Source organism: Protopterus annectens, chromosome 13.part0 (assembly GCF_019279795.1).
Source record: "Protopterus annectens isolate FY-2018-M chromosome 13.part0, PAN1.0, whole genome shotgun sequence".
Taxonomy (NCBI): Eukaryota; Metazoa; Chordata; order Ceratodontiformes; family Protopteridae; genus Protopterus; species Protopterus annectens.
In genome coordinates, this window is record NC_056747.1 from 770,108,297 (window position 1) to 770,180,385 (window position 72,089).

Here is a 72,089-nt window from a genome sequence, read left to right on the forward strand (position 1 = left end):
AGGTAAGCACTGAGATCAGTCACTCTGGGCTGCTGATCTGTAATGCTTCCTTGCTCATGTTCATAATCAGCTTTATCCTAACAGGGTCATATCACAGCCCTGTACAGGTTAAAGTGCGTAATCAGAAAATTAATACATTTTTTTCTTTATTTTTCCCCAACCATCATCAGCTTTTGTGGGGCCCCCACATAGTCAAGTATGATTAAGTCTTCCTGCCTTTGCTGGAGCTACAGGTGTTGCAGGTACCTAAAGCTGGCTATGTTGTTAGTTTTAGTCGAGAAAATGTCCACCAGCAGGACTTAACTAAGCCAGGGGGACTATGTCAGTGGTAAAATATTTAATGGAATTGTGAAGCCTGTTGCAAAACACTATTATGATAACCAGAGAAATCTTTGAATTTTAAAGACAATAAAAATAAGAGTTATTATAACCCCCCCCCCCCCCCCGTTTATTAAGTACATATGATTGCTGAAATAGCTTTTGCTGGTTTGATAGACATGTTACAAAATGTCAAAATAACATAACTTTTTATAGTTGGGGGGTCCCCAGGACCAAGTTCCCCCAGTGACCTCAGGGTTCACTGGTGCCTAAAGCCAGCTATGTCACCAGGGATACTGTATGTGTGCCATAATTGCACTTAAACTAATATGGAGATCAGGGGGTGGGACGAACCACTAGCCACAAGGGATTTGACTTGCAACATGGGACTGCCCATCTTTCTGTGATGGCCTAAGACCATGAAAGGAGATATAGGAGAAGGGCAGATAAGTCAGGGACAAGTAGGGGACTATAGTGTGTTTGTTTGTGTGTATGTTTTGAATATGCATGTGAGAGAGTCAATGGGGTGTCCCTATGCCTCACGCAATACAGCTGTAGCAGTTCATTGCTATGACATACAAATCAACAATGATCACCACTGGTGGTGAGAGATGCAAATTAGTTGATAATAAGGTCTTTCCTCATCATGGCTAACATGTCTGTGAATCACAAAGCACCTTGTCATAGGAACAGGGTCCTTTTAGTATGAGACATATGGCTAGGCCCATTAATGATTCCCCAGGATTATAAAATGTTATGTAGTATAAAAATGAGTTTGGTGTAAAAGAGTGTTAGACTGTGAAGGTAATACACCTGAAGCTTGAAAAATGTTGAGAGAATTAACAGGGAAAAATACAGCTATGTTACCCAGTGTAATGAAAAGTTAAGACGGTAAACAAAAGTATGGGAAGAACTGGTACTGACGTCAAATATTTTATTAAATATTCCAATAAAGAAAAGGAAGCTGTAATAAAATTATACTGGAAAAATATAAGGATTATCATTTTTTATTTATTTATAGAGAAACAAGTTAATTTCTCAGTTTTGTCTAATAAGACATGAACTTTACTGATTCAGGATGGGGTTAACATAAGGTTTATTAAATTAAACATGGATTATTTAATAGGGGTGCATCAAAAAAAGCCCATTGTGGACCAAATAATGTACAATATGAAGTCTGTTCCTTCTGTAGTTGCTCTGCAAGATTCAAATCAGAACCACAATAGTCCACAATATCATAAAGTGCACTATGCTCAGCTACTGCTCACTTCAACATCTTGCATCAAACATACTAGTAGTGTAATGGCAATTCATGCTGTCAACATAAGCCTGGACAAAATGTCTATCATAACATGACCTCCATACACTAAAATAGTAGCACCTTGTGGTCACACACTGTACATATCCCTGCAAATAGAATGAGTGCTGAAGGATGAGAGAAATGTAAGAAACGAAGGGGTGAGCCATAGCAGAAGGGGACTGCATGCTCTGCTTGTTGCAGGCACTTATACAGTGACACTCATTTGGCATGAGGGATAAGTACATGCATTGTAAATCTCAGGAGATGTATTGCATAAGAAAGGAAGGTAGCAAGCTGCTGGGGAAGCTGCAGCTGTCAAGCTCTAGTGGTGCCATGTTCACTATAAAGATAGGTGAAATGCCCTACCAAAACAGTGCAAACAAGGGCTCTAGAAGTGCAGTTTCAGCATGGCTTATTTAATGAGGACAGGAGCCCACAAAGAACTTTGCCCGAGATCTCCAGCTTCATAAGTAATGAGGTATAAGAGCTTCTGGTTGAAGAGTGACTGTGTCCAGCAGAAGAGAAGAGATTGCTTGGATTCATTGCTGCTGAGGTCAGGATCATAGACCAAAGAGGTTCCAGTTTTTCAGAGGTATGTTGTTCCCACTGCTTGGGACTCTAATCATTTTGCATTGGAGATGCAAAATTACAGTACCAGGGAATTTAAAATGCTAGAATGTTTTCATTATTTTAGGAATGCTTCAATATATTTTGTGAAATATGGACCATTTGAACTATTCTAATGTAAAATAAGATAAGTTATGTTAAATACATGCAGAGGTATGCAATAGTGTAAAACAAGGATACACCAATATTAGCTCCACAGGCAAGTATTTGATGGATGTAGATTTTTAAGCAGACTATCAACATTTAAAGAAGTGTAGTCATCTTCAGATATTCCTGCTGAAATTACTTGCAACCTTGGTTGTAAAAGATGCCCAACAATTTTATTTATATATATATATATATATATATATATATATATATACACACACACACACACACACACACACACACACACACACACACACACACACACACACACACACAGATTTCTAGTCGATGTTCAGCCTGGTGTGATGCACTAAGTCTGTGGAGAAGCTATACCAGCATGGCTAGTAGCACCAGTGGTGACTGTAGTAGTTGCCCTAGCAGCAGTCATAGTAGTGTGATTAGCATAGACTTTGACCAACATCATAGAAGTCCGCAGTCATGTCATGGGCATCAGAACTCCTTCTGGCAATGGCCAAGTATAACTAAGGTCACATACATAGGACTCTGATGTCCCAGTTTAGCAGTTCTACAGTCAGAGGATGAGTGTCAACAGCCATGAGTCAGCATTCTCACCCATGCACCGTCAGAGGGTGAGTGTTAACAGCCATGAGTCAGCATTCTCACCCATGCACAGTCAGAGGATGTGTCAACAGCCATGAGTCAGCATTATCACCAATGAATGTAGTCCGAAGGTTCTGATCTTCTTATCTCACTAGGATGATTTATCATGCCAAGTAGCACAAGTGGCCTGATATTGTCTACACAGTCCTTTAGAATATCACCTGCATGGTCAGTGTCCCATGGGAGTGGGATGTCAGAGGCACTTGCCACAAATGCCCTATGATAATGTTCCATTCAGTGTTTCCCATCCCACTGTCTTTAACCAAAGTGAAGAGAAGAGGCACTCACTAGTTGTCTTGTGCAAGCCTGGGCAAGTCCTCCTAACATTAACTCACCCACAAAGGAGCCTCCGGCTCTAAAAATAACACAACAGTTTTCCACAGGACACCTAGCATTGGGCAGAATCACATTTAGAAAGTACCAGAAGCTGCAGCATTTGCAAATTCTTAACACATAAGTGTGTGTGTGTGTGTGTGTGTGTGGGGGGGTCATGTTATGATAGACATTTTGTCCAGGCTTATGTTGACAGCATGAATTGCCATTACACTACTAGTATGTTTGATGCAAGATGTTGAAGTGAGCAGTAGCTGAGCATAGTGCACTTTATGATATTGTGGACTATTGTGGTTCTGATTTGAATCTTGCAGAGCAACTACAGAAGGAACAGACTTCATATTGTACATTATTTGGTCCACAATGGGCTTTTTTTGATGCACCCCTATTAAATAATCCATGTTTAATTTAATAAACCTTATGTTAACCCCATCCTGAATCAGTAAAGTTCATGTCTTATTAGACAAAACTGAGAAATTAACTTGTTTCTCTATAAATAAATAAAAATGATAATCCTTATATTTTTCCAGTATAATTTTATTACAGCTTCCTTTTCTTTATTGGAATATTTAATAAAATATTTGACGTCAGTACCAGTTCTTCCCATACTTTTGTTTACCGTCTTAACTTTTCATTACACTGGGTAACATAGCTGTATTTTTCCCTGTTAATTCTCTCAACATTTTTCAAGCTTCAGGTGTATTACCTTCACAGTCTAACACTCTTTTACACCAAACTCATTTTTATACTACATAACATTTTATAATCCTGGGGAATCATTAATGGGCCTAGCCATATGTCTCATACTAAAAGGACCCTGTTCCTATGACAAGGTGCTTTGTGATTCACAGACATGTTAGCCATGATGAGGATAGACCTTATTATCAACTAATTTGCATCTCTCACCACCAGTGGTGATCATTGTTGATTTGTATGTCATAGCAATGAACTGCTACAGCTGTATTGCGTAGGCATAGGGACACCCCCATTGACTCTCTCACATGCATATTCAAAAACATACACACAAACAAACACACTATAGTCCCCTACTTGTCCCTGACTTATCTGCCCTTCTCCTATATCTCCTTTCATGGTCTTAGGCCATCACAGAAAGATGGGCAGTCCCATGTTGCAAGTCAAATCCCTTGTGGCTAGTGGTTCGTCCCACCCCCTGATCTCCATATTAGTTTAAGTGCAATTATGGCACACATACAGTATCCCTGGTGACATAGCTGGCTTTAGGCACCAGTGAACCCTGAGGTCACTGGGGGAACTTGGTCCTGGGGACCCCCCCAACTATAAAAAGTTATGTTATTTTGACATTTTGTAACATGTCTATCAAACCAGCAAAAGCTATTTCAGCAATCATATGTACTTAATAAACGGGGGGGGGTTATAATAACTCTTATTTTTATTGTGAAAGGCTGTTCTGTCTTCCTTCTGACTTTATGGCCATTCTCCACCTTGGCATATAACACGTTTATTGCTCAACAAAGTATAACTAGAATGTTAAGAGAGTGGTTTCTAGCTGGACATTTTGTTTTTCATTGTGAGACACACACTGGTGCTGGAACTCACCTGATACCTGTGCTAGGGCAATGTATTTATACATATGCTACACTAATGGGGATGAGAGATGTGCATGAGCCATTAAAGCTTCCTAGGCATACTTATCCACGTTTCTCATACAGGTATAAATTATATTCCAGACAGATAAACTCATGGTTAGATGTGTGTGTGTGTGTGTGTGTGTGTGTGTGTGTGTGTGTGTGTGTGTGTGTGTGTGTGTGTGTGTGTGTGTGTGTGTATATATATATATATATATATATATATATATATATATATAGGTCTACTTTAGAACACAGAAATCCCACTTACCTGACTTTCATTAACGTCGAGACGAAAAAGCTGACAACCGCATATTACCGACCTCCCAGACCACAGACTTTCAACTCCAAGTAAGTAACCTGTGATAGATAAACACATTGATGTATAGAAATTACTGACAGAAAGAACAAATTACTTTACAATAATCCAGTAGTTGAAGCAGTAACCACCCAAACATCATGCTTTCTACTCATTTGTATTCATACATAGCAATGAGAAATCATAGCCATTCCGTAAACTGAGAACATGATATCTGATAGCTTTCTTCACTACTTCTAGACCCAAAAGCAGCGCAGCCATCTTTATAATTAGTTGCAATATATTGTCAGTAAACTGTACAATACCCCAACAACAATTGTAACTTACACTGTAGTACTCTTAATAACTATGAAACATTTACATACACCAGTGGGGAGTAACACCTCTGTTTTGTACAGTCATAAGGTATTGAGAACAAAATCACATAACTGTCTTTTACACATTTATTCTTAATGTGTGTTGTTTATACAACTCTTGCAGTTTGTTTTTTTCAAGCAGCATAGCTATATAATTTTTGCAAAGCATTTGTAAATCATAAACAACTATTTTAATAAAATATCCATATTTTATAGTATTCATAACCACTGTAAAATTAAAGCCCCAAAACTGGCCCTTGTTGAATTTCACAGGATAGACTTATAGCTGGCAGCCAATGAATCATTTGTAGTAGCTCCTGTCTGACATAGATAACCAGATCTACTGCAGGACCTCAAAACTAACTTCTACATCCTTTAGTGCTAACACGTTATCATGTACCACAAAATCAAAAGCTTAGTCAAATTTCTAAACAAACTAATGCCAGGATTAGACAAAGTGACCAACCATCCCCGTTTTTCCAGGACAGTCCCAGTTTGGAAGTCTCTGTCCTGGAATCCCAAACATTGTCTTTGGGACGTGCAAATGTCCCGGTTTAATCTGAATGGTCCTGACTTGGGAGTTTGTGGCTCACAGAGAACTAAAGACCTGACATGTAAAACTACCTCCTCTGTCCTTTCAGTCTGCCTCTGCTTTTTCATTACTTTAGTGAGGCATGCTGTTATTGGTACCAACTTAAACAAATGCTAAAAACCTGGACATCCAATCAACTGCATTTCCTTTCATGGGAAGTAGACGTATTGCTAGCCTCCTGTCATCATCCTGCCACCCAATCAGAGAAATCCATTCTCAGCAGTGAAACAGCAGACTTAGAGACGGAGAAGTGTCATCGCATTACCCAATCAGAAAATTCCATCCTGAGCAGTGAACCAGCAGAATTAGAGAGGGAGAAGTGTCATTGCATTACCCAATCAGAAAAATCCATCCTGAGCAGTGAACCAGCAGAATTAGAGAGGGAGAAGTGTCATCGCATTACCCAATCAGAAAAAATCCATCCTGAGCAGTGAACCAGCAGAATTAGAGAGGGAGAAGTGTCATCGCATTACCCAATCAGAAAAATCCATCCTGAGCAGTGAACCAGCAGACTTAGAGAGGGAGAAGTGTCGCTAAGTGGGTTACAGGTCCAAAGGACCAATTGCTACATTGCTGGCCTGCAAGGGTGCAGAAAACTGGAGGGAGCTGACGTGAGAGGGAGTTCTGGGAATAAAAAACAGTGGCTATACCAAGTATTTCATAATTGGATCATGCAAAATAAAGCCAAGAAAGAAAATGTATAGAAGGGCTTTTGGTAGTTGTGGCAGAACTTGAGGAAAAACAGGGCTGAGTAAAAACTGGAATGCTTGAATGTTCCAGTATGGAGAGAAGAGAAGAGTGCAGGCTGCGTGGCCTACCAGAGATGTTTTACCAGTGCAGACACATCTTGCACTTTCTCTCATGGTTAACATTTAAAACTACAAGTAATTCTCAGCAAAGTGTCTTATTGAAAAAAAAAAAAAGATGTCATATTCCGTGACATCCATAAAGTGTAACATAGCCACACAGAACGTTATCTAGCATCACTTTGTACACCACCTTACATTCTACATGTTTTAATGTGTGTTTATAGCTTAATAGTGTCCAGTCTGGATTAAACTGAAAAGAGCACAATTTGCTTATTCTGTGGGCTCTGCTAGTTAATTGCATTGTCAGATCAGTGTTTTGAGAAAATGTTTTCATACATTTGATGGCACATCAGAAATAATCGCATACTTCTTGCTTCCTGTTGGGGGACTCTACCCTGTCAATCTGATAGTTAAGGAAAGATTAGTTTTCCAGAATCATTTTATGTTGAAAAATGTCTGGTTATTATGAACTGTAATTTATCTGCAGTGACACTGTTATAATGAAAGTGCAGTATTAGTATAATGTGCATACATATAATATTTTGCTGACATGTTAACTGTTTAGTGCTTCAGAGCGTTGTGTAACTCATACAGATAATAGCTGTCTGCTGTCTATGATAATGATCTTTCATTCATTTTCTTTTAGTGTTTATTGATTAAGGTGATCACTTTATCCCTAGTATTGCTGTAGTTTGACATTATATTCAAAGTAATCTGCTTGCCGTCAAGCATACCTCTCAACCTCTTAGTGCAAGAAATCTAGACAAAGCCTAAAATAATGGTGGGACAAAGGCCTAAAAAATAGGGACAGATTTTAAATATTGCTCTTATAAACTTAGAAAGTTGCTAGCCTAACAGAGTTTGTGTTAGCATGCATTTCCTGAAAGATATTGTCTGAATTCAGTCTACAGTGATTTGCCAGCAAACGGCAAATTTTATGAGGAACAGACTAAAAATATGAGGCAAAAATCTGGACATTCTGAGAAAATATGTACAGTTGAGACCTATGCCATCAAGCAGTCTTATAAAGGGGTGACATCTTGTAAGTGCTGATGTGCTTGCAGGTGTATAAGTTAGTATTCTGGGGGAATAATAAACACTTAGCTGTTTAATTATGTTTTCATTAGAAGAGCAGTCCTTTTTCATGGTTTGTGTGCACTTTTGCAGTGTTCTTCCTTTTAGAGATTGCAGTATCTTTGATTTTTTTACTCATAACTAATTTGAGAGACAGATAATAGAAAACTGAGATTAACAGGTTGTTGTTGCTAACAAACTGGAGAAGGTACTGAATCATAATGTTTCCTCTAAATGTCACACCCACCTCCTTATGAAACAAACACAGCACTATTGTTTCTTTATGTTATTCTCTTGAACTGTGGAGGTTTTTAACAGCAACAGGCATCACCAGTCTACAAAGCGAAACACATACACGTACCCCATATTTTGGCATTGCATGGTGCAGTGAGATTTATATTTTATTGACTTTAAAATAATTTCCATTCTTTAAATAGTTGTGTATGCTATTCTGCAATTAGAACAGGGACATGATACTATACCTTTTATTGTAAAAACATATGCTTTAGCAACCCATTCAAGTTTTCAGAGACTATTGCAATATTACCAGCTTATCACTTTTTTTAATGTAACAATCAATTTATTCTTCAAGGGCAACAGATACATTATTTGTAGATTAAACAATGAAATATAAAGTTGTTTGCTAGCAGCAACCTCTTCATTAGTTACTTCTGCAAAGATTGTGCATATTTACTGATTGACAGAAGTTTGAGTGGACATTTATGATGGAAATGTTCTGAATTGGGTAGTTTTGTCATTATTGGTTCATGCATTTTGTTTCACTGCTTACTGGAAAAATGTTCAAACAATAAATTTAAAGTACACTCACAGGAGATACCAGAACCGCTGCTCAGCACATGACCTCTTTGATTGACAGACTTGCATTTGGGCATGAATGGCAAAACATAACTCCGCTGGAGTTTGTATTATATGTTATTGTGTCAGTAAAATCACTTCCTTTGTCAGGAGTCAGTTAATGAAAGTCTTTTAAGAAGTTCACTTTTTGCTAAATAGAAAGGTTTTACTTACCTTTTTTTTAATAAGACCTGGTGTAGAACAGGAAGGTAAGAAGAGCTCCTGGCTGACACGTGGCAGGTTCAGCCAGGAATTCATATAGTAGCAATCAGACTTAAGTTTAGTAGCTTATTAGACAAGCAGGTATTAAAAAACAAACCAACAAAAAAAAACTTTGGATTCTTTGGAACCTAAAAAAATTGCTGTTCTATTAACCTATCGAAGATAATTAGTGATATTTGACATGAGAAATACAAGTTACATAACTTCCATGTGAATTTAGTGTCGCAAGACATGTTCCACATGTAGGATGCAGAGATTAGTATAGGGCTGTAGGCCTATAAACAGGCTGCAGCTTAAGTGTCCCGGTTTAGGTCTTGCAACATAAAGGTCACCTTGGGATTAGACCTTTCCTTTAACTGATAGACTTGTTCTAACAAAGTCATAAGTGCTGTACTTTTGCCGATTTTTTTGCTAAATCCATGTAGATAACCTTTTAATAATTTTTAATTTTACATATTATCTATTGACTGTTGTGAAAGTAATGTTTCACAAAACTGAAGAGAGGAAATGGGTCTATATTAGAACACCGAACATTCAAAATGTCGTGTGTTCTAATATCGAACCCTATGAATCGAAATGTTAAAACATCGAACATTCAGAACAGCAGATTTTTTCCTAGGGAAAAAATTTGCTGTTCCAAAACACATACACATACACACAACACAAGCACACCAAACAAACAGCAATCCACACACACATACACCTAAACTCTAACACCTAACCCTACACTAAACTATACATACACCACTAACTATCCACTTACCTTAACCCAAACCCTAACCCTAAGGTCCATCACTATCGCACAGTCACCTCATCCGCGCCCTAACCCTAACTCACCTACCCCGCCCTAACCCTCACGTCCACACAATCGCATTTACCTGACCCACGCCCTAACCCTAACTCACCTAACCTGCCCTAACCCTCACGTTCACACAATTGCACACTTACCTGAACCCGACCCGTATCTTTCCACCACAGCGCTGAAAATACCGAAGCAACAGAAATGGGCAACCAAATTCTTTCCCTAGGAAAAAATTTGGTTTTCTGTTTCTTCGATATTTTCAGCGTTTGCTGAAAACGGGTCGATATTAGAACACTCAAAATTTTGAATGTTCGGTGTTCTAATATAGACCCAAGGAAATGACCATGCTATGGGTCAATAATTTTTAATTTCACAGTTTTTAACTTTCTTAGATAGATGAATACAGATACTTTCCATTCACTTTGGAATTTTTAATTAAATTAAATGCATTAAATATATTTGTAGCAGACCAGACTACCAGTGAGATTAAGAGACACAGTAGACACTATATAAGACCAATGTGCTGTGGGAAGCCTGAATAACTGCACTATTCAAAGACAAATATTTACCTCATACAGATTGATATGTATCAACAAACTGCAGATGTGCAAATACTTTTAAAACATATATACTTTGTGGTACATGGTTCAAAACTCATCACAGCTTTTGTCAAACTGCATATCGCTCAGTGTTAGTACTTTGAAGATTAAAGCCACTATATATATATATATATATATATATATATATATATATATATATATATATATATACACACACATATACACACACACACACACACACACATATATATATATATATATATATATATATATATATATATATATATATATATATATATATATAAGCCCTGAGCTATATATTGTTAAGCTCTTTTTTATCCATACACAACACAGCATCCACAGAGGGATTAAAGACTAATATCTGAATCTGATGTGCCTCATAAAACACTGCTTTGTTCTCCGTTTCCATATATGCACATATGTGTGTGTATTTATACATATAGGTATATATATGTATGTATGTGTGTGTGTGTGTGTGTGTGTGTGTGTGTGTGTGTGTGTGTGTGTGTGTGTATATATATATATATATATATATATATATATATATATATATATATTGTCATCATCGTTGTAATTTTAAAGATATAGTCCTTTGTCAAGTGATGGCAGCAGAACATGTAATGTTCTTGACATGCTGTGTGTGGGCTGTGAAATATTTTGTCTGTGTATCAACCACACAGCCAAGACGTAGAGCTCCACCGATGTCAGTTAAGTAAATGTTGTCATTAAAGATGCTTACATTAGTGAGAGACACTGGCATACATCATGACTGACTTGTATGACCCAATTTCTTTGAATCATGCTCTATATACATAAGTAGTTCTTGCTCCCTATTACAGAGTTAAAACCACACTCACAGCTGCCAGAATCTCAGTTTCCTGAGTATTCACCAATTCGATGGCCTGTTGTTTATCAAAAACATGTTGAGCAACCCTTGGTGAGGTATACAGATATGCAATGGTGCATAATACTTCTTCTAGCCTCCTTCTTAGTAACACAAATATACCTTCATTATCTTTTTGTACATCCAGCAGTTTAAAAGATAGATTTATTTACAAAAGCATGTAAATACCCTCTTATCCTCCCAATGTATATGATAAAAACCCTAATAGTTTATACCCATGGTTCCTTAGTTTCTAATGCTCAATGTTGCTCAAATGCATGCCTTACAGTAATATAAACAGAGGCCTGATTTTCCTAATGACACAAATACCCTGGATATTTTTTACAGGATTTGACAAAACATTAACATTCCATGATAAGATTTCCAACATTACTTATTATATAGCACGTCACTATTACGGTACCTTCATCTCTGAAGGTAACTCTTTTAACTTTTGGTTATGCAAGCTATTAATAGGTGCTGCATCCAAAAATAAATTTTATATTAACTTATGTAGCATCATTTGTCCACTTTCTGAATGGTATTTCTAGCTTCTTCAACAGTATAAAGTTTATAAACTCATAAATAGCTTAGATTAAAACACAGTAACATTCAACAATAATCTGTACACACTTTCAAAAGTTGCAACATAATACATTACATTTTCTCTAGAACACTTCCTAGTAGGAGACAATCTGTTTCTAACAGAATAAAGATTCTAAACGAACAATGATTGTAAGCAGGAGGAGACTGTTATATTCCCAAATGCTTCATTCTTCCATTCCAGAGCCCCCTCCCCACTACAAATTACTGTCATACGTCCATTTAACTTTCAAAATATTTTTCTCCTTCAATTAAAAGCTGAGACTAATATTAAGTTTCAAAATGGTCAAAATTATTTTCCCTTGATATGAATTAACTTTCAAAACTTACATTATTCTTACTCGCTAAACTTCTCACAACCTTTACAGCTCACATTTATCTCCTACACTCACAGCTACACAAGAAGGTAGTATTCTTTCTTAAACATAATGTTTTATTTGGCTGACTCAACAGCTTATTTTCAGTCTGGTCCTGTAATTAACTTTTAAGTATTTCCTCAGTTAACTGAATCAAGGAATTTCTGTGCCTGGCCAGACAGGCAAGTGGAGACAACAATTTCCTTCTTACAGGATGTTCTTAACTGTTGTCGGTAGTATAAACACAAAAATTATCTTAGAATATTATATCTTCAAGGGGAAGCACCACTACCTACATAAAACATTAAATTTGGTATACTATAGACTATACTCATGCACACTACTTTGTATAGAGGAAAAATTGAATTACATTGAAATCAATGAGCCCTCAGTATCTTATATATAGTTTTTAAAAAGTCAGCCACAGAGCTTTGATAGAACAAACATTATACCTGCATTCAGTTTAGGTAAGTCAGTAGCAAGTATCCAGCCATACAAAGAATAGTGCAATTAGTCTTAAGTCGGCCTCCATTGACAGAATCTAGTGGTCCTGAACAGAACTTTTATGTACTGCTTCCTTTCTGATTCACTGTAAAAGCTGCTTTCAGCCTTCCTAGCATCCTTCTTTTAAAGACAAACATCTTGTTTTTTTTTTTCATTTTCAGATGCCTTGAAACAGTGTGGTGATGTATCTCTTTACACTGGGTGGCAGTGAGGTATACCTTCAGCCCTAGGACACCATGCCTCTTTGATTGTCTCATTCCCGTCTCTCTCTGGTAATTGCTTCATGTCCTGACATACATCAGATTTTTGACAAGTTTCTGCCATGTCACCATACTTCTTCCCTCCACAGGATAGGCCCTCCCTTCCACCATGCCTGCTCTATCAAGTGTGATCCTCCTAATACATTCCCCCTGACTGTCCCCATTCAAAATGCATAAGCTTACACTTTGTTTATATTAAATACCATTTGCTGCTTTTGTATTGGAAGTATGTTTGGGTTTATGAAGACTTCTACCGCACCTGTGGCTACTGTTCTGTTTATGACATTATCACCAAATTGATTATTCTGAGTTAACCCAGTAGGATATCTGATGCAAACATACCGATTAGGACCAGTTCCAATACTGAACTCTGTGTCACTTCTCTCATGAGTGACCTTTCTCAACTGTTTTATCCTGCCATTGACTGCTTCCAGTCATTTAGCCATGGAGTATTCTGCTCCAGCAGTTTGGGCCTACCTTCCATACCATTTAGAGGATTACAGGTTATTACTTGACAGCTGATCAAGTAGATCATTAGAGGTCTAGCCACTTCAGTTTCCTCTATTTGCTATACCTTTGCATCATGGATTGTTGGACCAAACCACAAGTGATTTTACTCTTAATCATCCATTCATCTAGGTTGTATATGAAGATGTTTAGGTTAACTACTTTGTTTAATGTGAAGGGGAAGTCTGTTTCAGTGGAAAGGAAATCTTTCAGGAGAGGTATCTGTCCCACCAGCAGGTTCTGTTGATGTTGTGATGCAGGTTTAGGTCTCTTGTATGGGTGATTATTGTGTTACTGGTTTTGCGAACATGTAGGAAGTCATGGATGGCCAGTGGTGGAGTAAGTGTTCCTTGGGCTTTAAATGGTTTTCAAACCATGGACCACCCATGCACACATTTTTATTTTGGGACCACACATAAATGCATATATTCTTTTTGGATTTACTTTCTTGATTGTTTTAAACCATAAAAGACCATTTGAACTGCTGACATTATAGTGTACTAATGTCAGCACTCATCAGTTACATCAGCTTGACAATATGCATATCAAATATCCAAATGTGATTAACATTAAAGTCTTCAGAATTGTTTCACACAAATGCACACTAGTCCTGCAAAGCCAGACTAATTTAAATTTATCATTACAGTAGGGTTAGCCATCAATTATAACCCCACTGTTCAATGTGTTCATCTCTCATGTCTGATTTTGGTAAACCTAAATAATTATGAAGACAATTAATGTATTGACTAAAACAAGCAATAGCCCAAGTATTCCAGTTTTTTTTCACACAAATGTTGGCTAGTCCTGCAGAGCCAGATGGTGTAAACTGAATAAATGACAAGTGGGCAAGCTACTTTCTTCCACAGACAGTCCTCACCCAGCAATTATAGCCACATTGCTGTGTACACACCTAATATGAAGGTGTATAATTACTTACCTGTCCACTTTGATTTAAATGTAGAATGTAGATCTGTAGTCTGCAGTTTCAAGTGTGCAGACACAAGAGTGTCTGCAATCCTCACTTATGAACCATAAAACTATTTTTAAGAGGAATAGACAATCAGGGTCGGAGATGTTCTAGGAAATCAAGACTAGCTTACACCTACCTGCAGCCTGTGTCTGATACAGTTTCCCACCGCATCTTTTCAGTGATCCTGATTGGTTTCATCTTCCACAAGTGTCATGGGAGTGTGGGCATGTACTGAACATGCGCAAATAGTAGTTTCACCCACCAATGTATAAGTAGACTGTCACTGTGGCATTCAAATAGTTTATTAAAAAATGAAAGTTATAGACCATTACATTCAACTTTTAAGCTCACTAAAATGTGTTGGCAGTGCTATGTTGCATGTTTTCTGCTGAATTGGACCCCCTGAAGTCATGAACACCAAGCGACCACCTCAGTCGCCCCTATTATAATCCATCATTTTGCAGGACTGGGCCATTTCAGACTTTGTAGTCAAATGAGAGGTTACCCCTTAGGAGTCTGTATGAAACTGAAAAGAGAGACAGAGTATTCTGAATAGCTTATAGAACTCAGGTCTTTGATTTTCTTAGTGAGAAAAAGTAATTTTTTTTCAAGTTGTATCATGTGTTTGGATAGATGTTCCAAACAGAATGTTATATTCCATTAAAGTAGAGTGGATGACAACATCATTGGGCCTAGAAGATATCCCTTTGGTAATCAGATGGGCTAGGTAGAAATATTTCCTAATGACTACATTTATATGGTTGTCAAAAGAGAGTTCACTGTCTACAAAAGTGACCACGTCTATAATAACTGTGTCAGTTTTAAGGCAAGAGTCATTTCTGGTGTTAGGTGCCTGGAATTTTAGGTCATAGTCCTAGCAGCACTGGTCTGCATGTGTTAATCCCCCTTGTAGCTATCAACAACTCTACAGAGGACACCCAGCTCCTACAAGTTTGCAATTATCTGCAGACTTGGTTCAAAGATTCTTGATATCAGCCTTGCATCAGAGATGTAAAATACCAAATAAGAGTGACCCTAGTACCAAGATGTGGGGGTCCCCCTAGTAATGAATCTTTTAGAGGAATGTGTGTCCCCAATTCTAATTGATTTAGTTCCCTCTGTGAAATAGTTTGCTGTCCAGTGAGTTACATAAGGATTTACATTTAGTTTGGTTAATTTGTTTATAATTCCTGAGTTTAGAATGGTTTCAAAGGCCCTGGCCAAGTCAAGGTAAATGTGTACTGATCTGCCTATAGCCAACATCTTGGTGACTTTTTTTAAAGAAGTCCATCAGGTTAAGTAAACATGACATTCCTTTTATAATCCAAAATAGATTTGGATAAGCTGCCAATATCTTAGTTTATGAGTTCCATAATCATGTGTTCCATTACCTTACAGACAAGGCTGGTATGACTTCTGTGTATATAGTCGGAAACAGCACAGCACAGAGACATTCTCTCACAGTAGCCCACATGGTATATCCTGGTATCTGTCAGGGGAAATGACTTTACTGTGAATACAACTCAAAATTATAGAAAAAAGGCGAAAGTTGACTATGAAAAACAGTAACTACAAATACTTAGTATACTATTCGGATCTCTCTTGCCTAACCTTCACTTCCCACTAGTAGAGATCTTCAGGGTGGCAGTGGCCTAAGTCATCGTACTGATATCTGCATTGTTCACCAGTCCTGGGAAAGCCAGCAGCCTCACTAACCAGCTCAGCAAGGTCATAACACGCATCCATCCTACAGCATAGACACTGATAGGGTCCAGCAGCTGATCCCTCAGTTCACTGTGAAACAGGCAGGACATTATCTTGCTTTCTTTGGCACATCAGAGAGGTGTTCTGAGGAGCATTTATGTCAGGTGCCATTATCACAGATTTCCTGTAAAAATGATGGTAGTCTAGAATCCACATTATAAACATGAATTCTGAATCATGAGCAGTATAACCTAGCACATTTGTAAAGCGCAACAGGAGTACATACGCAAATGGCATGCACCAGCTCTCATTCATGGGGTATTTATGGTATGTTGTGCAACATAGTGGCATGTTATATTACTTGTGCACTTCTCAGCAAATCAGCAGTTTTAGACATCTGTAGAACTTAGCCTTAACTGCTATTTACTTGCATTTCTATGTGTACACGCCACAAACCACACACCATAAAAGGAGCAGCAGGAGTGGCACTAAAATTACAGCATTTGTATAGTAAGATTATGGCAGCGTGACAGCAGGAGAGTTGACAGAAGACATGTCCCTGAGGAGTTACATGGCATTTTGTAGTACTGTGGTAACAGCTATATTTTTGTACGAAGTACATGTAAGCCCTTGCCTTGGAACAAAATGCATGTAGTAATCTCTAATATTGTCTTCATGCAATGTGTACCTCCATATAGCCCATATGTTAGATAAGTATCTGCATATGGACACTGTAGGTGATCCTAGACACCCCACTGTCAAGACTACCTGTCTTCCTTTCCATGGGGGGCACTATAGGATGAAGCATTTGGGAATCTGGATCACATCTAAGTTTAGTCAAGCCCTGGCAGAAACCTTTGCAGATACTAAGAACAAAATAATGGCAGTGACAGAGGCAGCCCACACTGTCTCTCAATCTAGATGGCAAGATACAAGCAATTAAGATGTTTTAAATACCACAAATAATTTATCTGAGCCAAGTATTTATTTATGAGCTAAAAATAGGTTTCTGAGTATCTTTCAAAAAGAAACAATAAAATTCCTGTTGGATGAGAAAAGACCAAGAGTTCAATTGGAAGGGTTACTACCATCCCAAAACAAGGGGGGTGTTACCCTTTCATACCTGTAGAGTAATCACAAAGCAGCAAAGGAAGGAACTGGAAATGGTGGCAACTCTGACGCAGTCAATGTTGAGGGGTGATAGGCCAATGAGTTCCCATATGACAGCGTAACGGATGACACAGGATGAAACCGAAGAGAATGTGCCACAGGAAGATGCTATAGAACATTCTATAGAATGCCTACAGGAAATGGAGAACAACAAATGTGCCCTCAGTTTAGAAGAAAATGAGCTAAGAGAAGAGTTACTTGATTTAATAGAGACAGATAGATAGATAGATAGATAGATAGATAGATAGATAGATAGATAGATAGATAGATTGAGATCAATGAAAAGGTCAATAAAACCCAAAAAGTCAGAAGTTCGATAAAACAAATGAACACAGTAATTAGGACTGTCCATAGAGATCCATGCAATATAACAGAAGTAAACAGGATATGTTACTGTGCAGCTAAATTAATAACAGATAACATTCTACCACAAGAACACAGGGTAGTAAGGGAAAGGAAGGGGAGGAATCAAATACCATCATGGTAGTATCGAATAGTGAAAACTATAAAGCAATTAAGGCAAGAAGTGCCACTATTAGAAGAGTATAGAAGAGAGAAAATATCAACAAAAATACTAAGAAAGATAGACGTGATAAAAGCAATGGGCAGTATTATAACGGATCAGGATCTATCTTGCACTATTGTAAATAACAAACTAAAAATCTCAGCACAGGCAGAAAAACTTAGAAGATACATAGATAAATATAAAGGAAAAGTACAAAATAAGCAATTTATTGATGACCCCAAAATGTTCTATAGATAATTGGGAAACAAGGCAAAAGGAATTGAAAGACCACCCAGAAAAGAAGAAATAGATACATTTTGGAGAAATATCTATGAAGATCCTGTAGAACATAACAAAGATGCTAGATGGACAGAAGAAGTAAAAGAAACAATAAGAAGTTCAAAGGTACAGGATATGAAATGGGATGATATAACGGCCAGAGAGATTGAAAAAAAGTTAAGTAAAGCATCCAGCTGGAAAACCTCAGGCCCAGATGTAGTACCTAACTTCTGACTAACAGTATTATCATCATTGCATGAAGACTTAGCCACGAGTAAAAACTGTTTATATGACCACCGGAACACACACCAACCTGGTTAACAACAGGAAAAACAATGCTCCTACTTAAGAGTGAACCTGCATGTCATCCTAAAAATTATAGACCAATAACTTGCCTTTCGATGACGTATAAACTATATACTGGAATTGATGCCGACAGAGTTTATAGTCATTTAGAAGATAATTCAATCATGGCAATAGAACAAAAGGATAATAAAAGAAAGTCATATGGAACAAAGGATCATTTGTTGCTAAAGTCATAATGGAGAACTGTAAAAGGTATTTAACAGTATCCCACATTCATGGATAAAAGAGTGCTTAAAAAGTATAAGATACACCCTACACTGATTGATTACACTACAGTGACCATGAAAACGTGGCAGACCAGTTTGCAATTAAGCCACAATAAAGGACAAATTTTTATTTCAGAGATAAAAATTCAAAGAGGGATATTCCAGAGTGACTTCCTGTCACCACTGCTATTCTGCCTCGCCCTTAACCCATTAAACTGTCTACTTATCAGATTAGGCCATAGCTATAGTTTGGCTCCTAGAAACACAACAAAATGCAAAGACTTCTCATCTTCTCTTTGTCGATGATTTAAAACTGTACAGCTCATCAGATGAGGAACTGAAAGCACAACTGCAAGTTGTCAAAACTTTTTCAGATGATATAAGAATGTCATTTGGTCTTGATAAATGTGCAAAAGCAACCTTTAAAGCAGGAAAACTACAGCACCAAGAAAACATCAGTTTGGGACAAGAATGTAATATAAAAGAACTTGAGCAAGAGGAAGTGTATAAATATTTGGGAGTTGATGAAGGATTAACAGTAAGACATGAACAAATATGAATACAAGTTAGTAAGTTATATTTTAGAAGACAAATTAATTCTGAAAACAGCGTTAAAATCTAGGAACAAAATTCAAGCTATAAACCACTTTGCTCTTCCTGTCCTAGCTTACAGTTTTGGAATGATTGACTGGCCCCAAAACGTGTTGGATAGATTAGACAAGAAAACAAGGATGTTTTATGCTCACTAAATGATTTATAAAAATCAGTACATACCAAGATTATATATTCCCCATTTCAAAGGAAGTATGAGCCTCCTTGAAATTGATTACATTGTATAGATCTGCAATCATGGAACTGCACACATATCTGCTGACCTCACAAGATCCAAACGTAGTGAAAGTTTTGAAACATGAGGAGAATAAATCTAAAATGACACCTGTATAGTCGCAACCAACTAAGTAAAAATAAAAATAGATTCCAAACTGCTTGTAGGATAATTCTCTCACGAATTTATTAAGAACAAACACCACATATAAGCGCTTTCATCTCACAATGAGACTTCATCAGATACAACTATAACAATGCTACATCTACTATATATATACTGTCTTAATGACCTTAACTAATTATACAATTAAACCATTTTTAAAACCATTTTTAAAGCAATAGTATCACCTAACTTTTTTAAAAAGCACATGATATCATTTTATGCCATAAACTTTATATGTAATATAATACAATACAAATTTTTTTTTTTAAAATATATCAAAAGTGTGTTTATTTAACACATTTTTAAACACACTTTTGATATATTTTTAAACACAGATGGATGAAATTTCTCCCTTCGAAGATGTTAAAAAACAGATTTTCAATGAATTTGTAATAGATTTATAAAAGATCTGTAATAGGATAGAACTAAATATTTCTAAGAATGAAATAAATATACAAAACATATTATAACAAATATGTTAAACTTTTGCTTCCTTTTCAATAAGTGTAGGCTTAATACTAATGTATTCATTAAGACCTGGGGGGTAATTGGCCCTAAGTCTCAGTTGCTATCTTAATTCCCTATTTAGTAATAAATTCTTTAAATCACCCCCCCTATTATTATTTTTAACCAAGTCAATAATACTAAATTTAAAACTACTAAAAGAAGGACAGGAAACCAAATGTTTGTATAGGGAACTAGTGTCTTTTTTAATTCTAATGTCATAAAAATGTTCATATATTCTATCTTTTAGTGCCCTTTCGGTTTTCCCTATGTAAAATGATGAGCAGTGTGTACAAATAGCCATGTATACCAACATTCTACTATAACAATTGCCTTTACAAAATTTGACAACACTATCCAAACCATTGTTCAATTTTACAGATTCTTCCTTAAAAATGTGTGAACATTGTGCACATCTACCACAAGAGCTAGTTGCCTTTTTACTATTCACATTCTTATCAACTGTTTCAAAAAATCTCTTGAAGTTCATTCCTGTCCTATAAATAAAGTGTGGTTTATTTTCTATCACTTCATATAATTCCTTATTGGTTTTTAATATACACCAATTGGCTTCCACTATTTGTGTAAAAAAAATCAGAAAACGTATTAAATTCAGTAATACATGCCACCTGATAATTTTTTGTTGTTGATGTTACTTTATCAGATTCTCCCACTATTTTAAAGGGTTCACCTAATAAGGCTTTGTATTTGGTACCCCAGCCATTATAAACTTCTTTCAGTACTTTACCAACTAGGTCCCTGGGGTATCGTCTCTCAATAAACTTTTCACCAAGAAAAATAAATTCTTCAAATAAGTCAGAGAAGTCAGACGTCATCCTAGCCAACCTGACAGCTTGACCCTTGATCAGACTCCTTTTATGGTGGAAAGGATGAAAACTATTATGGTGCAAATAACTATTACACCATGTGGCCTTACGAAAAATTCTGGACTTAAAACCAAATTGTGTTTTATAAATAGTGATGTCCAAATAATTAATACTATGATCATCAACAACATGTGTGAAAGAAAATTAGTAGTTTTGTTCAAATAATCAATGAAATCAGTTGTACTTTCCTTAGTGCCATCCCAAAAATATCATCCAAAAATCCAAAAATCTTAGGTAGCACTTCATATGTTGCTTATAAATGCTATTTAACACAAATCTTTCCTCCCATTCTAACATTACTAAATTAGCAAAAATGGGGGCACAAGCTTCCCCCATTGCTACACCACTAGTTTGTTGGTAATATTCACCTTGGAAGACTATATAATTATTGTCCAACACCACTTCCATTAATTCCAGAATTAATAACCTCTGATCATAAGGTAAGTCCAAATGTTTATGGATACTTTCCTCAAAAAATTCATGTTCCTCAACCCGTGGTATACAAGTGAATACATTCTTAACGTCAATGGTTAAAAATATACAGCTTTCTGACCACAATCCTTTATTTAATTTACTAAGAAATTCCCAAGAATCTTTAATTAAATGTTCCATCCTAGCTACAATATTTTTAGTGAGACTGTCTATATACACTGCTAGTGGATGTGTTTTAGAATTACTGGCTGATACAATGGGTCTAAACTGGGGCTCAGATATAGATTTATGTACCTTAGATACCCCAAAGAACTGAGGAATTATAGGATGTGTTTGTTTCAAAAAGTTATATGTTGATTTATCAACTCTATTTTCCAAAAAATATTCCTCTAAAAGGGAATCAATTCTACTATATGCAATTTGTATCTCATTATATGAAACCAAAGAATATGTATTTGAATCCAATAAAATATTAGTTAGGGAATTATTGTATTCTTCAATGTCAAATAGTACAACCCCCCACCCTTATCCGGTTTCATGATTCTAATTTCTTTCTGTGTTTTTAATTTAATAAGCAACTTCTCTTCCTCCTTGTTCAAGTTATGATATTCCATTTTTCTTTTATTTTTTATATAAGTATCATAAATTTTGTTCATAACAATATTTTCAAAGGTAATAAGTGCTGGATGCAGGGGTGGGTTGTATGTACTATGCCTCACTAGTCCTCTATTAGTACAAGCATTGTCTCCCGAGGCCTTCTTATAAATCAAGCCAAGGTTTAATTTTCTAAGATATAATTTAAAATCTGTTAAAATATGAGCCAAGTCACCATACTGTGATTTGACAAACTTAAAACCTTTTGAAAATAGATTAAAATGATTCTTTTCCATAGCAATAGAGATATAGTTAAAGATTTTAAAACCTTTATATTCAGAAACTATACCATCAGCATGTGTAATAATATTTATCTGTTCTTCTTCCCCACACTTTTCCATCCATAATTGTTCACATATGAACTTATTGGGTAACTCGAGTCGGATGTGGGCCTGGTTTTGTTTGCCAGATGTTCTGACCTCCTGGGGCCTAAAAAATGTTCATGTGGTTCAGAAAAGGAATCAAGTTCATCTAAAACTCTATTAGGAATACTATTACCATAATTATTTCTGCCTTGGAATTTAGTTCTTTGTGCATCATTAGATTCAACTTTATCAAATTGCATAGGATGAACCAATTCCTGCATATTATTTCTAGTTTTAAAATTATTATTAAGAGGTCCAGGATACATTTTACCCCTAGTATATTGTTCTTTGTCCCTCATAAACTTTTTCTGTTTCCTAACAAAAACCTTGTTAATTCGATTATCTGTTTTTTTCAAAACCCTATTGTACAGATATTTGTATTCATCAAACAACAAATCTTTTAAAATATCATCAGTTAATTTGTTTAAATCTATTAACAAAACATTCATCTGTGTTTCATTATATTTAATCAATTTTAAAATCAAACCAAGTCCACACTCATCAAAAAAATCATGAAAATCCTTTAAGACCACATCAGTATATAACACACCAAAAGGATATTTAAAAAATCTAAATCCCTGAGGAATTATTCTGTGACTTACACAGCAATGCAAATATCTGTTGTCAATTTGTAAGCATTTGTATTTAAACAGTTTTTTTTCAAATAAATAAATTAAATCTTTTAACGTAGGAACATTTGTTTCATTTAAATCATGTCCAGCCAAATTGCCTTGTAAATGCTTAAAAGAAAAGGATGTATTAAATTCAAATTTCTTGTCCAACACATCTCTAAAACAAAAGGAATGTTCACTGTTTTCATTGTTATGTGTCGCTGATACTGTACTATCAATGTTAATTGCTGTATCTCTAGTACATTTATCAGCATGGTTAACAGTACCTTTAGATTTAGGATTCTTATGTTGCACCACCCGATCCTGTCGTTCCACCGCATTAGTTTGTCCATTAAGTCCACTCGATGGTGATAAAAATGCCCAACCATCCTTGCTTCAATTATTTCATTCGCTTGGTTCGTTTTCCTTCGCATTCATCTTACTACCACCATAACTCACCATTCTGGAGCGTGGAGATGAAGTTACAAACTGCGCCGAACCACGTACAGAGCAATTGCGTGTGGAAATAGCTCCATCTGCTGGCTCGGTTTGGCTAAACAAGTCAATAAGCCTAGTTAAATCACCTCTTAAAGTTGCCAGTTCCTCATACTTTTGTAACCCCTTGCTGTGTCCTAATAAAACTATCAGGACTAAACAAATTGTCTTGACCAATAATAGTCGAATCACCAGGAGAACCTTCCATAGTAGGTAGCACCAAAAGTTTTTAAGTTCCTCAGCAATCCTCCAGGCAGTAACTGGAACCACTCCAAAGAACCTGTATAGTCGCAACCAACTAAGTAAAAATAGATTAAACTTTATCAAATTGCATAGGATGAACCAATTCCTGCATATTATTTCTAGTTTTAAAATTATTATTAAGAGGTCCAGGATACATTTTACCCCTAGTATATTGTTCTTTGTCCCTCATAAACTTTTTCTGTTTCCTAACAAAAACCTTAATCTTAATGAATACATTATTAGTATTAAGCCTACACTTATTGAAAAGGCAGCAAAAGTTTAACATATTTGTTATAATATGTTTTGTATATTTATTTAATTCTTAGAAATATTTAGTTCTATCCTATTACAAATCTTTTATAAATCTATTACAAATTCATTGAAAATCTGTTTTTTAACATCTTCGAAGGGAGAAATTTCATCCATCTGTGTTTATTTAACACATTTTTAAACACACTTTTGATATATTTTTAAACACACTTTTGATATATTTTAAAAAAAAATTTGTATTGTATTATATTGCATATAAAGTTTATGACATAAAATGATATTATGTGCTTTTTAAAAAAAGTTAGGTGATACTATTGCTTTAAAAATGTTTTTAAAATGGTTTAATTGTATAATTAGTTAAGGTCATTAAGACAGTATATATAGTAGGTGTAGCATTGTTATAGTTGTATCTGATGAAGTCTCATTGTGAGATGAAAGCGCTTATATGTGGTGTTTGTTCTTAATAAATTTGTGAGAGAATTATCCTACAAGCAGTTTGGAATCTATTTTTAATAAATCTAAAATGACTTCCCTGTTTAGTCTAGCAGAAGCATATTGGCATCAAGCAGGAATGGAAATCAAACCATAAGTAGATAAAAATTAGGCAGCAACTGAATGTGCCAAAAAAACAAAAGAAAGAATATAAGGCAAAGGATCATATGAGAAGGCAAGAAATGTGGAAAATGCATAAATATAACTTATAGTATAGAAAACTTCTGGAAGAATGTCATATTGATCAGGATCGAATGCAAGAATGGTTAAGGAGAGGCAAATTCAAATCAAAAGATGAAAGGTAATATTGGCAGCCCAAGATAGTGGGCTATGTACACATTGGTTTGCAAAGTCCATTGAACATGTGTGAGAAACAGAAAATGCAGGTTTTTTAAAACAGAATTGGAAACAGTCAAACACCTTGCTACTGGTTGTGACATAGTAATGGCAGAATTACTGCGTACTGAAAGGCATAATAATGTGACAAGATTGTTGCACTAGGGATTGTGCAAACATTATAGTACTGAAGTGGTTGAAAAAACTGGAAACATGAGCCACAAAGCATCACAAAAAATGATGAAGTGTACATCACATGGGATCACCCATTGCCAACAGTTCAAAAGATAGATGCAAGAAAACCAGATATAGTGGTCCATGAAAAGAAGACAAAAGTAGCATTGATCATTGAAATCGCTACACCCAGTGACTACAGTGTACAAGCAATATGGAAGAAAGATACCCAGACAGTTCCAATAGTAGTAGGAGCAATGGGTCTTATATAAAAAAAAAGAATTTACAATCGTATTAAGATATGTTACCAGTGCATGTAACTTTGTACGACTTGCAGAAGGAGTCATTACTGGAAACATTGCAGGCGCTGCGAAGAGGACTTATGGCTGACATCAAAGATTGAAACAATACTAATTTCATGAACTTTAATAGTACGTTGACTTAGAAATGGGGTACATTCCCATCATGGTATTAGAAACCAAAAGATTTGGAGAAATTAAAAAGAGGCAGAGCAAATGAGACTGATTTATTTGATGCAAACTAGGTACTACATCTAAAAATGGAAGTGCATGGCACACACACACAATTAGAGAGGCTTAAGACAGGATATTATGAGCTAAATCTATATAGTTTTAAACTCAAAGAAAGGAAAGTCACATAATCAAAAGTTATATAGTTTGGTAAAGCGCCTTTCAAAAACAAGAAATGAAGCCATGGCAGTTTGAGCCTTGACCCTCATGGATGAGGGAAGGAGGGAGGGAAGAGAAAGAACAACAGAGCAAAGGGGAGCTGGTAGAGAAGAATGGAACAACTGATATACAGTGAACAACTCAAGGAAGGGGGCAAAGTGATGGAATGGAAAAGAAGATGGAAAAAAATATAAGAACACCAAGAGATTATATGGGCCACAGATCAATCAATGTTATCCTTAAACAAAGAGAGAGAGAGAACCCAAGAAATTGTGCAGACCAAGTATATTGCATTTTTCTAGAAGCTAGAAGCCCAGAAGTGAGAAGCAACCAGCTTCTGCATAGAATTTATATGTCCGTAATGGAAATGTTTGGCAGAATAAAGGAAGACTTGGTGGACAACTGTCAGAAACGGGTCTATATCAGTTCATCAAAGATTTATTTCAGAGAACCTGACTTCATCGACCCCAAACCACCGAACTTCACTTCCTCAAATGTTCACATCAAAAAAAGATTTCACCAGGGAAAGAAAGCACTTGGCCAACACCACAATGAAACATACACTGCAGTATACCAAACCCATTCAAGTGGGGGGCTGTGCCCCCCCACATCCCCCCTAACTATATATACCAACTTCGAGATCACACTACAGTGGGGAAAAGGGCAAAGTTGTGCTGTTGGCCAACTGCTTCCTTAAATCTTTCATGGATGTGAACATTCGTGGAAGTGAAGTTCGGTGGTCTAGGGTTGATGAAGTCAGGTTCACTGAAGTGAGTCTTCGACCAACTGATACAGACCCATCAGAAACATTAGGGAAGAATATTTGGAGAACTACAATGGGTAGATATCTACAGTGCCCTTAAAACAGCAACAAGATCCAGGAAATTTGGAATAGTCAAGTGGAATTGCTTGCATAAATATTTTAATAACCTCAAGAGGCTATCTAAAATTTCCTCTGTGGCAGATCAACAATGTTGGAGATGTACAACTGGGTAAATTGGGAGTTGGGACCTTATCTTTTGATCAGCTCCAAACTTTTTCATTTTTCTTGGTTAACTCCAGACAATGATAGCAAAAATGCCAGGGTGTGAATACCAAGTGAGTAAAGAATTTTTATTAAGCTGGATTGAGGAAAATAAAAGGGAAACTCATATAAAAGCACTAGTGGAGTTATTAATTATAGTGGTAAAGAAAACTATAACCTGGAAATGGAAATCACACAAGACTCCAAAAATTCTGGAGATGATAAATGAGATGTAAGTCATAAGAATTGCAAACTGAAAGCAAGAACCATAACCCCAGCAGGATGCTGAAATTAAAGTGGGATATTTGGGAACAGTATTTTAAATGTCCAAACAGGTAGTAAGGTGGGTAGAATGAAAGACAGCAATGATAACTAAGCAGTAGTGAATTCTGGGGGAGGGGGCATTTCCTTAATTATATTATTTAAAACTTTCTTGACTTCTAGGATAGAGGGGAAAGGAAAGCATTGAGCATCATTTAAATTTTAGTATAGAAAGATAATTGTGTTAATTAACTGAGTAACAACAATAAGATTATGTTACATGTTATGTGCTCTATTACAAGTATGAGGTACGAGAAGCATACCCCTCTCTGTTTTGTAAAACTGTGGTTGAACAAAACAGTTTTGAAAGAAAAAAAAGACTACTTATCTATGCACTATCTTGAATGTCCCACACATATGTACTGCAAGCTTATGATGAGGAGACAACTGTGGTGTGCCCCAGGTTTAACCACATCATCATACTTTAGTAGTCCACTTTCACATTACAAAACTGGTGTCCACAACCCATGCAGTCAGTGAAGCCCACCCTTCACCTGTATATGCATGTGCCCATGTCCATCCCTACTTCTACTTTGGGGTATCAATCAAGAACCTCACTGTCTATAGCATAGCATATCTGTGGCACTTGTAGTCTTCGTATCCCTGCTCCCACCTGTACTATTATGTATACTTCTGGAAACCCACCATGATTACTTGATAGCCTATTGTCTCCAACAATCATCAGCATACAGATACGTGTCTTGCCAAATGCATCCTCATGTCCTTCAGATGGGGTGGATGTCACAGGTTGAACAACTCAAGCTGAGATGAAAATGGCATCCTGATACAGGTGCACAGGACCCATGAGTGCCATTTGTTAGGAAGATGGGATGCCCACCAGATTTTATCGGACCATGTCTTGAAGACGGTGATTTATGACATCAATCCTGTTGGTGGATGGAACTGCAGAGCACAGTAAAATGTTGGAAAATGCTACCAACATCATCAGATGGGTCTGCAAAGAGGCATGCAGCACACAAACATTAATATCAGCCACAAAGTGGGGGACACATCCCACTGCAAGCCTAGGGATGATGAGCAGGAATTGCTAGTGTCCCTGCGTGGAGATGATAAAAGCACATATATCATACTTAGGGGACTAGGCACAAGTTCTAGGAGTGCAAAACTTTCATGTGTGTCAGAGGGAGATGCACCATGTTAGCAATCACACTGTATGTCTATGTAGCATCCATGCATTGTGGGTTGCCAGGCCAGAAATAACACTGCACTTGTTTTCCATATTTACAGCAGGTGTGCAGGCACACAGTAATGGCTGCATAGTAATGTGTCTGTTCTGGCTCGCTACTGAAATGTCAGCATTGAAAATGCCAAGTGCCAACAAGCTGGAAAAAAAAGACTGAAAAACCAGGAAAATGACAAATCTCAAAGATTGCTCTTCTTCTATAAAGTTCTTTTTTTTGCAGGGGCCAAGCCCCTCTGCACAACCCCCAGTCTTATATATATTTTTTTTATTTTATATTTTAACATTTGTTTACTGGGAAAGTCCAACTTGGAACGAAGCCAAGTTTCAGCGGAGGCCCGAGGAGGAAAACTCCAAATTTATGTCTTTGTAACATGAGAGGACACCGGAGTATCTGGAGAAAACCAACATGAACATAGGGAGGACATGCAGACTCTGCACGGAAGACAATCCAACCAAGAATCGAACCGGAGAACCTCTTGCTGTGAGATGACAACACTACCAATGCACCACTGCGCCGTCCAACTCTGAGATTGCTATGCCATGGAGAAAAGGGAGTATTCTAAGAAATGGGCATCTTGGACTTAGTTTATATATATATATATATATATATATATATATATATATATATATATATATATATATATATATATAGATGTGTGTGTGTGTGTGTGTGTGTGTGTGTGTGTGTGTGTGTGTGTATATATATATATATATATATATATATATATATATATATAAATATATATATAATATATATATGTCCATTTTTCTGCTATTCAGTCCACATGTTTTAGGACTGGGTCTAGTGGGTCCTGACATTTCAAATGGTTACCATCTGTTCTACAGCTACACAATGTGTACTAATGTTTGCATGAATAACACAGAACCTCACATATTGAAGGGGTAATCATATTCACTCTCTTCAGTCTTGTATATTCACAGGATGAACCACTGCTATGATTGCACATATACCGAAAGGTTGATGTCATCACCTATGCAAGGTCTGATGATATTGCCAAAACCCAAACTAAATAATAGTCAGATGTCTGTCTCTTGGATGACCCGCCAACCATTGATCAGGGTGAAGGTATATCACAGCTAAACTACAGGCTGTTCAACTTGAATACTCACCATTCATATGGGGGGGGGGTGAGAGTATCAGCAGTGCTCCCTTCTGTGACTGCAGCAGGAGCAGAGCAGCACACTATATCTGATGTGGGTATAACTACCAGGTGGCAGCCTATCTAGAGATCTTACTGCTGTCACATATCACAGCCAGCACATGCTATGCAGGTGACGCTAGAGTTTAATCAACTGATTTGTAGGGCTATCATCTTGGTACAATCTGCCGCTATCCATCCTGACATTAATAATGTCACTGTCTTGGTAAAACCATGGATTCTATGTATAATGTCATACTAGACTTCATGAGAGTTATGTTGGCACATGTTGCTGACATATTCACCTCTGTGTGGGAGACAGAAAGTGCCACCATAACTGCCTTGTCCAGCAGTGATTTCCATAATTGAGAGTGGATAGGTAAATGGTATGGTCATGTCAGGAGGCCATTACAGGGTACACAGTATGCTCCTGTAGGTTTAGTGGCCTCTCACTCCACCACCCCATGGACATGTAGTACCGCTTCATCACAGTCATGGTCCTGTAATGTTACTCCCTCAATGTCCTGGTTCTGTAATGTCACCCCCTTCCTGTTGTCAGAGGACATTGTGCATGACAAAAAAACACCACTTGCCATAAGATCCATGTTGTTGTCTCCAATGACATGCCTCTCTACCCAGACTGTGAAGTCAACCCATGTGTCATTTTGTCCCTTGTTGATATGCTGATGACTGTGACTACTGGAGAAGTGCGATGCTCATTGTGACTCAACCATGCACTTCTTAGCATAGCCTTTAACTGAAACTGTGTGCATCATGTTTGTTGGTGTTTAACACCAACTGTCACTATGTGCTCATCATGAACCTGTAGCACTGGACTACATGCCACTGTTTACCTTGGTTGCCATCTACTGTTTCCGTTGTCATTTGTGGGTATGTGACATGGTTACTATTCTCTGTCTGTCAGTCTCACTCTCATCACTGGATGATATCAGTGTACTGGTAACCAAAAATAAGACAGTCCAGAGCAGTAGGTTGTAGTAGGTAGTAGTAGTCCACAACAGAAGTCCTATCATTAGTTGGGATGAAAGTTCTTAACCTGCTTCAATAAAGGTCTTACTTGTTTGGATTTTGGTGTTCACCTCTTCCTTATCTGTTTTTACTACTGATGATATCAGTGTACTGCCTGTGTTGGGGGCAGCAGTGTTTGGTCGAAAGGTTCCCTGGATGCCTGGCTGGTCTGCATGATTCCTGGTAATAATGTACAGTAGCCTGCAGAATGCCAGAAAGATCTTGTAAATGGGGCATAATGCAGAGTCCACATATATGTCCAGACAGTGGAGCCATGCCTTCAGTATGTCAAATGTACGCTCAGTGATGTTTCTTGTTGCACATTGGTGGTGTTACACTGTTGTTCAGCAATGCTGTATGACTTCCTTATTGGTGTCATTAGTCAGGGCTACAATGCATATCTTGCATCACCTGAAACATAACAAAAGCATATGGGATGGAAGAGACGTGTACACACTGTATTTGGCTAGATATATATCTGCTTCTCATAGTGCCTGTACTGACCAACTAGATAGCTCTGTGGAATGTCCCTTATGTAGTGTAATACAGATGGCTTGTATGCCAAATGTGTGAATTATTTATTTATTATTTACACTTTGTTAACCGGGTTAGTCTCACTAGGCCAGTGTCCTCATTTCAGGACAGACCCATGTAGTATTCCTACTAACTAGAGAAAATTTGGCCAGGACACTGGGGCACTTGCTCTACTCTTCTTTTGATTAGTACTATGGGATCTTTTACATCAACCTGAGCTACTACTAACTCAGGCAGATGGGACCTTAGTTTAACATCTCACCTAAAGGACAACACATTCAGGAGTGCAGCAATGCCCCCCCCCCCGGTGTGGGAATAGAACTCACAGCCGTTTGATCTTCCAGCACCAAATACAAGTATGCTACTTGCTGAGCCACTGACTGCTAAGTCAATATCATAGTTGACATAGGCTGTTAGCTCTTCTGCAGTGCACACTACCTGGCAGCTGATGGAATGATAGCCCTTCCTATTGGTATACCATTGTCCACAGCCATCATTTAGGGCCTTTATTGGCATATGTGTACAATCTATAGCCCCAGTCCTTTGAGGATGCAGGTTATATCATAGGAGCCAAGCATGATGGTGACTCTCTCTCCTGAAGTATTAGGAAAATTGATATGCTCATCCACATATTGAATTAGTGTATTGATAAGCATGTGAGCTGCTTTGCAGGATGACATCAGTGATATACTTAGTGTGTCCCCTGTTTGTCTTTGACAGGACCCTGTAGCAAGTATGGCAAGAGCTATTCTACCTTAAGTGTCCACCACTATAGGACATCCACATATTCCTCTTGATCATGTTTCTTGGTGATACACATCAACCAACACCCATATTATATCCCTGTTCACATGAACGAAATCTGCCAGATGCTGTTCAGTTAGCTGGTGGTATGTAATCTTTTGCAAGTACTGTTTGTTGTTTATGGAACCTGCCACACATCAAGCTACAGGGTGTGACATGGCAGCACTTAAAGTCGCTAACTGCTGGCTCAAAACTGCTACTGCTGCTACTCAGTCTTTCTTTGTGCAGCTCTGAAAGTTTCCACATGCTGATTGCTCCTAGAGTGACCTATAACTTCCTGTGCACCTAATACACTTTACAACTATGAACAACAGCCTGCTTTCAGAGGTGAACATTTGCATCTCTTCATACATTCATTAGACTGTGCACCTTCATTTGCATGTCATCAGATAGTCATTTGCATAAACCATTTCCCATGCTGTTTCTCATTGTTTTATAGTACTAGCTGGTATAATGAATTGTAACCTGCCTGTATGTGGCTGCTTTCCATGTGCTGCATATTATGTACTTTAACTATGAACTCTGGCCAGATGGCCTCACTTTACTTTGAAGCACATTTTGGGTATTATGGACTGGGAGACTACTACTACTCACATTATGATCATGTTCGCAGTGGTAAAATATTATACTTCAGCCGTGTGGGTGAACTTTTGTAATGTCATCCTTACCCTTTATTTTTAAAGATTGTTAATAAATATTTGAAACACTTTACAGTCACACATAAATTATAATAAATGGAGACACACCCTCCACATACACACAAACATGCATATATATATATATCCCATTCAGAAGATCGCCTTTGACTCAATGGAAAGTCAAACTTCATATGGTTAAGACCATATGATCATCTTTCTAAAATGGCGAACTACGAAAAGCATATGCTTTTGCACTCCTCCACACCCCTGCATATTATATATACCCACTCTGAGATTGCACAATAGTGAGGAAAAGGTAAATTCCCCGATCTCTACTGTACTATGATCTCCATTCAAAAACGCTGACATTTCAACATTTCAGAAAGTCAATCATATGGTCTCAACCATATGAAGACTGATTTTTCCACTGAGTCAATCTTCTGAATGGGAACTATTAAAATATATATATATATATATATATATATATATATATATATATATATATGCTGAACAGCATCTTATCGAACCCAGAAAACTCCTGGCACAGCTGTGCAAGATCACTGCACAGTGAGTATTGCAGAATTTGTCATTTCTGCACTGTAGTGTGATCTCAGAGTTGGTATATATAATTAGCTGGGGGTGTGGGGGTACATAGCATGGTATATCACCCCCTTACTATTACAATTATAAAACTTTTTAGCTATTAAACATTTGTTTTGTGCTATAAGGTAGTGTTCAAACTTATTGGTTACAAAAATCACACTTAAATGTGCCAACCTTAAATTTACTAGCTTTGAATTCTTGGGGTTTCGTTGTTGATATAACTCTTTAAAATGTTTCCCTCTCCTGTAAAGAATTACAGTGCGGTTTGAAAAAAGAGCTAGAGAATTAGGAATACCCCTAAATTTCTCCCAGTAGTTCAAAATAATATTTTTAACCAACTATTATAATAATTGCATTTTAGAAATAGTGCTCTGTTAAAATCTATGTAATTGTCATCTTCTTTAGCACAATTCTCCTTTGGAATCTCAAATTGTAGCAAACGTTTCACATCCATAATTGGAACGTACTTCTTTCCCCACCCCAATATAACTTCTTCCTTAACGGGGTTAATAAAGTTGTCTGGATAACCCCTTTCTAAAAATAACTTAAAATATGATATCACATTTGGAAAGGAAATCATCATCATCAGAAATCATTCTCGCTGCTCTAATAAACTGTCCTTTGACGATATTAAGTTTTTGGGATGGGGTGTTCACTAGTAAAATTTAAAGAACTGGAAAAAGTTTCCTTTGTATAGATTCTAGTCTATATCTACAGTTTATGGAATGTTTTTTAATATGTATGTCTAATGAAAAGCATCAATCTGTATTTCATAGAGAAATTTTAAAAAAGAAGTAGTGTGCTGAATATATTCAATAAATTGTAGAAGGGTATCTCTGCCCCCTACCCATAAAATACATATATCACCAAGGAAACGACAATGAAAATGACAATACTTATAATATGGGGATTCTAGAACAAATCTACATTTTCATGTAAGAAGCACAAGGTTAACAAAAATGGGGGCGCATGCTGCCCCATAGCAACCTCGTTAATTTGTTTAAACAATTCCCCTTCAAAATACACATAGTTATTTTTCAAAGTTAAACCCAAAAATGCAGTTATACATCTTATATCCTTACCATTCAGAAAGTCACAAAAACATAAAGCTTCTTCAAACTAATCTAAACCTACAGAGTGGGGAATCACATCCATGCTTGAAACGTACTTCTTTCCCCATCCCAAAATAACTTCTTTCTCAATGGGGTTAATATAGTTGTCTGGATTACCCCTTTCTAAAAGTAACTTAAATATAATATCACATTTGGAAAGGAAATCGTCATAATCAGAGATGATGTCTTTTTCATGCACCCAGTGCGCTGTCCACACCTGTTTTAGAGGCATACAAAAGCATATATTTTCATTCCTTTGAACTTTGTAAAATTATTTCTTAATACCACTACTAAAACAGCAACAGAATAGCTAGGAAATTGAGCATTTTAAATACATTTCTACTGAAAAGGCACTTCTTGCTTGGATTTAAATGCAAAGCAAGTTAATAAGGAAGGAATGTTTCAGTTATGCATTCATTCATTCAGTTGTGATACATGCTTTATCTTATTAAGAGTTGTGGAGTGAAACATAATAGTTTAATGAAAATGGAAGAATAAAGGCTGCTTGTTAGAGGTTGATGTTCTCTGCAGCATTATGAAGTAAGGCAACATATTCAATTATGAATAAATTCTTTTGCTGCAGGATTCTACTTCGGTACCACTGAAGTCTGACAGGTGCAGTATCAGTGGTCTGCTTTTCATTTTTGAAAGTTTTACATTTAACACATCGTAGTGATGCCTACATTAATTAAGACATTGCTATCTTACTGCAGGGACTTCATTTATTCTTCTGAAACTCCAGCATATTTTATCATGTTGAAAAATCACTTTAGGATATGCAGTAAAACATTGATAACACAGCAAATTCTTTTACATGAAAGGAAGAACAGAAATGGTTGACAGGTTCTGAGGTATGCCTTTGCAAATAAATGGGACTGAAAAAAAATTAAATAGTCCAGCATGACTGCATACCTACTCAACATGTTTATGAAAATGTATGTTGGCTATTTTTAAGTGATACAAGGCACTTCATGACATGTTCATTTAAGCCATAATTCCTGGCATGGTGATTACTCCGAGACTTACTACTAAGTAGTAAGGTTTGATTCAAGTGCTCATGACAAGAGGGAATAAATCCCACTGTGAATGATACTGTTCTGATATGTATTATTTAAGCTATTATCCAGGGCAAGGGTGTGGGTTATGGTGTGATTTATTCACTCCTAGCAAGTCATAGTCATGAAAGTGAAGTGTAAATGACCAAATGTCTGGCTGGATGTAAGTAAAATCCCACCATAGTTAATATCCTCTTTTACATGGATTACTACTATCACATACAATCTCTCCATTAAAACTGTTGCAATACCACCTAAATGCCAGACTGATATTGCTGTAACAATCCCAAAAAAACTAAACCTTCTCAGTCCAACCACTTCTGTCCGATACCCCTCCTAAACCCTTAAAGTCAAAAGGCTTATTTCAAACATATCTTAGAATGTGCACTTCTATTTTGCAACACATCTAACGTAACGTGTTTTTACCACTTTTTACTTGTGTGGCTTTTTGTACCTTGTTGATGCTCATATTTTTCTGGCAGGTGCTGTATGTGTTGATTTATAGGGGGCCTTTGATATGGTGGACCACTCCACCTTACTAAACAACTTATTTAATTAGCCAATGGCTTAGCAACTCCTGCACAAATGAACAATTAAAGTACTGCTTAAATCTAATATTTCCTCACCAGTCATTCCTCTGGTTTACCTCAGGGATCCCATCTTGGTTCCATATTTTCATCCACTGCATTAACATTCTTCCCACATCCTTCCTAACCTTAATGACAATTTTGTATGCTGATATGGCCCTGGAGCCTTTACAAGCCTAGCTCATAGGATTACCCTGGCATCATGCCACCCAACCTTAGTTCCCAGTGCCTCTGTCAAGTAGAGCCACTGGAGTGATCCCTGGGGTGAATTTTCTATTTCCCATCCACTCATCAAGATTTGTCTTGAAGAGGGCCGGTGAGGCACTCCGCTTGACATGTATGGGAAGTCTATTCCATAGCATGAGCAGTCTCTGGGTTATAAACCTGTCCCTCCAGCTTGTTCTGTTGATTGTGGTAATGGGATTGAAGTCTCTGGAGCATGCAGTGTGGAGGGATTGGGATTTCTTTAGATGTAGCATTTCTAACAGAGCTGGGTCAGACATGGCTTTGTAAGTCAAGCAGAGATCACCTCTAAGTAGGCAATATGAGACAGAGTATAGTTGGAGTTTTCTGAGTTTGTCCATAAAGGACAAGTGTTTCAGGCCCAGGATCCTCTTTGTGAGGTACTTTTGTGGCCTCTCCAGTTGTTGCAGGAGTTAAGTACATTCCAAATGGGGCATTGTACTCGATGATTGGCCTAATGAGAGAAGAGTAATGGGAGACAATGACCTCTTTATTCCTGGATGCAAAACCCTTAGTAATGAGATGTGCCACATAGAAGGGCTTTCTTACCACAGTGGCAATGTGGTGGTCAAAAGAGAGGTTGCTGTCAACCTGTGTTCCCAGATCTCTTATAACACCTTCTGTGTTCAGTGGACTACCATCGATGTGGTAATTCATGGGAACTGGGTTTTTCCCAAAGGGGATGATGACAAATGTTTTGGCACTGAGCTTAAGGCCATGGTTCTGACACCAGTTGTTGGTCTCAGTGAGGCCTTTCTGTAGGATGTCAACATCACTTGGGGAGTTAATTATGACTCCCAACTTGCAATTGTCTGTGAACTTTGTCAGCCAGAGTCCCTTCGTGTTGGCCTGAACTTCAGAGAAGTAGATACCAAACAGGAGAGGACCCAGGACTGAACCCTGTGGGATTCCACTCATGACTGGTCAGCAGTCTGACTTGGAGTCAGCTACTTTCACACTGTGGATTCTATCTGTGAGCCAGTTTGCAACCCACCTAGTGATATAGGGGTTGATGCCTAGCTTAGTGTATTTTTCTATGATTCCTGAGTGGGGAATGGTATCAAAAGCCTTGGTCAGATCACGGTAGGCTGTATGAACAACCTTGCCTTCATCCACAGCTCTAGTAACTGACTCAAAGAAGTCGATGAGGTTGAAAATTCTTCCAGTAAGCAATGAAACAAAATGGATGAACCAATAATGACAAAGCTGCCCATTTCAGAAAATTTCAACCATAAAAGGCAACTCAGACATCTGTCATTACAATCCACCAATATCAGTTAATAAGCACAATCTGTGCAGGAGTAAGTCATCTAATTCCTCATTAAAGAGATCTATAACTAATGAAGTGATTTCTACTGGCAAACAACTTTATATTTCAGTGTTTCATCTATAAATTCAGTGCCTGCTGCCCTTGAAGAATTAATTGATTATGTAACATTAAAAAATTTGATAAGCTGGTAATATTGTAATAGGCAATGACTAACAGCCAAGTTCATAGTTACTAGGCATCTCATATGATGGAGTACACACTCAGGAGTGCAGAACCCCCTTCCCCCTTATAATGCACTAAATAATCAGTAATTGAAAGGGCACTGCAACACCAGCATTCCATCTACATGGTGTGGGACTAGAATCCACAGCCTTCTGCACCCAATATTACTGGAATATGTAAGGGCTAACATCATCTTCCCTTCTGGCTCTTTATTAATATTTCTTTTTCCACCATTCTCAGAAAAGAATGGTTGCCATACTGTATCTCTAAGATCTCTGGCATGTAATGCTACTTGCCACACCTCTTGCTCCTTATAACCCCTTTCTATAAAATCATTACTTAATAAATCATAAGCTTGGTTCATCGCACATGTATCAGTATGTAATCTGGAAACTCTTAAAAATTGCCCCTTCATAGAATTCCAGAAAATATAACTAGGATGCATGCTGGATCAATGCAACTTATTATTCTTCCAGCATGGTTTCTTATAAATCTCAGTATTAAAAGTACCATTCAAATCTTTAGAAACTAACACATCCAAAAATTCTATATTAGAGGTAGAAGTTTTGACGCTAAACATTAAAAAAATCATTGCTATTATTTATATAATCTATAAAAGTATGAAACTCATGTATATCTATCTTTCCATACAAGAAACACATCATCAACAAATCTTTTATAAAAGATGATGTGTTCTTTATAGCTCTGATTATGAATCACATGTGCCTCTTCCTAATAAGCCATAACCAAGTTGGTGTAGCTATTTGTTTTGTGGAGATGCAGGAGGTCCATCAGAGTATACAGGGATAGGACCTTGAGGAGGTCTGCATAGGACATTTTACTTACTCCCTGTATTCTTTTAGTAAGAAACCTCTGTGGACGTTCCAGTTGTTGGATATGCCTGGTTAGGTACATACCAAATGGGGCATTGTACTCAGTGATAAGTCTGAAGAATGCCGAATACAGTGGAAAAATGACTTCCTTGGACTTATATGCCATACCTTTGTTTATACGTTATGCAGTATAGAATGATTTCCTCACCACTGTAGACACATGATGGTCAAAGGCTAGATTATTTATGTGTGTCCCTAAGTCCCTGACTATTGGATCAGCTCTAAGGGGTGTGTTGTCAATATAATAGTTACCAGGGATGGATGACTTCCCAAAGGATGCTATTATGCATTTCCTAGCACTTAGTTTAAGTCCATGGCTCTGACACCAGTTGTTTGTCTGTGTCAGCCCCCCCCTGGAGAACATTTGTGTCAGTGTGAGATTCAATGACAGCTCCAAATTTGCAATCATCTACAAATTTAGTCAGCCAGAGACCACTGACATTGGCCTTGACTTAAGAGAAGTAAATGCCAAAAAAGATTGGTCTAAGTTCTGATCCCTGAGGGACACCACTTGTGACCGTCCTCTTTGTAGAGGTGGACTCCTCAATTCTAACTTCCTGGATCCTGTCTTTGAGCCAGTTGGCTATCCACCAGGTGACATCCGGGTTTGTACCTAACCTCTTGAGTTCGTCAACAATGCCCAAGTGTCAAATGTCTTGGTCAGGTCAAGGTAGACAGTATGTACAATTTTTCCCTCATCCATTGCTTTGGTGACCTTCTCAAAGAAGTTCACCAGGTTGAGTAGGCATGATCTGCCCTACATATAAGACTAATGAAACTTATGTGTCTGTAGTTTCCAGGGTCTGTAGATGGTCCACCTTTGTGCAGAGGGGTGACTGTTGCCTTTCTCCATTCATGAGGCACGAAACCTGTTTGGAGGCAACAGTTAAATAGTAATTCCAGAGGCCCTGATAGGTCATAATCTTTATTATTAGCAAAGGGTATTAGGTTGGGTTATCTTACTAAGGAGGATGTAAGTAAGAAATTAAGTTTGGAAGGTTGTGTTATGGCAACATTTTACTATTTGCCAAAAATTCATAAAGATATGCACAACCCCCCCTGGAAGACCTATAGTGGCAGCAACAAAATATTTTCTGCATAGCATTGGGATTGTACTGCATAATTTTCTTTTACATTTTGTACAAAACATGAATTCATATATTCAAGATACTTTTGATTCTTTCAAATCAAACACTCCCACACCAACTTTAATCACACACACCTCCACCTTCCCTACTTCAGCCTCCTTCTCTACCTTAATATATCTCAAACTTATTGCTATATCCGACTCTCACTATGAATACCTTATTGCTCACCAACCTTCTGATATTACACCTAACCTTATTACTACAACTCACTGCACCCCATGCGCTATTACCCTATTTCCATAAACAAGCCACCAACCCACTTCAAAATGATCACTCTTTCTCTAATAATGTCATCACCATCTCTCCCTCTTTTAACCTCTAACATTCAACTCCCTAAAATAAAAATTTCTCCTTCTTAGCCCCTATCTTCAAAAAACAAGACAAAACTTATTAGATACTACCCTCTCACATCAAAAACTAAAAGCTTCACCACTTCAGTACTAACAGCAGGTGACATACAACCAAATCCAGGTTCAAACCCAAACCATACCTCTATCCCAAACACCCCTCTCACCCTAGCCCACCAAACTGCACAACAAAAAATAAATCTCCTTCTATTCTATTAATACTCGAAGCATCCTCAACAAAGTTAGTCTGTTTCATGCATGGATAACAAATCATACCCCTGATATCATCACAGTAACAGAAACCTGGCTTAAACCCCACAGCCTAGATAAAGATATTCTCCCCCCTGGCTATAACATAATTCGCCTTGACTGTAACAACAAAAAGGGTGGGGGAGTTGCCATAATCTATTCCAACAATCTTACTGTTTCTCACATTAACCATTCTATCCCATCTATCTCCCCAGCAGAAACATTGGCAGTTAACCTAAAACTAAACAAGTATGCCACAATTACTATAGTAGCCACATACTTCCCTCCAGGGGACAATATTCCATTACTGGAAAACATTCTCTCCTATCTCTCCTTAAACATCCCTAATGAAACTATACTCCTTGGTGATGTAAATATTAATTAGCTAACCCTAAATAACCCAGGTCCTCATATAATATACATTTATATGGATTTACCCAGCTCATTACTAAGCCAACACATTTTAACAACACCCACACCACAAATACCCTCATTGACTGGATACTTGTCTCAGCTCCTTCTAAATATACCATAATCCAGAAACCTTTGCCAATACTCTGAGTGACCACTCACCCATAAAGGTACTAAGATACACAACCCACCTCTCTAAACCACACAGATATATTACTAGATATAATCTATCCAACTTTAACCCCAAAACATTCAACACTCTCATAGCTAGAGTAAGCTGGGACTTCATCACCCAGCTCCCCTTAGATGAAGCTGTTATTGCTTTCAACTCTACTTTTCTGGATATCATAAACTCACTAGCCCCACCTCGTAAAATTAGGACAAAAGCAACCTTATCTCCTTGGCTAACAAAAAAACACAAGAGCTCTCATGAAATCTAGAGATACATCCTGGAAAAAATGGCTTCAAACTAAAAACCCAAAAGACCTACAAAGTTATAAAGAACAAAGAAACCTGGCCAAAAGGCTTATCAATAAAGACAAAAAAGAATTCTACTCCAACCCCCCTTCCACTCTAAAATCAAACCCCAAAAAATTCTGGAATGCTATCAATCAAATACTTCATCCAGGAAACCCTACCTCACCAAACCTTACCCTTGAAAAGACACCAGAAGAAACTGCTAACACCTTCAATTCTTACTTTGTCGAATCAATATCCAAACTCTTTAACTCCAATAGCTCCACTACAAATGACCCAATAAACCAAGCTTCCTCCTCAACAACTACTCCTCCCAAAATCTTCTCCCTGAAGCCTATCTCTACAACCTACATTCGAACCCTACTCTCCAAACTAAAACCCTGCTCAGTATCTGCTGACAACATCCCATCATACTTTCTCAAGACAGCTGCCCACTCATTCGCCCTTCCCATCTCTATCATCATAAACCGCTCAATCTCTGAATCCAAAGTACCATCCATCTGGAAACATTTCTACACCTTGCCTATCCACAAAGGTGGTAACTCCACTGAAATCTCAAACTTTAGACCTACTGCCATCCTCTCCCCTCTGTCAAAGGTTCTCTAAAAGTGCATATATACTCAAGTCATGGATCAACTCTCTCAGGAAAACCTACATACCCCAACACAACATGTTTTCCGACCTAAGCATAGCACATATACCGCACTTCTGTCCTTTCTCAATACTATCTCCCTGGCCAGAGGTGACCATAAACCTATTTCCTGTCTCTTCCTCGATCTCTCAAAGGCCTTCAATACTCTTTCTCACTCTCTACTAATAAACAAACTGTCTAACCTTAACTTCTCTCCTGACACAGTGGCTTGGTTCAATAGCTACCTAAAAGATAGATTTCAGTCAGTAAAATGGGACACTGCTTTATCTACTCCCCTTCCAATACAAATGGGAGTCCCACAAGGATCCATTCTTGGGCCACTGCTTTTCAGCATCTTTACAAACCTGCTCTATACCTCCTGCCCACTTTCCTCTGTTATCCAATACGCTGATGACTCTACAGTCATTACAATAGCTAACTCTCCCTCTGAACTCTTATCAGCTACCCAAACATCCTTTGACTCAGTAGAAACATGGCTCTCAAACAACAAACTCATCTTCAACCCCAAGAAAACAAAGCTCCTACTTTTCCTTCCCAAAACATCTAACCATATAACGTCCTCATTTACTATCCTGTCACTTAATAACACTCCTACTGTAGTTGAATCTAGCTCAAAATTACTGGGAATCAATATCAACGATCAACTAAAATTCGACCTCCACATAAACAACTGTATAAGTAATATTCACTTTAAATTAGGCCTACTTTATAGAAATAAAAAAAATTCTCACCCAGGAAGCTAGAATAACCCTCACTCATTCCTACCTTCTTCCCTGCCTAACATATTGTTCACAAATCCTTACTAACCTAAACTCCTCTCTCCTCACTATACGTGAGACCACATACCACAAAGTAGCTAGATTTGCAACTCAACTTTCCTATAGATCTCACCACTGTCTCTCTCTAAGATATTTAAACTGGCTAGAGTTACCTCACCTGCTCCTTCTCTCCCAGCTCCAAACCATACATGCAATTCTCTACCAACCATCTTTCTGTCCAGCCTTACACACCATCATCTCTCACTATACTCCCACAAGAAGCCTCTGAAGCTCCTCCCAAGACCTCCTAAAATTCTATAAGCCAAAATCTAAAGCAGGGTGTAACCTATACAGCTATTATACCTCTATCAAATGGAACAAACTTCCCTTCGAAATTCGAACACTCACACATCCCAAACAGTTTAAACTAACTCTAAAAGAATATGTTAACAGGAAATGGATCTGCCAATGCTCAAATCCACCCTGAAAACTCTCTATCTCTCTCCACTAATCAATAGCTTTTTCCCCTCTCTCTGTAACTTGTATTCCTTCCTGATTGTTTAATTGTAAAATGTAACATTCAACTCCTATGTTGCTCTTCTAGTCTAACTACTACTTTCAAAAAGTGCTCTGACTTTTATCTACCTGTTTTCTCCATTACATAATTCTATGTATTATACTAGTATTTATGACAAAATGTAATCTGTATATTCTCAAAATTCTCCTGTAGTCTGCTAACTGATTTGCCTTATTCCATCTGTATAATACCTGTTAATAATGACAAACTGTTATATCTATTTACTGGAGCTTTTCTCCCCGGGCCTCTGCTAAAAAAGGGCTACGGCTCAGTCAGACATTCCCGGTCAACAAATGTAAAATAAAATAAATACATTTTTTGAAAAATATAGCTTTGGTTCAATGGAATTCTAGAATATACTGGATCACACTTGTAACTAGTTTATACACAAATATTAGACATCAGGATGGTATAAAGGCACTTTAATATTAAAGGATAGTCCTTTATCAAATTATGTAATAGAATTGTTGGAATTTTGTTTGACTAATAATTATTTCTCCTTTAATAATCAAATTTTTCATCAGCTACAGGGCACTGCCATGGGGGCACATTTTGCTCTGGCTTATGCCAATTTGTTTAAGGCAATGTTTGGAACAGAATATATCTATAAACATGATTTTTATAATAGGCATGTTTTGTACTATTATAGGTATATAGATTATTTGTTTTTTATTTGTCAGGATGGTATGGATAAGATACATGAGCTTGTTAAGGATTTACACAATAATGTTTATAATTTGTCATTTGATGGTTTGCAATTTGGTAAGGAGATTAACTTCCTGGATGTACATCTAACAGGTCTGGATAATGGACAAATTCTTACTTCTGTGTATAGGAAATTTTGTGATGGAGGGCAATTTTTACATGGTACTAGTTGCCATCCACCCTATTTAATTCATTCTTTGCCATATGAAGAGTTTTTACATTTGTATAGAATTTGTGATAATTATGAGGACCTGGGTAGGGAAATGTTGCAGACTGTATTTATGTTTATACACAGAGGTTATGATGTTAACATCATTTATGATGCTTTGGATAAATTTTTTTAAGTAAAAACATTCCTAGTCGGGTGAATATAGGTAGGTTTTACCATGATAATGTAAATGTTTCAGACAAAATATATTATGTAATGACTTATAATGTCTTAAGTGAGGAAATATTTAAACAGGTTAAACATTTTTAGAAATTCTTGACTAAGGAGGAAAATTTGGGGAAAATGTTGTGGAAGTATCCAACAGCATCATATAAAAAAGGACCTAGTTTAGCTGACAGATTACTTAACTCATATTTTGTAGTACCTGAAGAAAATTTAAGTGCTGGCTTAAAGTGCTATGGCACTTTTCCCTGTGGTAAATGTAATATTTGTGAGTCTGTGGTTACTGGCTTTAATAAAATAAATAATATTAAATTTGAACTAATGGGTTCTTTTTCATGTGCTACTGAAGGTATTATTTACGCCCTTCATTGTCCTTGCAACTTGGTGTACATTGGCGAGAGCAAAAGAGCTTTTAGAACACGAGTGCAGGAAAAACAAAAAGTAGAAAGTTCAGTAGCTGTTCATTTTAAGGTAGAACCATAGACTGCTACAAGCTACTATCTATTAAAATAGGGGATGCTGCTTTATTGAAAGAAAAATTGTTGTTTAAAGAATCAGTTTTCATTTTAAAATATAACACTCTTGCTCCAAGTGGACTTAACCCTGAAGTTAGTTGGAGATATATACTCTAATTGACTTTTAATTGTTTTCTTAAATTTTTTTTTGTTTTATTATTATGTGTATATAAGGGGGGTGTATTTCTTATGCACTTTACTTCTTGAAGGCTATGAGAGCTGAGGCATTAAAGTTTTGGTAATAAATTCTTTGGTACTGTTGCCTGTGGCTTTTATTTTTCTACGTTTTCTATTTCCGGTTTGTGGCCCTGATAGGTCATGTTTCATTCTATTTTGAAAGCATCCTGGGATATTGTCTGGGCCCACTGACGCAGTTTTCTTGGTCTTAGAGAGAGCATTAAGGACCTGTTCCCTAGTGATAGTAGGGGAGTTATATTTGATGATATTTCCTGAGGGAAGGTTGAGGGGGAGAGAGGATTAAAATTGGAGATTAATTTATCAGCCAGGAGGTTTGCTATCTCTTCTGGCTCAATATGTGACTGCATTTACAAAGAGCTCTGCATGTATTGCCTTTGAGGTTGCAGACTTAGCTAAAAAATGCTTAGTGGCTGTCTTTGGCCTGGGAGGTCAAACTTAGCTCACATTTGGCTTTGGTAGACTTTATTTGTCCTCTGAGTTGTTTGTTTAGCTTGCTGAGAATGCTTTTATCCTGCTGGGTGCTGCACCTCTTAATTTTTGCCATGATTTTCTTCCTCCTGTTATACAGCCTACTGATTTTCTGATTTCACCAGGGTGGCCTGTTTTTTGAGTTAGTTCTGTGTTTCTTCCTGGTGGGTACAGTTGCCTCTATGCAGCTATTAACATGCTTGTACAGGGTTTCTGTGAAGAGTTCTGCATAGGCAGCAGTGTCCTCAGGGTTTATGGGGGCTTGACATTTTGCCAGGTTCTCACTTACTAGCAGGAGGTTAGCCTTAGAACAGTTTCTGAATATTCCAGGTTTAGCTGGGGGTCCAGGTTTTATTTTTACTTTAAAGGAGACCATTTTGTGGTATGACCTTACCAGGAAAGACATTACAGTAGGGGGTGTGCAGCACTCTCACATATTAATGAGGACCAGATCCAGTATGGTTCCACCCCTGGTTGATGTATTAACTATCTGGTCCAGAGAGTTTGTGTTTACAAAATCCAGGAATTTCTGTGCATGTGCATTTGGTGTTGTATAGGATTCCCAGTTAGGTAATTAAAGTCACCCATTAGTATGGTTTTGGGTTGGATGATTAGTGTTTCTATTAAGTTTAAATACGTGGCATGGGTTTCCTGAGTCATTGAGGGTGACCTATAGTAGCTTGCAAGGAAATGGTATTGGATTTTGCCTGTGGTGATTTGCTCATGGAGTAGCTCAAGTGCATTGTCCTGTTTGACCAGCCTTGAAGTATATTTATCTTTGATGTAAATAGAGACACCTCCACCACCTTTAGTCCCTGCCTGTGAAGTAGCTGGCCTAAATGTGTGGAAGGCATTATAACCTAGCACTGTTGGTGTGTTCTCCCAGCTTTAAAACCATGTCTCAGTGACAACACAAACATCAGCATTCTCTACATTAAAGAGAGCTTCTAGGGAGTGCAGTTTTTTGTTTAGACTCCTAGCATTGAGCAGAAATACCTTTAGATTTTCTTGGTTTTGATTTGCTATGTCAGAAGTACTTTCAGTTTGGCATTGCCTAAAAAAGGCACTATGGGGGAAGACAATGTTTTAGCTAATATCCGAAAGCCTAGAGGGGAGAGGTGCAGACCATCCCTGGCAAAGCAGCATGGTCTGTTGACCATCTGCTTCCATGCTGACAGATATTGCACCCCCTTGGAATGACACCAGAAACTAAGCCAATTATTAAAGTCAATCATCTTTTGTTCATACTGTGGAATCATCCTTGGAGAAAGTAAAATGCTGCTCAGCCTGAGACACATATTCCATAAGCTCCATGATGTCTCTCTTCATAACGTCTAGTGAGGTACGTCTCTGGTCATTTATTCCCACATGGACTATGACTGAGTCATATTGGTAATTGTAGTCCAATGACTTGAGTGCCTGCGTAATGTGGTTTGGAGTCCTACTACTTGTCACTTGTAAATGTACACCCGGGATCATTTACTGCAGTGAGAGTTTTCACACCTCAGCATGGGAGTGTGGGGGAAGGTCTATCAATTATTTTAGAACTACAAAAAAATCTTATTACAAAAGCCTGCTGTTTCCCTACTTTATTTTTGCTGGAAGAAGCTAACAGTTATTTATAGCATAGAACAACCTCTGACAGTCACATAAATGAGGTTCAGTCATGAAACATAGAAGTAGCTCTGTTTCAAAAGACATGTTTAGATGACAGTGTTTCACAGTCCTGTCATTCTATCGAAATGGTATGAGAAAACTACACCACTTCCTTATGTCTAGCATAAGTAATATAAAGAGGACATGAAATGTATTCTGGGAAGAAGGAATGAAAGCAAGTAAACAAGATCACTTTACCAAGACAGGCCCCACTTTAGGGAAACACATCAAAATTGTAAAAGAAGCACTTGGAGTGATTTTGAGACATTAAAATAGCTCTGAATACAAAGATACGATGTAAAAATATGTTTTTTTTTTTTTTAGTTCTAAAGTGGAGTTTTCCTTTAACAAGGCAAGCTTTTATCCCTGATCTATCTGCAATTAACCATATGTAATTTCCACTTGCTGTACACAATTAAAGCAAGTGACCAGATCCAATAATACCCCCCCCCCCCCACCAGGATGGGTGAGCCAGCAGCAGCTGCTCACTCCTGTTCCCCTTCCTGTCTCCTCCAGTGCCCGAGGCACTACTCAGACCTGGATTTTCTCTGCCGTAGTCAGGTTTTATCCTTCAATGCCATAGAGATATCATACCAGAGATATTTTAATTGGAGCACTTCTTACTTTTCTTACTTTGCTCCAACAGTGAGCCTCCAAGTTGTACTCAACCATTGTTCTGCTTTGTACTATCTTTTTGATGTTCTTCCTTAAAAATCTGTGTTTACAATAGCTTGTCTTCCCAGTAAACCTTGCAACAGTAATTTAATTTCCTTAAACCTCGTATGTACAGTTTTACTGACTTCACTGCTATCGACGCCTTTAGCAGAACAATAGCTTACTTTGTACTTATGCTCTTAGCTGCTGTTCCATAAGTTATTTATTACTAATTTATATACATTTCTACTGGATGCTTGTCTTTGTTATTCTCTGTTTAATGTGCACACATTTCCTTTTTTGTCATTGGCATAATTCTGTTTGCCTTACAGCCAGGGATGTGGCTGAAAAGGGTAATTTAACTAGTCATGCTGATGTTACTGACAAACTCACTAGCCTAAACCTAAACCTGCCACTGAATGAATATTATCTAAGCATGTGGTCAGCCCTTCCCCTAAGCAAACTTCATTAAGGTGAACTTAAGCAATAACTACCAAGGAGCAAGTCATGACCCTGGAATGTTTTACCTATGCTACCTCATTTCACAACACATTGAAATACAACTGTTCTGGACTAAATGCATGACATTATTCCCAGGAGTACACATATGATCTAAATACAAGCACAGGAATGAGGCTTCTTGGAATTACATAGCACAAAAACTAAAACAAGTGTTTTTGCAGAGAGGCAAACTTCCCCAGCAGCCTCCACGTGTGGCTATACTTTGGTAACTTTATTATGTTCACTCCAAGGTCACTTCAACTCAGAGAAAAAAATCCCACATTTGTTTTTAATATTTTACTAACTGATCTCTCTCGCTGAGTTGGTGTGACCTTAGAAAAAAGTGCTTTTAATGTTTTACTAATTGCTGTTTCCCAAAGATGCTGTGATCTTAGAAAACATATTACAGAGTAAATTTTGAATCCATATACAAAGTGCACAAACAAGAATGAGGAAACAATGTGTCTAGTGTGCATGCTCGATTGGACAAGAAGTTCAAGTTTGAATTTATTTTAAGTGCTTGACCGCAAGCACCATACATGTTAATCAATAGCAGTAACAATAGATACATAAAACAAACAAGGAAAAGTAATAAAATAATTAATATAAATACATAAACTAGTACAAATATACAAAAAAAGTCAGTCATAAGCTAATTCAAATTAGTGTGTTTTAAGTCCATGCTTAAAGCCCAATGGAATGCGGAGTCTCAGACCGAATTAGTTAGCAAATTCCACAGGAGAGGCTCCTGATGTTTATAAGGTCAAAAGCAGAGAACCTAAGGCTATATGATGGAACAACTAAAATTCTGACTACTACACTGGAGTGTACAACAGGGCATACATTATGGAAAGGAGGTTGTGTAAATAAGAGGAGCCCATACTATAAAGAGCAAGGTAGACCCAAACAAGAAGTTCATTAATAATCTTTTATTTAATAGGAATCCAGTGCAGACTCTGCAAAATTGGTGTAATAAGGTGATACACGGAGAGCCCAGTCAGTAGCTGAGGACAAAGCTTCAGACCAGCTGTAATCATGAACGATCAGCGTCTGAAACACCCACATATGAAGCACTGCAGTAGTGAAGACAGGAGCATGTGTCACACTAAGATCACTCAATGGAATAAGGTGCTTGATCAAAGAGATATTTCCCAGATAGAAACAGGATGACTCGACCTCTGCTGAAATGTATTTCTTAAATATTAGTCTGTTATCAGTTATAACACCAAGATCTTTTTTTCTCATTGATAAAAAATATCTGGGGATAAAATAGGGAAAGGGACATCCCTACGTGTTCCATGCATCATCAAGGCTACAGTTTTAGAGGTATTGAGCTCAACACTGATCATCTGGTCATGTAAGTCATGAGTTAAATGATTAAGGGCCGGCACAGACTCCTGAGGGAACATGAGGTAAAGCTGTGTGTCATCAGCATAGCAATGATATTGTATACCTTCAAAGGGGATCCAGTGTCTGTCTGCTTGGGATGACATGCTTGACAAGCCACGCTGCTTCGCAAGGGATGGCTTGCACCTGTCACCCCTGGGATTCCGGATATTGGCTAAGGCTCTTGCCACCCCCATAGTGCCTTTTTTAGGCAAGGCTCAAATTCTAAACCTACCACCCTAGAAAACAAAAACGGGAAGAAACTAAGGGTAATGCTGCTCAATGCCAGAAGTCTAAATCTCAAAATGCACGCACTCGAGGCCCTTCTCAGTATGGAGAACATCGATGTCTGTGCTGTGACTGAAACCTGGTTCAAGGCTCCTGAGAGCACCCCGGCACTATCAGGTTTTACCTCATATCATGCGTTCCGGCCCCAAAACCCGGACCATACCACAAAAGGAGGGGGTGTATCCATATTCATCAAGGATACCCACACCTCCAGGTTGGTGGCTACGCATGAAGCATCGGAAAACATCCAGGTGCAATTAACCATAGGCAAAACTGCTCTACAATTTGTAGCATGCTACAGGCCACCCTCTCAAACTCAGGAAACCCACACAGCCTTCCTGAAGACACTGGAGGGTATAAATGTATCCCCAAACACCATCATATTGGGTGACTTCAACTACCCGAATATAGACTGGGAACATTACTCAAGCCCCAACTTTCTAGCCCAAAGGTTCCTGGAGTTCATAAATTCAAATGCCATGGAACAACTAGTCACCGTCCCACAAGAGGAGAAAATATACTAGATCTCATCATCACAAACATGGGGACAAAATGCTCCACACCGGAAGTATATCCCTCTTTGGTGAGATCAGATCATAAACTAATCTCACTAAAAATCCACATCCCGCCCCCACCCCAAACAAAAAAGACCACAGTGAAGAACTTCTCTAAAGCAAACTTCACACTACTCAAGACAGGTGTGGTATCCTTCAAGGCCCCCGAGCCAATGGAAACCACAACCCAATCGGCGGAAGCCCTTACAAATGCCTTCTATGAACACCTTCAGGACTGCATGGATTAGGCAATCCCAAATAAAACCAAGACTCTTTCCACCAAGGGCAAACGTCCAGTCTGGTGGACCCCAGCCATAAACAAACTTTACAATAAGAGGAGAAAGCTATTACATGATAGAGCAAAATCCCAAACAGGGAAGGCATCTTTGATCAGTACTAGCAAGAAACTACGATCCCTCATAAAATCATCCAAGGCCAACTTTGAGAAAAAAATTGCCATAGATTCAAAAGACAATCATAAGGCCTTCTTCAGCTATGTCAGAAACCTGGGTGGAAACTCCCAGATATGCTCAGAATTAGTCCAAAATGATACAAAAATCACTGAACCCACAGACATTGCCAACATACTGGAAGACAGGTTCAGCACAAACTTCACCCCCCCCCTCTCCCCCCCAAAAGGAGAGATAACTATCCCAACAGAGTGTAGCCTCCCAGACATCTCAAATGCGCAGGTGAAAGCTGCTCTCTCTAAAGCTAAAAACACAGCATCAATGGGACCGGATGGTGTCCCCGGCTGTGTGCTACATGAACTCAATGAAGAACAAAACCCGCACATAAGGCAGCTGTTTAATCTTAGCCTTACCACAGGACATGTGCCCAAGGAGTGGCGTATGGCAACTGTGGTCCCACTCCACAAAGGCGGTGCCTCTACGGACCCTGGTAATTACCGCCCCATAAGCTTAACAAGCCTGGTCTGCAAAGCTATGGAGAGGATCATAATGGAACTCATAAACAAGGACATAGGGGACTTGCAGACCTTGGACCCAACCCAGTTTGGCTTTGTCAAGGGCAGATCTTGCCTTTTGAACTTGGTCGACTTCTTCGAAACAGTTACCAAGGCCATTGATGAGGAAAAGGCAGTCCATACAGCCTACCTTGACCTTGCAAAAGCTTTCGACACAATACCCCACTCGGGTATCATAGAGAAACTTACCAGCTTAAATGTAAACCCATATGTCACAAGATGGGTTGCAAACTGGCTAAAGGACAGAACCCACAGGGTTAGAGTTGCTGGAGCCATGTCAGACTCCAAGCCAGTTACAAGTGGTGTCCCACAGGGCTCAGTCCTTGGCTCCCTATTGTTCGGCATCTACTTCTCAGAAGTACAGGCAAACATAGGAGGACTATGGCTGACAAAGTTTGCGGATGACTGCAAACTGGGTGCCATAGTGGATAGTGCATCGGACACAGACATCCTTCAGAGGGGTCTCACGGAAACTGATAGCTGGTGCCAGAGCCATGGCCTGAAGTTAAACGCAAAAAGTGTATAGTCATACCCTTCGGGAAAAACAAGGTAACCCCAAGCTACCATATAGATGGCAACCCACTAAGCACAGAAGAGGTTATCAGGGACCTGGGTACCCAGGTTGACAGTGGCCTCTCGTTTGACACTCACGTTGCTAAAGTGGTTAGAAAGACCTTCTACATTGCCCATCTGATCATGAAGGGATTCACATCCAGATCAAGTGAGGTCATTGTTCCCCTGTACTCTTCACTTATCAGACCAATGATCGGTACAATGCCCCATTCGGGATGTATCTCACCCGACACCTGCAGCAATTGGAGAGACCCCAAAAGTTCCTCACCAAAAGGATAAAGGGACTCCAAAACCTGTCATATACTGCCAGACTGAAGAAACTCCAACTCTATTCAGTTGCATACCGTCTGCTCAGAGGTGACCTGTGCCTGACATACAAGGCCATGACCAACCCGGAATTAATGGACATGCTCCACCTCAAAAAATCCAAATCCACCAGAACCACTAGAGCAAGTGACTTAAACCTTAGCACGGATATAAATAGGACGTGCTGGAGGGATAGATTTATCACCCAGAGACTCCCCGTGCTGTGGAATAAAATCCCGGTCCATGTGAGGCAGAGCACCTCGCTGGCTCTGTTCAAGAGAAATCTTGACCGGTGGATGGGAGCTCGTAGGTTTACCCCGGGAATTATCTCTGTGTCACTGCTGGACAGAGGCACAACAAACTAATGGGCACATTATTTCTAACATAAGGGGTGGCGTAAGCCACATAACTTTGGGCTAGGCTTATAAATGCCTTAGGGCAGATAGCCTAGTATAAACCTATGAACCTATGAACCTACCTCTTGAATGAATAACTCCACTTAGAGGCAACTGAGCAAATTGCAATCAAGTACCTAAAAGAAATCCAGGAACTGATGAATAACTGGAGAAATATGTGACTTAAAATTACAGCTAGAGCCTAACAGTACCATTTCTGCATATTAATTAATTACATAACTACCAACTTTTTAAAAAATCTATTTTATTTTTTGACTATACCTGACCTCCCTCCTAGTGAAAAAACACAATTTTATTTATTTATTTATGTATGTATGCATGTTGTGAGTTTTTGACTCTATATTTTATTCTGTACAGGGTATGTAGCAACTGTTAGCAATTTGCCCTACAAATCCTTGACCTTAAACAATCTGACTTTGTAAAAAGTAAATCTCATCTCCTTAATCTGGTTAATTTTTAGTTGATTTCTTTGAAATGTGTTGTGTTCAATTGACAAAGGTCATTCTGTTCACACTGATTATGTTGACTTAGTCAAAGCCTTTAATATGACTGTTCATGCTGGCATCATTTTGAGATTCACTAGTCTAAATCTAAGCCTTTATTTCACCAGTTGGGCTGCAAATTAGCTCTCTGATCAATCATACACAGTAAGAGTTTGTGGTATCTCCTCATTCAAAAGCCATGTTCATAGGTTCATAGGTAGATACTAGGCTATTAGCACTAGGGCCTATATTAGCCTAGCCTAAAAGGTACCCTGGCTTTCACCACCCAAGAAAATTATTTTCCTGTGCCCCTATCGAGCAGAGCCACAGAAGTGATCCCCGGGGTGAGTTTCCTATTTCCCATCCAATCATCAAGAGTTTTCTTGAAGAGTGCTAATGAGGAGCTCTGTTTGATATAGATAGGTAGTCTGTTCCAGAGTATGGGAAGTCTCTGGGACAGGAATCTATTCCTCCAGCATGTTCTCTTTATTACGTGACAAGATTTAGGTCCCGACAGCGTGTAGCTCGGAGGGATTGGGATTTTTTTAAGTGGAGCATGTCCAACAGCTTTGGGTTTGACTTAGCTTTGTATGTTAGGCAGAGATCATGTCTGAGTAGGCGATATGCAACAGAGTAAAGCTGGAGTTTTTTGAGACGGTCTGCGTAGGGCATCTGTTTGAGGTCAGTAATCCTTTTGTGAGGTATTTCTATGGCCTTTCTAGTTGTTTTAGATGTCTTGTGAGGTACATACCAAAAGGGGCGTTGTACTCTATAATGGGTCTAATGAGTGACGAGTAGGGGGAAACAATGACCTCTTTTTTTTCTGGATGAGAAACCTTTTGTGATGAGGTGTGCCATGTAGAAGGATTTCCTGACCACTGTGGTGATGTGATTATCAAATGAGAGACTACTGTCCACCTGTGTCCCAAGGTCTCTTATCACACTTTCGGTGTTAAATAGACTACCACCTATGTGGTAGTTCATGGGTACAGAGTTTTTACCAAAGGGGATGACAGTGCACTTTTTAGCATTGAAATTCAGGCCATGGCTTTGACACCAGGCATCTGTCTCAGTGAGGCCCTTTTGTAGGATGTCCACATCATTAGGAGTTACGATTATGGCTCCTAGTTTGCAGTCATCTGCAAACTTCATTAGCCAAAGACCTTCTGTGTTAGCCTGTACTTCAGAGAAGTAGATACCAAACAGGAGAGGACCCAGGACTGAACCCTGTGGTACTCCACTTGTCACTGGTCTGAAGTCAGATTTGGAGTCTGCTACTTTCACACTGTGGGTTCTGTCTATGAGCCAATTGGCAACCCATCTTGTGACATAGGGATTTATAGCTAGTTTAGTGAGTTTATCTATAATTCCAGAGTAGGGGATGGTGTTGAAAGCCTTGGCGAGATCTAGATAGGCTGTGTGAACCACCTTACCCTCATCTATGGCTTTGGTGACTCCTTCAAAGAAGTCTATCAGGTTTAGGAGACATGATCTGCCTTTTGCAAACTCGAACTGGGTGGAGTCCAGAGTTTGGAGATTACCAATGTCTTTGTTTATGAGTTCCATGATGATACATTTCATGGTCTTGCAGACCAGGCTCAGCAGGCTAATGGGGCAGTAGTTCCCGGGGACTGACGTGGCTCCCCCTTTGTGTAGTAGGATAACCGTCGCGGTGCACTATTCAGTGGGCACAAAGCCTCAGGTGAGGCTATGACTGAACATGGTACATATGTGGGGTGCCAGTTTGTTCTGTAGTTCATGTAGAACACAGCCTGGGATATTGTCAGCTCCCCTGGATGCTGTGTTCTTGGCTTTGGAGAGTGTGTTTTTTACCTGTGCAGCCGTGATTACAGGAACTTTGCATTCTTCCGGTATAGAGATGGGCCCTCTAGAGGGTGAGAGGGGGGTAAAGTTAGCACTGAACCTATCTGCCAGGATGTTGGCAATATCAGTTGGTTCTGTATATTTAGTGCCATTGTGCTGTAACTCAGACATGAGTGTTCCCATTGAGATTCTTGACATAGCTATAGAATGCTTTGTGGTTGTCTTTAGAGTCAGTGGCAATTTTGTTTTCATAACTAGCTTTGGATGATTTTATGAGGGATCTCAGCTTCTTACTGAGGCTGACCAGGGAGTTCCTCCAGTCATGGGACTTTACTCTTTTTTTGCAACAGTTTCTTTCTTTTGTTGTAGAGTTTGCTTATGGCAGAGGACCACCAGATTGGCTTCCTTTTTTTGGAGGATAGCATCTTGGTTCTGTTAGGGATAGCACAATCCATGCACTCGTGTAAGTGCTTATAAAGTGCATTTGTGTAGGATTCAGCAGTTGTACCTCTATTGTCAGTCTGCATGGGTGTCCTGAAGTCTGCCACTTTTGTCTTAAGAAGTGTGAAATTGGCTTTGGAGAAGTTTTTTATGGTTGTTTCCCTAATGGGGGATGGGGGAGGGATGTGGATGTCTAGGGTGATTAGCTTGTGGTTGGATCTGACCAACGAGGAATTGCCTGTGGTGTGGAACACCGGTTGCCCATGTTGGTAATGACCAGGTCTAGAATATTGCTGCCCCTGGTGGGGGTGTGAATAAGTTGATCCAAGGCATTGGAATTCATGAATTCCAGAAGACGTTGAGCAAAAGAGTTGGTACATGAGTAGTTTTTTCAGTTAATGGTGGGGTAGTTGAAATCACCCATTATTAGGGTGTTGGGTTGCACCCTAATATTTTTCAGTGTATCAAGAAATGAGGAGTGGGAATCCTGGGGCATGGTGGGGGGTCTGTAGCAAGCTACAATTTGGATTGCGGTCTTGCCCAGAGTTAGTTGCACTTGGAAAATCTCGGATGCATTATGCTGTGCAACTAGCCTAGAGGTGTGGATATCCTTAATGAATATGGACATGCCTTTGCCTTTAGTGCTTCGGTCCGGGTTAAGTGGCTAAAAGGTGTGGTATGAATTATAGCCTGGTAATGCAGGGGTGCTCTCTGAAGCTTTGAACCAGGTCTCTGTCACTGCACAGATGTCAATGTTCTCCATTTTAAGGAGTGCTTCGAGTGAGTGCATTTTGAGGTTTAGACTCCTAGCATTGAGTAGCATTACCCTCAGATTTTGCTTGCATGTACCTGTTATGGTGGGGAATTGTCATTTGAACCTTGCCTAAGAAAGGAACTATAGGGGTGGCAAGAGCCTTAGCCAGTATCCAGAATCCCAAGGGCGACAGGTGCGGGCCATCTCTGGCAAAGCATTGTGGTCTGTCGATCATGTTATCCCAGGCAGACAAATACTGGATCCCCTTAGAATGACACCAGAACTTAGCCAATTGTTGAAGTCAGTCATTTTGTCCTTGTACTGTGGTATCATTCTGGGTGATGGCAGGATGCTACTCAGGGTTAGGGTCATACCTGCTTGGGCTACAAGATCGGAGAGCTCCTCCATGTCTGTTTTCATGTAGTCCAGGGAGGTACGTCTCAGGTCATTCACACCAACATGGACAATGACAGAGTCATATTTGTACTTGTTGTGGAGTGACCTGAGTGCGTGCGTTATGTGGTGGATCCTGGCACCCGACAGGCAGCTGACAGTAACTTTCTCCTTCTTTAGCCTGGTGAGTGGAACATCAGTGGCCTGACTATAGAGTCACCTATAGCTAGAGTGTTGGGTGCATTGTTATGCCTTATGGGCTGTGGTTGAGTGGCACACTGAGTTTGTGGGCTATGTGTCATTTGGGTTGTGTTGGGGGTGGAGTTTACTTGCATTTCTGCTTTGGAGGTCCCTGTTGCTTTAGCAGGTTTTTATTGAGCACCTCCATGAATGTAGGTGTGTGTTTTGTGTTTCTATGTGTGTGTTTTGGTGGTGTAGGTTTTGAGAGACTATATGATGAGTGTGGTGTGGTGTGGTGCAAGTGTTTACCTTCTCCTCTAGACTGTCTAGACCAGTCTTGGGTGAAGAGAGCTTTGCTTTCAGTTTGGCTATATAAGTGCATCTCTCTCAGGTTGTAGTGTTGGGTGGTAGGAGGAGAGGGTTGTCTGTGTACATGAGGCAATTGCTGCATTGCCCAAAGATGCCCAGATTCATAGGGTAGACAGGAGAAAACACCGAGAGCTGACCCTTAGACATGCCTGGATAGGTGCTTATTTATTAAGTACTAAAAATTGCTTTCCTCTAGACAAGTGAGGAAAGTTGAGTGCTGTAGTAATTTGTAGCTTATTTAGTGCTTACGACAAGTTCTGAACAAGTGCTGAGCTCAAAGAAGCAGATCTGAGTGCTGAAACTTAAAAAAATGGCTAGTTCTAAGAAACAGAATTAAGCTAGAAGACTTCCCTCCAACAAAGAAGGATTTGGGGCTCAGAAGCTTACAAATAGTCCTGGATACAGAAAATCTGTATGTGGACTAGACTACTTACAGGAAAGGCAGGAAACAAGATTAGAATTTTTTTTCCTTCCCAGATGCTCTCTTTGTACACAGTAGGAGTGCCTGAAATCAGAACATGACCTCACTGCACTCAGCTGAGTGAGCAAATGAGATGGGCCCAGAAGGAGTATCCAAATACAAATTTTCAAGAGGGGCGTGCAATTTCAAAGCTACCAAGATTAACACCAAAGCAAGTACGGGGGGGTGGGGTGAGAACTAACTGTAGAGACACAGAGCCACAATTTTCAGTTCAATTAATATTCAGTGAGAAACAAAAATAAATAAAATGCAGTACTATATGAATATCACTATTTATGTCGCATAGGACACTGTCCTGTGTCATGACTTCTTCAGCATCTGTTTCTGTGATGTGACAGCAGATGTCAAAGTTCGATTACTAACCAAGTTAACCAATGACTGTAAAGTGAGGAATATTATTAATTCCCCCATGGATACTCATAGCCTCCAAGAGGGGCTTGTCAGAGCTCACATTTTGGTATGCCAACAATGACATTAAGCTTAATGGCAAAACATGTAATATAGTAACCACTGCAAAACATGTCTATCTTACTGATTACCACATAAATAGGGGTCTATATCAGAAGAGCGAAAATTCAGAAGAACGAAAGCTCTTCCGATCGAAAATGCCGGACATCGAAACACTATTTCTGGGGTTGCAGTACAGTGAGGATAGGAATATTTGCCCTTTCCTCATTGTAGTGCGACCTCGGAGTTGGAATATATATTTAGTGGGGGGTGTGGGGGTTGCAGCCCCCCACAATATCAAGTTCGATGTTTGTGCTTTTTTGATGTTTGAGCGTTTGTTTTTGTGAATTTTTGCTCTTCTGATATAGACTCCATAAACAGAGGTCTGCATAAGCCTGGCACAGCCATTAAAGATGTAGATATCTTTGTCAGCAAAGAACTATACTTCAATAATCATGTATCAGTTATACTTAAGAAATCCTTCTACCCTGCCTAATTAATTTCCAAAGATGTATCCCCCAGGTCCTCATACATTTTTCTGTCAACAAGTAAATCATAGAATACAATGTGGTATTTAGAATGTACCATTCCCAATTTTTTTGCCCAACTAGAAAGACCACAATGTTTTCAAACTAAAAAAAAAAGGTTTATGTTCCCTTAGAGCTACCTAGAGAGGCTAAAACGTTCTTATTTTGCCTATCTTATAATGGCTGCTACATTGATTTCCACCTCTCTTTTAGGGCTATGAAGCATTCCTGTTTTCTCCTTCTTATACTGGTTGCTACATTGATCTCTATCTCTTCTTCTGAGCTATGAAGAATCCTGGTAATATTAAAACATCACTCATTGAAAAAAAACTCATACTTCATCACAACATAAACAAAATTATTTGGTGACAAAGGTTCTTCACTTCTGCAATCTATGGAACACACTCCTTGTTGCATGACAAAAATGTACCTCACTGGCCTCCTTCAAGTTCTGCCCTGACAATTGGATGGGTACCTGTAAATTTATCGCCCTCATTGATAGTGATGGCAAATACATTCACTAAACACTCTGGGTTGCATGGCTTGCCTCTATATGGTCACTCAGCTGCTTGTCTAGTAAGAGCCTTTGAATCTAAGACCTTATTTTCCACATCCTGAATTCCTAGGTTCTTGGATTACTGGGCATACATAACTCTTTCCATAACTGAATCCACGTTAAAAAAGCAGTTACTTGCTATTTTTTTTTTTTTTTACAAAAGAGGAAAGAATATAAATAAATGCCAAATGGGTTGAGAATGACTTCCTCCATTGCATTCTTTAACTTGTTGCTTGATGCTTAAGTGAGAGCACACCATGTACTTTTATTTATAATTTCCAGTTTCTAAATTAAATACCATCACTAGCAAATTAATATTCTGTTAAGGTTCCACAATAAAATGCCAGCTTCCTGAAAAAATGCAAGGGGTAATCCCCCCCCCACACCACCCAAATGCATATACACATATATGTATATATATGTATATATATATATATATATATATATATATATATATATATATATATATATATATATATATATATATATATATATATATATATATATATACAGTCTCCAAGTTCGCACCAACTCACAGAAGGGAGAAATCTCCCTAAAAATGAATCATTACCGGTGCACAATTAGAAATCACACTGGCAATAATTTAATTTCCTATGGAGAAATGCATTCAGCCATATGCCATTTGATTCTTTTTCTGGGGGCTATCAACACTGAGGGAATTTCTCTTCATCATTGTGTAGGGAAGTCCCTCTTGAATTATAAATATTTTTTTAATGTAATACCTAAAACACAGTTTCAGGGCAAAACTCGCATCAAACATCAGAATGTGGTGCAATGATAAAGCAGGGTTAGCACCTGTTTTCTCTCAAAAAAAAAAAAAAAAGTCAATTTTGTCAAACGTATTCCGTAAAAAAAAAAAAAAAAAAAAAAAGCATTGTTGTCTAATGTTTTTCTACAGAAAACTACCAAAGGGGATGACAATGCACTTTTTGGCATTGAGCTTCAGGCCATGGCTTTGACACCAGGCACCTGTCTCAGTGAGGCCCTTTTGTAGGATGTCCACATCATTAGGAGTTTCGATTATGGCTCCTAGTTTGCAGTCATCTGCAAACTTCGTTAGCCAAAGACCTTCTGTGTTAGTCTGTACTTCAGAGAAGTAGATACCAAACAGGAGAGGACCCAGGACTGAACTACAGAATGAACTACAATTCTGCAGCAAAAAGTATGTATTTTGGTAATAAAGTGAAAAATATTTTTGCATTGTTTAAGTTTTTTTGTTTTCTTTTTTTACACTGGGTAAAGGAGCCTTCACACTATTTAGGCCTGACTTTGTACAACCCTGGGTGAAAAAAGCTTTAGTAAAACAGCGGCTCCTAGGAACTGCAATCACCTTCCACATCACCTGCATAATGCAAATAGCTATGCTTCGTTAAAACATATATTATTTGAGCCCTTAAAATTGCTTTTGGGATAATGGTTAACTTCCACCATATGCATTGCCAACTCACTTTGAATTAATTTTTGCACTATTATTAAAATAACTGACAGTTTTCAATTTTAAGTAAAGGCAATGTAACTGATAACTTATCAAATTTACTCAGATTGATCAGATGCAATACTGTTATCTACCCAGCAATTACTGGTGAGAAATGCAAGCAGGCCCTTCACTCTAAGGAATAAGCTACTGTGTGCCCAGATTGCACCATGAAGTAAATATTTTAAAAAGTTCCAGTAATAGACCACATTGCACAGAATATGCCAATATGCTGAAACAGTGACTACAATGTTCTGTTTTCAGATGCTACAAGTAATCTTTGTTGAGAACTGTGTGGACTGGTGATTTCTTCCAACATTTTGGTCTACGCTTTACTAAAAGGTGGTCTCACTCCCACACATCCCCCCCCCTTATCTTCAGGTATAGTCTGCTAATGCACTGCAGCTTTTCAATGTCTGCTATGAGCCAGTTAGTTACTTAGCAAATTATGTTAAAAAAAAAAAACAGCTCCTTTATCAAAATCTCCTACTAATGTATTATTGCAGACAGTCACCACAGTTTGGGAACTCACCTGTCCATGTAGTCAATGCACTGTACCAAAGCAGCCATGATTTAATACAAAAATGTCTTCACAATAGCTTGCCAACAGGTTACATTATTAGACTGCCTTCCATATTTCATCCTCCTTAGAGGACCTACCCTTTTAATTTTTGTTTAAATGTCATAAAGATATATGATATTATACTTGAAAACAATGTAAAAGTCTATAAAACAATATAAAGAACTACAATTATTCAAACTAGTCTTTTTTTATTTTTGGTTGTAAAGTGAAAATGGAGCTTTTGAACAAGTTTGTCCTGTAGAATGTCATATGTCAGTATGTAATGTCCTCATGTGGGCATTTTAAAAAGTGGCAGCCCTAACCAGTGCAGTGTAACAACTTGATAATTGTCCCAGTACTAAAAAACAAAACTTTATTTATTATGCTTTTATGTCTTATAATCACTGCACTGACTCTGATCAGCAGATATCATTTTATCCTCGTCTGTGTGTGTCTTCTTATAAAACACCATCAGCAGCTTAAAGTGACTCTTGTTTCATCAGGCTTGCATGATTTTCCACATAATACAATGATGACTGACAAGGAAGAACAATTTGCATCAGGACAAGCTATATGAATTTCCTTTGCACAATTCCAACAGTACAGAATGGCAACATTAAGAAGTGCTGAATGAACTAATCTTCACCAAGCTAAAGTTCCCAAAGAATAGATTTAGGGAGTTGGAGAAAGCCAACAGTCATTCCTCTGCACAAAGGTGAGCCATCTACAGACCCTAGAAACTGGAAAATAAAGACCTATATGTCTCACTAGTCTTATATGTAAAGTCATGGAAAGAATTATCATAGAGATGATCAAAAGAGATATAGTAAACCTTCAGACACTGGACCCAACCCAGTTTGGTTTCGTCAACGGCAGATCATGCCTACTGAACTTAGTGGATTTCTTTGAGAAGGTCACCAAAGTAATGGATGAGGGCAAAATCAATCACAATGCCTACCTTGACCGGGCCAAGGCATTTGACACAATACCCCACTCAGGCATTGTTAACAAACTTAAGAAGTTAGGCACAAACCTGTATGTCACCCGGTGGATAGCCAACTGGCCCACAGACAGGACTCAAGAAGTTAGAACTGGGGAGTCCACCTCTACAAAGACACCAGACACAAGTGGAGTCCCTCAGGGATCAGTCTTTGGACTGCTCCTTTTTGGCATTTTCTTCTTAAAAGTCAAGGCTAATGTCAGTGGTCTCTGGCTGACTAAATTTGCAGATGATTGCTAATTAGGAGCTGTCATTGAATCTCACACTGACACAAATGTTCTCCAGGAAGGACTGACACAGGCAAACAACTGGTGTCAGAGCCATGGACTAAAACTAAATGCGAAGAAATGCATAATAGTATCCTTTGGGAAGTCATCCATCTCTGGTAACTATCATATTGACAACACCCCCCTTAGAGATGACCCAGTAGTTAGGGTCTTAGGGACACACATAAATAGTAATCTAGCCTTTGATCATCACATGTCTACAGTGGTGAGGAAATCATTCTATGTTGCTCAACTTATAAACAATGGTATGGCATCTAAGTCCAAGGAAGTCATTGTTCCACTGTATTCGTCATTCATCAGACCTATTATTGAGCACAATGCCCCCTCTGGTATGTACCTAACCAGGCATATCTAACAACTGGAACATCTACAGAGGTTCCTCACTAAAAGAATACAGGGAGTAAGTAAAATGCCCTATGCAGATCGCCTCGAGGCCCTATCCCTGTATTTTGTCTCATACAGGCTTTTGAGGGGAGATCTATGCCTGGCATACAGGGCATTGTCAGACCCCACTCTGATGGATCTCCTGCATCTCCACAAAACAAGCAGCACCAGAATTACCCATTCTAAAGACTTACACCTTGCCTGTGATATACATAGGACCTGCTGGAGAGATAGGTATGTATCCCAGAGAATACCCTGTCTATGGAACAGGCTCTCCATCCATGTGAAGCATAGTTCCTCTCTAACCCAATTCAAGTCGAACTTGGACAATTGGATGGATTCAAGTAACCTGTAAATGGTTCATCTCCCAAGCCCATGCTTACACTTATCAAGGGTATCAGAACTTGTCAGAGATTTCGGATGCATGGCTAGGCTTAAAAAGGCTCTTGTCATCGTTAGCCTAGTAAACACCTATGAACCTATTATCAATGGGCAGGGAAGGACATATGTTGTAATACACATAGGCATCAGGAAGGAAAGAGGCACTTAATGTGGTAGTAAGCAGGGCAAGGTGCATTGCATACAGATGCCAAGATGGGGAGGCTGGAGGCAGCATTCTCAGAGGAGTTACTGTGCCAATAGCCAGTATGCTGAGGAAAGAGAGGCCTGGCAGCATAATGACTATGGCAGTAGAAAAGGGAAAATGGTATGGGACTGGTAGAAGGATGGGAGAGACCAGGCTGTATCTGAGACAGGCTCCATATTAACCCAGAGGGGACAGCAATGTTCACATCTGGGCAGAAGGCTGCTTCTTGGTGACTGTACCTTTAACTCATTACAATCTAGTGAAGCTTTCAAGTGTTTCTGCCGATGCATCCTGCTGATGCCTCTAGGCATCAACTGTTGTTTACTCAAACTTGTATTAATACTTCCAAAACCATGCTACTTACAATGTATTCAAAGATTTCATCTTAAAGCTTACACGATGACAAACACAACTGTGTTAATATTTGACCTCTGTCTGATGTAGCTAAAGAGATAGTGAATATATTTTTTGTACTGTCTATTTGTATTGTAATAATTTTCAAACTTCTCTAAATATTCAACAGTCAAGTGATACAGACAATATAGCCTAGCCTCATAAAAGCTCACAGTTGTATGAACAAAATGCTGCTAGTGATATGTGTTTTGTGAGAGTGGTTACAGAGATATTATAAGATGTTTTTACAGTGGGTGGCACAGTGGTGCAGTGGTTAGCATCTTCATCTCACAGCAGGAGGTTCTCAGGTTCGAGATGGAGTGGGGCACCTTCTGTGTGGAGTCTGCATGTCCTTCCTGTGTTGGTGTGGGTTTCCTCTGGGTACTCCGGTTTCCTCCCACATTACCAAGACATACTTGCAGGTGGATTGGATATTTTAAATTGGCTATGTGTGTGTGCCTTCTGAGGAAGGATGGGTGCTGGCCTGGCAAATTGACACTGTAAAACTCTACTGCCACTCATTCTGCAGACCAGTGATCCACTGTGGCCAGCCCTAACGTGAGCAGCCGGAAGAAGATAAGCTGTTTTTACACCACTGCAAAAATCAGTATTTACTGAATTTATTCTGGCTTATAAAATCTATAGTCTAAGAGCTAGAATCAAGTGAATGCAACCATTGTAAAGACTACTTTGTGCTGAATAATTTGCCATTTACAGTTTTCTAGTAACACGTACAGTTCTAGAGACATCATCATTTGTTTGAACTGTGAGATGATAACTTTAAAGGCTCATTCCACACCCATTGGAAGTTAGACTACATACTCATAAGGTCTCCATTGGAGGAAATGAGTTAAAATAAGAAGTTTGAAGAGAGAATATCACAGAAGTAGACAAGGAAGCAGATACTCAGCCATTATCAAGAAGGAAAATAGACACCAAACATAACAGATGTACAAACATAACTGACTATGCAATGCAAGATTTTAGGTAGCAAGATGAGGATCTGCAAGCAATTTTATTTATTTTATTTTACATTTGTTAACCGAGGGTGTCACTACAGTAGCGTTGTCACCTCACAGTCAGTTGCTGTCTGGTTCGATTCTCAGCTAGAGCGTCTTCTGCGTAGAGACATGCGTGAATGGGCGTACCTTCATTAAAGGTTGTGCGTCAGGCCTGGCAAGCCGGTATGTAAAAATCAACTGCCAATCATTAGCGGACTGGAGTTCCGCTGTGGCGACCCCTAACCGGGAAAAGCCGAAAGACACAAACACAAACAAACCAGGGGTGTCTGACTGAGCCATAAAGGCCCTTTTTCAGCAGAGGCCTGTGGAGAAAAGTTCCACATAGAAAAATTACAGATACATTTAGATATTTAGACATGATCAGTTGTTGTTGTGTCTTTTGGCTTATCCCGGCTAGGGGTCGCCACAGCGGAACTCCAGTCCGCTAATGTTTGGTAGTGAATTTTTACGTGCTGAGTTACCAGCCCTGACGCACAACCTTCAACGAAGGCACGCCTATTCACGCATGCCTCCACACAGAAGACACTCTAGCTGAGAATCAAATGCGACAACGTCTTGCTGTGAGGCGACAATGCTACCGCAGCACCACTACCATGGGTATACACACAAATTACAATAGATATGCTTTTACAGTGATATGCAGCACATCAGCAGTTACAGTGGAGAGAACAAACAAGAAAATATTAATTTAAAAATAAAGGTAATTAATAGATTTGTGGTGTACAGCTGAAATTTGGAACATAGGTAGAATACATACATAGTACACAGGTACACTACATACACTGTAGATTAGCCAGTGTTTGTGAGTAAGAGTGAAAACTATTATCAAGTACTGTAGGTTTAGTATGTGTACGTTATCCGCTTTCACTAGCCTGTGGAGCAATCTTGGCACTGCCAAGTTTGCCTGAGATATTGTCTAATGAGGTTTTTAAAGGAGGCTTTAGACAATGTGTTTTATGTGCTAGTGGGGAGAGAGTTCCATTTTCTAGCCACTGAACTACTATATAGTGCGTCTCCAAAGCTGTTGTAGCTGTTGGTGACTTTTAGTAGTAGTTTGCCTGATGATCTAAGAGGCCTTTTGGCTAAGTGATGTTGTATTAGGTTTTTGAGGGCAGGACACTTATCGGGGAGGTAATAGATAGAATGACAGAGGCAGAGCCAATTGTAGGTTAGGAGGTTGGGCAGTTCAAGCCAGTGGATCTGTCTCAAAGCAGTACAGCGATGAGTTCTATATGAGCAATTTGCAGCAAAGTGGACAATTCTGTTATAGCAGGCTTCCATTTTGCTTAGTTCAGTTTTGTTGAGATTAGTCAGAATGGAAGATGCATAGAGTAGGGTGGATAGAAGCTGGGAGCGAGCAATGGCTGATCTTGTGTTGTTGGTAAGAAACAGTTTGATACGGTATAGTGATCCCAATTTGGCATGTACTTTTTTAATAGTTAAGTTGAGATGACTATCAAACTTTAGGTGGGAGTCTATGGTTATTCCCAATAGCTTAGCCTGTGTCACTGGAGCGATTGGAGTCGCATTTGTGGAGTAGATAGTGAATTGATCATAAGCTGAGTTTTCTTTGGATTGAGTATAAAATGGGCTTTGGTAAAGCAGTTTTCAACATCAGAGAATGCTAGCTGAGTTGTTTGCAGGAAGGTGGTAATGTTTTGTTCAGCACAGATTAAGGTAGTATCATCTGCATACTGAATGACAGATGCATGCTGTGTGGAGGTATGGAGGTCATTTGTGAAGATTGTGAATAGTAGTGGTCCTAAGATAGAACCCTGTGGGACTCCTATAGTTATGGGCAGCTGAGGAGAGAGAGACTTTTCCCATTTCACAGCTTGGTACCTGTCAGTTAAGTAAGTTTGGAACCAGGTAAGAGTAGAATCTGATAGTTGATATTGGTTTTGTTTGTTTAGCAAGAGTTGGTGCAAGACTGTGCCAAATGATTTGGACATATCTAAAAAAAAAGAGTTGACACCTGCAGGCCTTTGCTTTTGAGACAGTTTACTGTGTCTGTAAAGCAGAGGAGGGCTGTAGTGGTACTATGGGCAGGTCTGAAACCATGCTAATTAGGGTGACAGGATCTTGCTGTCTAGGAGATATTTTAGCACCTGGGTATGGATGCATTTTTCTAGGATTTTGGCTAGGGGGGAGAGTAAAGCAATGGGTCTGTAGTTATTATGTTCGGTGGAGGTTCCGCCTTTATGTATGGATGTAACATAGGATATTTTCCAGAGTTTGGGCACATAGTTTTCAACAATTGATCTGTTTATGAGGTGGAGATTGGGACAGCAATAGTACCTGCTGTGAGTTTCAAGAAATAGCTGGGGAGTAGGTTGGCTGCTGTTGATGAGGTTTTTAGTTGCTTTTGATTGAAGTGGTGGAAACTGTTTTGATGGTAAAGCTTGTATTAGTGTTATTTGTGTTGGGGGATAATGAGGTAGGAACTGTTCTGTGATACTAAGGATAGAACTGAGTTCACAAAATGAAATTTGAATTTTGTTTCAGTGGGAACTTTAGTGTCAGGGGCGGTTGGTTTGGGGGTAGTCGTTTGGATGGGTTTTAGTAGCTGGTTTACGTTTTTCTAAAATTTTGGGGGTTGTGTTGGTATTTAGTTTGTAGTGTTGTGTAGTAGGATTTTTGTCCAGCCTAATGCATTTCTTTGCACAGTTGAGCAGTTCTTGGCACTTAGTTAGGCTTTGTGTTTCTTTGTTTTTTTTTATAGTAAAGCCAGGCAGTGTCTTTGGACTTGAGGATTTGTTTGGTTTCTTTACTGAGCCAGGGGTTTGTAGAGGTTCTAACCTTGATTTTGCGCAATGGAGCAACAGTGTCTAGGTGTTGTAGAAATGTTTTGTTGAAATATGCTACAGCCTGGTCAAGTGGAGGAGGGGTTTGGGGGGGGGTCCAGTCACAGTTACAGAGTAAAGTATTGAGGGCCTCAGGAGAGAATTTTTTTGTATTTCTAGTGGTTTTGCATATGCTTGTTCTACTACGTATAAGGTATATTATGTTGTGGTCACTTAAGATGTCTGGGAGACTGCCTGTGTTGGGGGTACAATGTGGGGTTGTTAGGACCCAGTCAAGGATAGATTCCCTTTTTGATTTTTTTTTATCACATCTAGTTGGAATTTGGACTAACTGCTGGTAGCCATGGAGATTTATTAGATTACTTGGGGCTTCTGATATACAGGTGAACCAATCCAGGTTGAAATCCCCTAGAATAAGGGTTTTTTGTGAGTATGTGGAAGAACACCAGGATAATAAGTCTTCAAGGCTACCAGGTGTATTACCAGGTGGAATATAGATCACAATTGTGGTGATGACCTTTTTAGGGTGAAGTTGAAGTTGTGAGATAAGTATGTCCCAATTACTGGGGGAGGGGAAGGAGTTTGGTAATTGATGTACAGTTAAGTTGGACTTATACAGTAAGGCAGTTCAACCCCCTTTACGAAGTGGTCTGTCTTGTCTAATGATATTGTAGCTGGTAGGGAGAACTTCTGAGTTAGCTATTGTTTTTATTTAGCCAGGTTTCTGTTAAAGCAACTATGTTTGGGGAGTAGTGTGCTATTGTGGCCTGGATACACAAGGGGAGGGGGATCATGAACTAGTGACAAGAAGGGTGAGACCTGAAGGTATTACAGTAAAGACTGTTCAGGAACAACAGGCAAGGGAGGGATAGAGATAGTAGTAATTTGTAGGAAGGAAATTTGAGGTCAGAGAGGACTAGGGAAAAGAACACCACCCCATGAAAGGGATGATGGGAGAAGAACACCACCCCATGAAAGAGATGTGGGACAAGCACCTAGAATAAGTAACATTGATATTACGGTAGAGGAGGGGGGGAGTGTTAATGGATTGATATAGTGTATCAGCCCCAGAAATCTGTGAGGAGGATGAATGACTGAGAAAGGCAATAAAACAGTCTGTTGGAAGGAAAAGAGTTACTGTAATAGATGATATGAATCTAGGGTTTAATGTCAAGGACAGAGAAAAACTGGGAGGTAATTGAAGTTTTGGGCCATGAATGGTTTGATCATCAGATGTGGACCCATATTAGAAAGCATAGAATTTTGGATATAATCATAGCCATACAGACAGGTTCAGGGATGTCCATGTGAACATACAGGTAGCTAACAGTGGTCACACCGCAGGAGCTGAAGGAAGAATAAAAATACAAAAATGAATTTGGGAGATTTTGTGGGTGTGTGCTATGCAGAAGTCAGTGAAGAGGTTAAAGAAGTGGTGGGGGTCAGGAGTCAAACAGAGGGAGTAAAAAATTAGAAGGCTGGAACTCCTTAGGACTATAGGTATGAGTCTAAGGAAAAGACAGAAAAGGAAAAGAGGTTAAGATCAGTGCAGCTATACAGAATAGTCAGGATAGCAATCAGCAAAAGTAGGACATACTAGAGCTGGAAATGAGGAAGCAGGGGAATGGAGGAGGCACAGTGTTAAGGTGGAAGCAGAAAACACAAAGGAAGTGAGAGCAACAAAGGCACAAGTCAAATTGGAATTATCAGAAGGGTTTAAAAAAGGGATTGCTGACTTTTTGGCGTGTATGGCAGAAAGAAAAATGGAGAAGAGAGAAACAAATTTCACCAGACTGAGCAATGATGGAAATTAGTTCATCGAAGACAGTGAGAAGCAAAAGTATTGAATGAACAATTTGCTGTATTTATCATGAAGGAAGAGGTACAATACTGGAAGGGAGGTATAGCATGATGGGTAAAACACTGGACATAATGGGTAGACCCAGGTTATAGAGGTAGGAAGGGGACAGAGAACTGGCTTTCCTAAAGAAAGATAAGGCAGAGGGACTACATGGGCTACTTCCTATGTCCTTCGGAATCTGTCCATTTTGCAGGTGGATTTCCCTAAAGTAGATCTTCAGGAGATAAACAGTCCTTGCGGAAGGGTCTGAACACTGGAAGATGGCAGGGGTAGCATCCATATTCAGACAGAACAGGAATAATCTGAGGAGCTACAGGTCTATTAGCTGAAACGTAGGAGCAGGAAAACTCATGAAAAATTTAATGAAAGACATGTTATATTCTGAGAAGAAAATTCCAAGACAACACACAGCTTGGGTTCATGGTTAGAAAAAGCTGCTAACGGAACCTAATCCAGATTTATGAGTGAGTTACAGGAGTTTTATATAGATGCTGTTTCCCTCCATACATCATGTCTCTCTCATTCAGTAGTGAGATCATTTGTTTCTCCATACTGGCTATCCCTATTACACAGACAACAGCTGACTGGATAAGGTTATCATCTAGGCAACCATGAAGGTAGTTTGTACCTTTGTTAGAATTCTGGCAATGCAGGCATTGCTGTAAAGCACCTTTCCCGGGCCCAGTGGGTGGCATGAGCAGTTTGTCACCATGGGGCATCTTACTCCTTCCCCATGTGTGTGCACATGCTTCTTGAGGGGCAGACTCCAGCCGATCAATGAGCTAACAGCATGAGATTATCAGAGAGCAGTTGAGAACACACAGTTAAAAAGATGTTCCATTGGTGTTTTTATCTGATGCTTCCAAGTGCACTTTTACAACACAGACTGACAGATTTAGTTTTCATTTGCTCACATTGGAATATGGTAATATGAAATCTTCCAAAAGTGAGTAATTCAAAAATGCTAATGCAACCTGGAGTGTCACAGACAGGGCCAAGACAGAGGCAGTAGCTGTCTGATTGCACAGAAATATCAAACCACATTTTCACGTCAAGTGCTGGGATTATCATCTCCATGCCAGCCTTCCTGAAGTCAAAAGAAACTTCTTTGATAAAAAAAAGTTTTCCTGCTGTGAATAAGTACAAAATCCTTAACCTGTTTGCAATGTAAAAGAAGTGTGTGCAAAGTCAGTTGTGAGAGTACTGACATGCACAGAAATGTCTAACTGTGACACCATTCCTTAGATTAAAGCCTGATGTTATCTTTAATAGACTATATAAGAGATTTTTTCATTTTGTTTCACATCTTGATTTGACTTCATGCCTCACATAATACAGTTTAGACTGGGCTGCCAAAGCATCTGGAGTTGTCTGGGAGGCAGCGTAATGAAGCAGCTTTTTACGGTGTTGTTAATAAACATTCTGTTTCCTGCCTTTGTCTTGTTGTTTTGGCTCTTTAACTGAAGAAGGCACTTGAGACCATGAATGTGCAATTAAGTGAAAGAATTAGAAGGAATAGATATCACACTAACTGATCTTTTCATTGGAGGAGCTTTGACTGAAGATGGTTATGATTTTTGTATGGTTAAATTTCTTTTATGGTGAAAAAAGGCTAAACTCCCTGCATTTCTTGTATCCCTAAAGTACATTTGGCTTTGAAAAGTACCTCCTTTTAGGCGTATAGTTTGCTCAACTTGTTTTGCAGTAGTTTTTCTGGTCATGATCGTGGACTACATTTTAAATACATTGGTTAAGTAAACTAAATTTTATATTAAGGACTCATTTGAGTTCATAGGAAAAATAGCAACTGAAGTTATTGAAAACAGTGTCATAGCCACCCATAAATGTTAACTCTCTATATTCAGTGATTCCCCCGAGTGAAAGCTGTGAAGTGTTGAGACAGTGCTGTTATAACCGTATGGATAGGAAAATGCAGAGAGATGATTGCATGAGCAACACAGATGGAGAGGTGGTGAATGAGATGAAAATAAATGTTATTTTATCATGTTTTGCATTGGAGAGTCATGTAAAGGTGATGGCACAGTGGTGAAGTGATTAATATTACTACCGCAGAGAATCTGGTTCTCCAGGTAGGTTCCCTGCTCTCTGTGTTTGTGTGTGTTTTTGCTGAGTGTTCTGCTTTCCTCCTTCATTTTGAAGACTGTAGTGTGTGTGTGTGTGTGTGTGTGTGTGTGTGTGTGTGTGTGTGTCTGTGTGTGTGTGTGTGTGTGTGTGTGTGTGTGTGTGTGTGTGTGTGTGTGTGTGTGTGTCTGTGTGTGTGTGTAATTTTGTATGTGTACATGTGTGC